The sequence below is a fragment of the Trichoderma reesei genome (genome assembly GCF_000167675.1).
Source record: "Trichoderma reesei QM6a unplaced genomic scaffold TRIREscaffold_41, whole genome shotgun sequence".
Taxonomy (NCBI): domain Eukaryota; kingdom Fungi; phylum Ascomycota; class Sordariomycetes; order Hypocreales; family Hypocreaceae; genus Trichoderma; species Trichoderma reesei.
The window spans coordinates 1-66,871 of NW_006711188.1; the positions used below are offsets into that span (position 1 = coordinate 1).

The 66,871-nt window shown below is 52.3% G+C and overlaps 22 protein-coding genes across 22 annotated transcripts; 15 read left to right on the forward strand and 7 right to left on the reverse strand.

Annotated features, from left to right (window-relative positions):
- Positions 1-2,492: 2,492 nt before the first annotated feature.
- TRIREDRAFT_112472 (uncharacterized protein) lies at positions 2,493-3,062 on the reverse strand (the record flags this gene model as incomplete). Its single annotated transcript, XM_006969772.1, has 4 exons — positions 2,493-2,504; positions 2,581-2,583; positions 2,817-2,934; positions 3,004-3,062. The coding sequence occupies 4 exons, from the start codon at positions 3,060-3,062 to the stop codon at positions 2,493-2,495; spliced, it is 192 nt and encodes a 63-aa protein (XP_006969834.1).
- Positions 3,063-5,778: 2,716 nt separating this feature from the next.
- On the forward strand, positions 5,779-7,899 carry TRIREDRAFT_70800 (uncharacterized protein; the record flags this gene model as incomplete). The annotated part of the gene is made up of 3 exons (XM_006969757.1): positions 5,779-6,147; positions 6,209-7,157; positions 7,295-7,899. 3 exons carry the CDS (start codon positions 5,779-5,781, stop codon positions 7,897-7,899), a joined length of 1,923 nt encoding a protein of 640 aa, XP_006969819.1.
- Positions 7,900-8,217: 318 nt separating this feature from the next.
- On the reverse strand, positions 8,218-10,095 carry TRIREDRAFT_70823 (uncharacterized protein; the record flags this gene model as incomplete). Its single annotated transcript, XM_006969773.1, has 2 exons — positions 8,218-9,293; positions 9,345-10,095. 2 exons carry the CDS (start codon positions 10,093-10,095, stop codon positions 8,218-8,220), a joined length of 1,827 nt encoding a protein of 608 aa, XP_006969835.1.
- Positions 10,096-10,521: 426 nt separating this feature from the next.
- TRIREDRAFT_112475 (uncharacterized protein) lies at positions 10,522-11,395 on the forward strand (the record flags this gene model as incomplete). The annotated part of the gene is made up of 2 exons (XM_006969758.1): positions 10,522-10,878; positions 10,946-11,395. The coding sequence occupies 2 exons, from the start codon at positions 10,522-10,524 to the stop codon at positions 11,393-11,395; spliced, it is 807 nt and encodes a 268-aa protein (XP_006969820.1).
- A 545-nt stretch (positions 11,396-11,940) lies between these two features.
- TRIREDRAFT_124246 (uncharacterized protein) lies at positions 11,941-13,502 on the reverse strand (the record flags this gene model as incomplete). Its single annotated transcript, XM_006969774.1, has 4 exons — positions 13,252-13,502; positions 13,007-13,162; positions 12,229-12,924; positions 11,941-12,144 (listed from the first exon to the last, which is right to left on the reverse strand). Exons 1-4 carry the CDS (start codon positions 13,390-13,392, stop codon positions 11,941-11,943), a joined length of 1,197 nt encoding a protein of 398 aa, XP_006969836.1. The 5' UTR covers positions 13,393-13,502.
- An 886-nt stretch (positions 13,503-14,388) lies between these two features.
- Positions 14,389-14,877, reverse strand: TRIREDRAFT_70808 (uncharacterized protein; the record flags this gene model as incomplete). The annotated part of the gene is made up of 1 exon (XM_006969775.1): positions 14,389-14,877. One exon carries the CDS (start codon positions 14,875-14,877, stop codon positions 14,389-14,391), a length of 489 nt encoding a protein of 162 aa, XP_006969837.1.
- Positions 14,878-15,654: 777 nt separating this feature from the next.
- TRIREDRAFT_112477 (uncharacterized protein) lies at positions 15,655-16,378 on the forward strand (the record flags this gene model as incomplete). The annotated part of the gene is made up of 3 exons (XM_006969759.1): positions 15,655-16,083; positions 16,150-16,245; positions 16,328-16,378. 3 exons carry the CDS (start codon positions 15,655-15,657, stop codon positions 16,376-16,378), a joined length of 576 nt encoding a protein of 191 aa, XP_006969821.1.
- A 332-nt stretch (positions 16,379-16,710) lies between these two features.
- On the reverse strand, positions 16,711-18,237 carry TRIREDRAFT_112478 (uncharacterized protein; the record flags this gene model as incomplete). Its single annotated transcript, XM_006969776.1, has 1 exon — positions 16,711-18,237. The coding sequence occupies one exon, from the start codon at positions 18,235-18,237 to the stop codon at positions 16,711-16,713; it is 1,527 nt and encodes a 508-aa protein (XP_006969838.1).
- Positions 18,238-19,447: 1,210 nt separating this feature from the next.
- Positions 19,448-20,138, reverse strand: TRIREDRAFT_70806 (uncharacterized protein; the record flags this gene model as incomplete). Its single annotated transcript, XM_006969777.1, has 2 exons — positions 19,448-19,792; positions 19,893-20,138. The coding sequence occupies 2 exons, from the start codon at positions 20,136-20,138 to the stop codon at positions 19,448-19,450; spliced, it is 591 nt and encodes a 196-aa protein (XP_006969839.1).
- A 1,975-nt stretch (positions 20,139-22,113) lies between these two features.
- Positions 22,114-25,046, forward strand: TRIREDRAFT_82577 (uncharacterized protein; the record flags this gene model as incomplete). Its single annotated transcript, XM_006969760.1, has 2 exons — positions 22,114-23,109; positions 23,182-25,046. 2 exons carry the CDS (start codon positions 22,114-22,116, stop codon positions 24,862-24,864), a joined length of 2,679 nt encoding a protein of 892 aa, XP_006969822.1. The 3' UTR covers positions 24,865-25,046.
- A 426-nt stretch (positions 25,047-25,472) lies between these two features.
- Positions 25,473-26,635, forward strand: TRIREDRAFT_112482 (uncharacterized protein; the record flags this gene model as incomplete). Its single annotated transcript, XM_006969761.1, has 3 exons — positions 25,473-25,994; positions 26,158-26,542; positions 26,610-26,635. 3 exons carry the CDS (start codon positions 25,473-25,475, stop codon positions 26,633-26,635), a joined length of 933 nt encoding a protein of 310 aa, XP_006969823.1.
- Positions 26,636-28,604: 1,969 nt separating this feature from the next.
- Positions 28,605-30,315, forward strand: TRIREDRAFT_70830 (uncharacterized protein; the record flags this gene model as incomplete). The annotated part of the gene is made up of 4 exons (XM_006969762.1): positions 28,605-28,885; positions 28,953-29,235; positions 29,304-29,901; positions 29,978-30,315. The coding sequence occupies 4 exons, from the start codon at positions 28,605-28,607 to the stop codon at positions 30,313-30,315; spliced, it is 1,500 nt and encodes a 499-aa protein (XP_006969824.1).
- Positions 30,316-31,149: 834 nt separating this feature from the next.
- Positions 31,150-32,206, forward strand: TRIREDRAFT_41171 (uncharacterized protein; the record flags this gene model as incomplete). Its single annotated transcript, XM_006969756.1, has 2 exons — positions 31,150-31,234; positions 31,347-32,206. Coding segments are annotated over 2 exons (945 nt in total), but the record flags the coding sequence as incomplete, so codon positions are not given.
- A 1,543-nt stretch (positions 32,207-33,749) lies between these two features.
- Positions 33,750-35,962, forward strand: TRIREDRAFT_70807 (uncharacterized protein; the record flags this gene model as incomplete). Its single annotated transcript, XM_006969763.1, has 3 exons — positions 33,750-34,827; positions 34,911-35,686; positions 35,753-35,962. The coding sequence occupies 3 exons, from the start codon at positions 33,750-33,752 to the stop codon at positions 35,960-35,962; spliced, it is 2,064 nt and encodes a 687-aa protein (XP_006969825.1).
- A 3,405-nt stretch (positions 35,963-39,367) lies between these two features.
- TRIREDRAFT_70811 (uncharacterized protein) lies at positions 39,368-42,712 on the forward strand (the record flags this gene model as incomplete). Its single annotated transcript, XM_006969764.1, has 4 exons — positions 39,368-39,780; positions 39,919-40,121; positions 40,185-42,532; positions 42,605-42,712. 4 exons carry the CDS (start codon positions 39,368-39,370, stop codon positions 42,710-42,712), a joined length of 3,072 nt encoding a protein of 1,023 aa, XP_006969826.1.
- A 3,645-nt stretch (positions 42,713-46,357) lies between these two features.
- On the forward strand, positions 46,358-48,410 carry TRIREDRAFT_124249 (uncharacterized protein; the record flags this gene model as incomplete). The annotated part of the gene is made up of 4 exons (XM_006969765.1): positions 46,358-46,441; positions 46,609-46,791; positions 46,861-47,019; positions 47,248-48,410. The coding sequence occupies 4 exons, from the start codon at positions 46,358-46,360 to the stop codon at positions 48,154-48,156; spliced, it is 1,335 nt and encodes a 444-aa protein (XP_006969827.1). The 3' UTR covers positions 48,157-48,410.
- A 186-nt stretch (positions 48,411-48,596) lies between these two features.
- Positions 48,597-49,697, reverse strand: TRIREDRAFT_70816 (asparaginase-like protein; the record flags this gene model as incomplete). The annotated part of the gene is made up of 1 exon (XM_006969778.1): positions 48,597-49,697. The coding sequence occupies one exon, from the start codon at positions 49,695-49,697 to the stop codon at positions 48,597-48,599; it is 1,101 nt and encodes a 366-aa protein (XP_006969840.1).
- A 496-nt stretch (positions 49,698-50,193) lies between these two features.
- TRIREDRAFT_112490 (uncharacterized protein) lies at positions 50,194-53,210 on the forward strand (the record flags this gene model as incomplete). Its single annotated transcript, XM_006969766.1, has 2 exons — positions 50,194-50,660; positions 50,729-53,210. 2 exons carry the CDS (start codon positions 50,194-50,196, stop codon positions 53,208-53,210), a joined length of 2,949 nt encoding a protein of 982 aa, XP_006969828.1.
- A 1,454-nt stretch (positions 53,211-54,664) lies between these two features.
- TRIREDRAFT_112491 (uncharacterized protein) lies at positions 54,665-55,867 on the forward strand (the record flags this gene model as incomplete). Its single annotated transcript, XM_006969767.1, has 1 exon — positions 54,665-55,867. One exon carries the CDS (start codon positions 54,665-54,667, stop codon positions 55,865-55,867), a length of 1,203 nt encoding a protein of 400 aa, XP_006969829.1.
- Positions 55,868-57,083: 1,216 nt separating this feature from the next.
- On the forward strand, positions 57,084-58,719 carry TRIREDRAFT_70829 (uncharacterized protein; the record flags this gene model as incomplete). The annotated part of the gene is made up of 2 exons (XM_006969768.1): positions 57,084-57,659; positions 57,718-58,719. 2 exons carry the CDS (start codon positions 57,084-57,086, stop codon positions 58,717-58,719), a joined length of 1,578 nt encoding a protein of 525 aa, XP_006969830.1.
- Positions 58,720-60,352: 1,633 nt separating this feature from the next.
- TRIREDRAFT_112493 (uncharacterized protein) lies at positions 60,353-62,113 on the forward strand (the record flags this gene model as incomplete). The annotated part of the gene is made up of 1 exon (XM_006969769.1): positions 60,353-62,113. The coding sequence occupies one exon, from the start codon at positions 60,353-60,355 to the stop codon at positions 62,111-62,113; it is 1,761 nt and encodes a 586-aa protein (XP_006969831.1).
- A 2,475-nt stretch (positions 62,114-64,588) lies between these two features.
- On the forward strand, positions 64,589-65,563 carry TRIREDRAFT_112494 (uncharacterized protein; the record flags this gene model as incomplete). The annotated part of the gene is made up of 1 exon (XM_006969770.1): positions 64,589-65,563. The coding sequence occupies one exon, from the start codon at positions 64,589-64,591 to the stop codon at positions 65,561-65,563; it is 975 nt and encodes a 324-aa protein (XP_006969832.1).
- Positions 65,564-66,871: the final 1,308 nt, after the last annotated feature.

Here is a 66,871-nt window from a genome sequence, read left to right on the forward strand (position 1 = left end):
TTCCATGGCTGGACCATTTCTAATAAAGACTAAATAGCTAATAAAAAATACTATAATTAAAAGTTAATTTTAAAACTTAAAATTCTAAATACTATATTAAAGCTATATATTTTAAATATAGCTTTTTAATATATAAACTAGTATTTACTTATAAACTTAAAGGTAAAAGTAATAGTAATAATAATAGCCTTTTTTTAAAAGGTTTTAATTTAAAATAATATTTAAAATAATAAAAGTATAAACTTTATTTTATTTTATATATATTAATTATATTTATTATTAATAACTTAGTAATTTAATAAGCTTTAGCTAATAATACTTTAAAAAATATTCTTAAAATATAGTATTTATAAGTATACTTATAAAAAGCAGTAATTATTATAAATAATTTAATAATAAAAGGTCTTTTAAAATTATTAATTATAAAAGACTTATTAGCCTTAAATATAATAATATTAATTAAAAAGTAAATAAAGCCTTTTAAATTTATATATAAGGCTTTACTATTTATTTTAATAAAGTATTTTAAAAAGCTTTTAAATATATTAAAAGCCTTTATATATAAAATAAAGTATAAAGTGCTTTTACTTAAAAACCTTATTTTAATAACCTAGCTTTAAGTAAATATTATAGCTTTATTAAATAAAATAAATAAGCCTTATATAAAATATATATAAAATAAAAAAAAAATAGTAAAAAAAAAAAAAAAGAGATTATATAAAAAAAAAGATTAATTAAAAAGATATAAAATAAATAAAACTAAAAATAATATTTTTAATATAATATTATAAAAAATATTACTTTACTTTAACTACTAGCTTAAGTAAATAAAGTAAATATAGCTAGTAAAATATATTTACCTTTTTAAATAAATTTATAAAGCCTTAAACCTTAACCTTAAAAAGCTTAAATTAAACTTTAAAAAAAAGAGCTTATTAATAAAGGAATTTATAATAATAGTATTATTAATATAAGTTAAAATATACTTTTTATTAGTTATATAAGCTGCTATAAATAATATAATAGTTTATATAAAGGTATTATTAACCTTTTTTTAAATCCTTAAAATAAGCTTATTTAAAATAAATAGGCCTATATACTTATATATTATAAATACTAAAGTTACTTTAATAAACTTAAAAAAAGTTTTATTAATAAGACTACCTTTATATAAGTAACCTTATACTTTAATTAAATATTTTATTATAAAGGTATTTTAGCTAGTTTATAAGTAAAGATTATTAATAGTATTTTTAAAAAATTATAAAATAAAAATAAAAAAGATAGTAAAAGCTATATAAAAGTTATAAGATTTTATAAAAAAAAATAAGATTATATTTACTTTTATAATTATAAACTTTATAATTACTATACCTATCTTATTAAAGCTACTTTTTATAAACTTTATTAATATTATAATAAAATTAAATAGTAAAATAAAAGTAAATAAAGGGATAAAAATAAATAAAAAAAAAATTAAAATATAAAAAATAATTTTTTATTAAATACTTTTAAGTATATCTTACTAGTATTAATATAGTACCCCTTAATTTATTAGAAATAAATTAATAAAGTAAAAATATATTATAACTTTTTAATTTTATAATATATTTAGCCTATACTTAAATATATTTTAAAAGTAGCTAATAATAGTATATTAATATTATAAAGTATAACTATTTTACTAATTATTTTAAAAAGGGAATTAATTTTTATATTATAAACTAAAATACTTAATTTACTAATTTTTACTTTTATAATTTATATATATAAAATAAAGTTTAAAGCCTTAATTAAGGACTAAATAAAAATAAATTTAAAAAGATATATAGTCTAGTATTAAAAATAGTTTATATTAAAGATAAAATATAAAAAATCCTTAAATTACTTAAAAGCTATAGTAAAAAATTATATAAAAAGAAAATAAAAAAATACTAACTATATAATAAACTTTATAAAAAAGCTAGTTAAAAAGGCCTACCTTAAACTTTAAGACTACTTATTAAGGCTTTTAGTAATTTTAAAATATATAATAAAAATAAAAAATATTAAAGTTAAAAAAAGCTACTAATTATAAAAAACCTAATATATGCCTTATATTTATATTAAAAATAAAGCTATTACCTTCTTAATTTATTATTTAATAAAGTTACTATATAAATATAAAGGCTTATTTAGTATTTATTAATTACTTATAATATAAGAAATAATTTATATTATAAAGATTACTTTTTAATATTTTATAAAGTCTTTTAATAACCCTTTAATATAATAAATTAATTAAACTACTTTTAAAAGAGTAAGGTTAATAAAGATTCTAAATATAAATATAAAGGAAGCTAAAGATTAAGTAAAAAATAAAAGATTAATATTTTATTTTAAAATCTTTATTTTATATTTAATAAAAGATATTTAAAAGCTATATTTTTTTTTTTTTTTTATATATAAAAGGAATAGCAGGAATAATAAGCTAAAAGCCTTTTTTAAAGGGGTTAGTTATATAACTATAAGGAAGGTTAATAAAAAGCTATATAAAGGCCCTAGGGATTTAGTCTCTTACTTTTATATATATACACTTACTAGCTAGTTAATTAATTAATTTTGTTTTATTAAGACCTCTTTTTTACTAAAGACCCCTGCATCTCCTTTATGTAAGCTTTATCTTTAAGCTGTTTGTATTATGACAAGCTCTCGTGGTCAGTCTACCACAGAGCGATGCAGCCACAGACCGTGAATTCGATCATCGTGCGCCTCACAAAAAGAAAGCTGGGAACCCATCACAAATCAGATCTTGTCACGCCACAGCACCCGCATACATACTCATACAATTTTTCGGCCACCTTCTTCAGGGCAGATTTATGACGATCTCGTCCTTGCTGGACGAGCAGCTCAAACTGGATAGTCGTGTGAAAATTTGTTCGGGCTGTATCCCGTCTATTTCATTTCAAGAAAGACCATTCAGTATAGGTAACCTGGTTGAAGCTGGATAGCTTCTTTCATGACCCATTCCTGTTCCGGCCTTGCCAGATGCGCCACTCTGGAGATTCGCCGGAAACGGCCATTTTGCCTCCCACTTAGGTGGTAGGTATTCGCCTACATGAAATGAACTTTTTTCAAGAATCAAGGGTTTTCTTAGGTAGTTCTGCCTCATGGTTGATAAGATGAGTAGAATGACGGGCATTCCGCTTGGTGTAAGATACCTAGTAGGTCGTCGAGATGAAGACTGCATTCAACTGTAAGTGCCTCGGTAGGTGCAGTGGTTCATCAGCCTGCTTCGCTCGACACCTGATACACACGTTAGTATATTGCTAGACTTGAGGTATTAAGAAATGTTCTTAACGGATTTGCTTCGAAGACGGGCAGTTGAGCAAGATACATGATCCTAGAGTCTGCCACCAAAGACACACAGGAAAGCAGCCGTATATCGTTGTGGTTTAGGAAGAGAATAACTCGTGTGCCCCCCTCTCATGATACACTGCAACCTGTGAGATTCATACCTTGCGCATCGCTGATATCACATTTTTGCATTGAGATTACCTGCCTACCAGTCCTTCGCGGGATATCTTTCACAGTCTCGCGCTCGTCTTCTGTGCAAGTTCATCCGGCCGCTACCCTGGAGACCATACCAGTTTGAAAACTTGACTTTAATCCATCCGATTTGCCAAATCATCTATAAATTGTTTCATGTATTCTCGCATTCTTTTCCCTCTCATGACATTTAGTAACCTTGATATTACGTAGATCTGGGCCAGTCGGACGAATTGTTGTTTCCTACGCGGCTACAGCATCGTTCCGAGGTCAACACCAATATCGTGTCATATCCAACTCTCACCACCTCAAGGTAGCATACACCTTTTTCGTCAGGTTAACAAGGCTCTACCAAATCCTGACACATGCATGCCAAACAGACAATCCCTCATAGAACTGCACCAACCACGTTTTTTTCACTACGCTGTGCTGTTTTGTACTATCAACCCTCCATAACCTGGTAATAGACAGACAGACATATGCCAAGGGGTTACATCTTTCCCTCACAAGGTGTGGTATCAGGACAAGACTTTGCGAGGCCAAACTTTGGTCTTGGATGTTTTATAAGGATGATGGAACGGTGGCATTCGATTATATGTGTTTGATTCGGGTCAACTCATATCGCCGAAATTCTCGTATCTTGAATGACCTCACTTTACCTTTCATCGTGAGGGATAGTCCATTGGCAGAGTTGTGTGTAGTTGCTATCTACATGTATCTGGATTGGCACACTAAGTACCTATGAATGGACAGTAACAAGGTCCAAGAATGTAGATTCGTCTGCAAGCAGTCATGTATCTGTTAGCGACAATGTAGTAAATAGCAAATCCTGATATATACAGACTCTTGCCGACCATCTTCCTACTACTATACCCATATGCCCACCGAAACCCTCACATTTGAAATAGAAAGATGGCAACTTAAGCTTCTTTTCCACGGAGCAAAAAAAAAACCCGGCACTGAATGACCTCCGCCCTCGACGATGAAAATTCGGCGAATGGCATCATCGCAGCCGATCGGAACGCAACCCCGGAATCCCCTCCCCGATCTGGCAGGTCGCTATTTAGCATTACTACAACCCAATCTCGACCGCCACGAAAGCCGCGCGCGCGCGCTCCAGCGTCGCTTTCTATAGTCTCTTTCCTCTTTGTTTCTGTTCTCTCACGCGGACAAAGATAATGCGGGTAAACTCCCTAAGCGAAAAGGGCCTTGTCCCAAGACAGCAAGAGGAGAGACGAGACTGGATTCGCATGCCGGGAGTCCGTGGAGAAAGCGCCCACCTTGCTAATAAGCTTAACGGGTTTCTTTGTTTAAGCTTGAACGCTTCTAGTGAATCTTCTTCTCTGTGGGCATATATTGTCCGAGGAGCGGGTTCTGAGGGGTTGTGCATAAAGGACCTAGGCCGGAGACAGAAGCTGGATAAGAGAGTGTAGAGGGAGCCGACTCGAGCCGCCGAGCAGCTCGGCATAGCTTATGCTAGTTCTATCAGGATTCAGGATCTCATAGAGCATTATGAGAGACAGCGAGGGGATCTGCTTGGTTGCAGGAAGCATGTGACGAACTTCTGTCTGTACGGATTCCATGGCGTGGAGATAGACGCCGTTACATCGCTCGCGGCTCTCCTTCACTACCCCCGGCTCGGCCAGTGAACGGCCTCCGTTCGTAGAGTGATCATCGTCGTTGATAAGACACCCGTCCGTCTTTTCGATTGGCAAATGCCGTGGGTGTATTCCGTCTTTGGTATTGCTGCTGCTACTCCTGCGAAGGCATTAGAAAAGTTGGCGTGACATTGGGCTTTTTGTGCGGACCACCAAGTAAGGGCCTTGGCAGCCCAAGTTCTCGTAATTGCAAAAGTTCTCAGAGGAGCTCTCGGTGTTGGGGAGGCAGAAACACCTTCCGTTTTGTTCAGTTTGTCTTGTATATTTTGCTTGCGTGATTTCGAAATGCCGGCGAGAGATTGTTATGGCCGCAGCCGCTGGCTTTGGTCGAGGTGAAGTTTCCACTCGAGCATCAAGAGTGTAGCATCCGGAGCTTGCACTCTGAAAGGGAAGCTCAAAGATTCGCATCTAGTGAGGCACTCCCTTGAGGCCTTCGAGATGTTGTCAAATACCCACCAGCATAAAAGGGCCTCATGGAGCCTCATGTTCAAGGAAGTTTAGACAGCAGGTTGAACAAGATCAATCACTGGATCTTCACTCTGGTGCCTCTTGAGCTTGTTTGCCCCCTGACTGCCCCTCAACCGTCAACGCCATGAAGTCCGCCATCCTCCTCGGCCTCACAGGCCTGGCTGCCAACGTGCACGCCCATCCCACCAAGCAGCATGATTCCGGCTCCAACCTCGTTAGGCGCGGCATCGACATCAGCAAGTACCACTTGCCCAGTCTCTCGGACTACACCCCCTCGACTCACGTCGATGTCGAGGACGAGGCGTCTCTTCAGTCTGTCGACCTCAAGCGTGACTACGTTGCCACTGCTACTCGGGCTGTCAAGAGACTTGCTCCTCACGCCAAGTTTCGTGTGGTAGATGACCACTATGTTGATGTCGACGGCATTGGCCACGTCCACTTCAAGCAGACTGTCCACGGCATCGACATTGATAATGCTGACTTTAAAGTCAACGTGAGTGAGAAGGGGACAACTGAAAGCCAAGTGAAATAGGGGCTCACACGTTTCTCTCCAGGTTGGCCGAAATGGTAGAGTCTTCTCTCACGGCAACAGCTTCTTCACCGGCAAGCTCCCCACCGAAAACCCCCTGACCAAGCGCGCCTTTTCCGAGCCCACCGAGGCTCTCAAGGGCGCTGTCGACATCCTGGGCCTCCCCGTCAAGGCCGACGGCGCCACTGCCGAGCCCACGGAGGGCACCGAGAAGTACGTCCTCAAGGGCACCTCGGGAGCTGTCAGCGACCCCGAGGCCCGGCTGGTGTACCTCGTCAAGGCCGACGGCACCCTCTCCCTGACGTGGCGCGTCGAGACCGACGTGGTCGACAACTGGCTGCTCACGTACGTCGACGCCGCGACCAACCAGGAGGTCCACGGCGTGGTCGACTACGTCGCCGACTTCGCCACCTATGAGGTCTACCCCTTTGGCGTCAACGACCCGTCCGAGGGCGACCGCAAGACCTTCACCGACCCCTGGCGCATCGATGCCTCGCCCTTCACCTGGCTCGGCGACGGCACGACAAACTACACCACCACCCGTGGCAACAACGCCATCGCCCAGGTCAACCCCACCGGCGGCAACGACTACCTCAACAACTACCGCCCCAGCAGCCCGTCCCGGACGTTCGAGTACCCCTTCTCGCTGACCCAGACCAACCCCGTCGACTACCGCGACTTCTCCGTCACCCAGCTCTTCTACACCGCCAACAAGTACCACGACCTGCTCTACCTGCTCGGCTTCACCGAGGCCGCGGGCAACTTCCAGGTCAACAACAACGGCAAGGGTGGCAAGGGCAACGACTTTGTCATCCTCAACGCCCAGGACGGCTCCGGCACCAACAATGCCAACTTTGCGACCCCGGCCGACGGCAGCAGCGGCCGCATGAGGATGTACATCTGGACCGTGTCGACTCCTCGCCGTGACGGATCCCTGGAGGAGGGCATTGTCATTCACGAGTTTACCCACGGATGTGAGTTTCTTGATCCATCTTTCTCCACCCCGTTCCTCAGCCCTTCAGAGCATCACCCCCCTTGATGCCACCCCCCTCCCCCTTCATCTCCCTCCCTTCTCTTCTCTCCGTGACTGACCCCTGAGAAACCTCAACAGTGTCCAACCGTCTCACCGGCGGCCCCGCCAACTCGGGCTGCCTGTCCGGCCTCGAGGCCGGCGGCATGGGCGAGGGCTGGGGCGACTTCTACGCCACGGCCATCCGCCTCAAGCCCTCCGACACCCACTCGACCAACTACCCGATGGGCGCCTGGGCAGACAACAACCCGGCCGGCATCCGCCAGTACCCGTACTCGACCAGCCTCACCACCAACCCGCTGACCTACAAGTCGGTCAACTCCCAGTCCGAGGTGCACTCCGCCGGAACCACCTGGGCCTCGATCCTCTACGAGGTCCTCTGGGCCCTCATCGACAAGCACGGCAAGAACGACGCCGAGTTCCCGACGTTTGACAGCCAGGGCGTGCCCACCGACGGCAAGTTCCTCGCCCTCAAGCTCGTCCTCAACGGGCTCGCCCTGCAGCCCTGCACGCCTACCTTTGTCTCTGCGCGTGATGCCATTATCGATGCCGATCGTGCGCTCACGGGCGGCGACAACGTGTGCGAGCTGTGGACCGCATTTGCGAAGCGTGGGCTGGGATCGGGTGCGAAATACTCGTCTTCTTCCCGCACGGAGAGCTTCACCGTTCCCTCGGGTGTCTGCTAGATGTCTTCTGCCTGGCGGGAAGCGGAGCATTGGATAAGTGAGGATTGGGGTTGAAGTGATGGTAGATGCGGGAAAACATGATATGACCTTCTCGGAGTTGGGTAATCAGTGGTGACGATTCGGCCTCTGTCCCCTTTGCACGCTGTAAGCAGATATGTAGTCCGCTACCATCCCAAACCAAAACAGTAAAATGATGTGAAAGAAAACACCAAGTTGTTTTGCGTCGCCGTTCCGTGATGTCAAAGAATCCAAGAATCCAGTCTAAATGTTCTTTTATTATCCTCTTAAATGCAGTTCTAAGTAAAAAAACGGAAATCATCACTTCGCCTCTGTATTTGACACAGCAGGCCTTACACTTCCTCCCGCAGACGCCGCCGCAGCTGATACTGCTGCTCTCTTCTTCTTCAGCTTCTCGATGAATCCCAGCACCTTGTCCTTGAAGGCAGCTCTGGGCACCTCGTTCGCGCCGACCATGCGCCTGACGAGAATGTTGTACAGGCCTCCAAATGCCAGCGCAATTGTTGTTGATGTAAAGATGATGACGTTGTACGGCATGCTAAAGTCGGGCGTGGGCAGATAGAGCAGCAAGCTGGTGGTGCGAATGTTCATGACCTTGGGCTCCAGCGTCGTAATGACAGCGGCAGCAACGTCGAAGCCGCGGTTCGCATCAGGGGGGTATTCCGTGTACCGGAGGATGGACTTTTCAAAGTCGTAGGTGAGGAAGACGGTGCAGTGAGGGGGGATGCTGACGAGGAGCTCGAGCTGCGTGCCGCGGGCGCGGTCGAGCGCAGGGCGGTAGTAGATCTCCTTGATGATGTCGGCAGACGATGTGTTGACGTTGGGTGATGACGCCGAGATGCGGGCAGAAAGAGTGTGTAGGTAAACGCGCATAAACCAGGGGAGAGATTCCATGTACACAAACTCAACCGGGTCGTCGCCTGGGTTCGTCAGGATGGCCTGCATGCCGCCGTGTTCCTGTCCGTGCCCGGTGAAGCTTCGCTCAGCGTAGAGCACAGGCGTTTCCGGCTTGACAATGCCCAGGGGGCGAGCCTCTCCATCAGCAGTGGACTCGGCATTTGTCAGGATGAGAGTAAATTCCTGGTCCTGATTGATCTGATAGCACCGCATCGAATCGTTGTCGGAATACTTGATTTCATGGGCACCTTCTGAAGCAAAGATGTCGCGAGTGGGTGGAATGTGAACACAGACTGGGGGTACTTCGGCATCAGTCAGAGGACAAGTGCCTTTCATGGTTCGCCCAAAGATTTGCGACAGCGTCCAGTCTTGGCCGCGGAGGTGGTCAACCGGATAGCAAGCATCGCCTGGCTGGTGATAGGGCTTTGTAGTGTCGCAAATCAGATCATGGCCTGGAGGAGGTCTTGGGATAGGGTTGTCTAGAAACAGTGTTAGTCATGGCATGCTTGGAGAGAACAGTGAGCACATACCATGAGGTCGCTTGGATCGATCAACGTCCAGGACCATGTCGACCGTCTGTTCAAGCTGCAAAACGCACTCTCCCTCCGAGGGACAGATGGGCCGCACGTCGATGGCCATGCTTTGGAACGACGCATCAAACAGCTTGTGTCCATCTAGCAAGCTCGCGATTCCAGCCTTGCCCTTACACGGCAGCATCTTCAAGAAAGGAGTCAAATTCTCCGTGCAAACCACCTCATGGGGTAGCACGCCATGCAACAGCCGCGTGCTCTGTAGTGTCGAGTTCGGATGGTCGCCCTCGGGCTGGAACGACAGAACAGGCCGAATCGTCCTCGTCCCGTCAATGAAGTTGAGACTGGCGCAGAAGAGGCCAGAGAGCGCATTGGTCAGCGTCAACCACTTCTCGTCCGCCTCCTCGTCCGTCTCAGCGTCCAGCCACGCCCATAATTCCACTCCGGTGCCGCCCTCCCTCGTTCCGTCCCAGGGCCGAGTTCCCCAGCTCTCTGCATCCCATCGTCCCAGCGTGAATCTCAGGTGAAGCTCTCGCGTGCCCGCATACTGTAGGATCTGGCCCAGCGACCGTGGGAAGAGTCGAAAGTTGTGCGCCTCAAAGTCGGCAAGGGACGTGTTGGCTCGGAAGTTGAAGCTCGCGAGGAGCGCGGACAAGGGCAGAGGCCGGAGGTTTAGCTGCTCATGGTAGTCGGCGGCAGAGACCAGGACGCTGGGGACGATTAATAGCAGTAACGACAACAGGCTGCGCATTGTGAAGAGCAAGTAAAAGGAGGGGAAAAGAGAGTGAGTGTCGCCGGCGCGATTCGGGCGAGGTTCACATCTCTGGTCGACAAGGCAGAGAGAGGTCGTGATATTGCCAGATTGGAGCTGGAAGAGGGCCCTTGTCATCCAGTACGTACCGATTACCAGCCACGGTTGCAGGCTGTAGCGCGCCACAGTCGACCGGGATTGGCAGCTCTTCCGCGACGTCCCTGCACTGGCCAGCGCCAGCTTTAGGCCTGGAAGGTCCCCCACAGCTGCACCTCTTTAGTGGATGCAAGGCACCAGCCACAGTTTCAATCCGTCATCTCTCATCTTCAACTCCAAAAAATTACATCCAACCCCAATCAGCATCACATCCATCCTCTCCTCGACCTTCCCTCATACAACAAACTACCCCCCCAAATCCGCAGCGCCATGGCCGCCGAACAGAGAAAGCTGCTCGAGCAGCTCATGGGCGCGTCGTCATCCTCCCGCGCCGCCCAGCTCTCGCTCAACGACCCCAAGGTCTGCCGCTCCTACATCGTCGGCACGTGTCCGCACGACCTCTTCACAAACACCAAGCAGGACATTGGGCCCTGCCCCAAGGTGCACGCCGAGGGCCTCAAGGCCGAGTACGAGGCGCTGTCGGAGCGCGAGAAGCACAAATACGGCTTCGAGTACGACTACATGCGCGACCTGCAAAAGTACATTGACGAGTGCAACCGGCGGATCGATGCGGCGCAGAGGAGGCTGGAGAAGACGCCCGACGAGATTCGGCAGACGAATGCATTGGTGAGCTATACTTGATTTTTGGAATGTTCCAACAGTAGGATCACTAGCTAACGTTTATCAAACGCAGCTCAAAACAATATCAGACCTCACGGCATCCATCAACAACGGCCTCCTCGAAGTCGAAATTCTCGGCTCCATGGGCGAAGTCTCCCGCGCCATGGACGAGCTCTTCCGCGTCCGCCAGGCCGGCCAGCAAAAGGCCGAGCGCGAAAAGGAGCTCAAGGCCCTCTCCGACACGTCCGGCCCCTCGGGCCACCAGAAGCTGCAGGTCTGCGACGTCTGCGGCGCCTACCTCAGCAGGCTCGACAACGACCGCCGGCTGGCGGACCACTTTTACGGAAAGATGCATCTGGGATACGCGCAGATGAGGAAGACGTATGACGCGTTCCCGAAGGAGATGAAGGGTCGGTCGAGGGCGCCGCTGGACGATGATGGTCCTGGTGGCGGGCCGAGGGGACCCAGGGGCCCTGGGGGGTATAGGAGTGGGAGAGGAAGGGGGCATCGCGGTGGGTGGTGAGGCGCGTTGGGGGCGCTTTGATTTTTGTTCGCATTGCATTGCAGCTCGGCGTCGGGGAACGTTATTTACATGTATGGTAATCAGGGCATCTTTGTGTGTGTGTTGTTTCTTACCAATTTCTTTGGACCAGAAAAAGGACGTATATAGGATTCGGAAAACGGAGTTGTATACCCCCCTTGCACTCTTCTCAAGCTACTCATCATGGGTGCAATCGAGGGGCGGTATAGAGACGCTTCTAGAGGTATATTACGCTGCGAGTAGCAAAGACTCGTGAGACTAACCTGGACTAATCGTAACAATAACCAACAAGCCTCGTGATATCTCTTGGTCCGAAAACAAACACATCCTTTCGTCTTTTGTTGCATATCCCCATTTTTCCAAACCTGTCATATCGTCGTATACCCAACTCTCCATCAATAGCACAAGTCATATCCAAGCAATTCGAGCCAAAACTTTGACAAGCCACCAGACAGAAATCCAAACCAATTGCCCCCCTTTTCCTTACCACTTGCATTTTCATTCCCACCTGAAGCCTCGTGTTCACACTATGACTTGGCTTCGGCCTTGCCCTGAGCCTGAGCCTGGTTCAAAGCGTCGAGGGCTTCCATCTCATCGTCCCACTTGCCGCCAGTCACGACGAGAGGTAAAGGCAGGGGAGGAGGAGCTGCCGCTGCCGCTGCCGCTGCCTGTGCCATGGTTGGCTTAGCTTGGGCGGAGGCTGCCGCTGCTTGTGCCATGGTAGGCTTTGCCTGGGCGTTGTTGTTTTGCTCGGAAGCTGTCTTCGCTGGTGTATTATCAGAGGGCAGAGAAGGGAAGTCATCGGCAGCAGGGACTTGCTGTTTCGCCGGGCGGGACTCGCCGACTGGGCCGTCGTATGAGCCGCGACCCCGGCCTCGACCTCTGCCGTTGCCGTTAGCGCTGCCGTTTCCGCCTCTGCCACGATCTCCACGCCCTCTGCCACGGTGCCGATCATCCAGGAAGCGGTCGACATCTTGTGCCTCGGCGAATCGGCTTCCGCCCAGGCCACCACGGCTCTTGGCCCCTCTGATGCCTCCGTTTGCACCGCGGAAGCCTCGCCTAGCCTCTTCTTCAGCCAGCGCCTCCTTGCCTTCGTCCCAGCTGCCATCCTTAATGTGCATGGCCTTGAGCTTGCGCTCCCTATTCTTCGCTCGCTCGTCCTCCAGCTTGCGCCTCTCCTCTTCGCCACGCTTTCGCCGCTCTGCTTCCTCAGCTCTTCTCTTGCGCGCCTCCTCCATGCCTCGTGCGTATGCCTCGGCGTGCTGCTTCTCGTCCTGCTCCGCCATCTCAAACTTGCGCGCCTTCTCCGCTGACAAGAGCTTCATCTTCTCCATCTTGGCGGCGAGCTCGTCCTCTGTGAGCTTGTGGCGCGGGTTGGAGCCAGACTTAGCGCGCACCTCGGCGTTCGCAGCGGTGTTTTGTGATGGTGATGAGCGGCGAGGCTTGTCTCTGGGGCCAGTTCCCGCGTTGGAGGGAGGACCGGAGGGTTGCGAAGGCCCCTCCTCGGTAGCCTGGCCGGCAGACTCATTGGCAGCCGGTGCAGGAGCTGATTTCGACGTCTGGGTAGCCGCCTTTGCGGGGGCGGGAGCAGACGCTGGCTTCTGCGTAGGCGCCGACTTCTGCGCAGGCGCTGACTTTGGAGCAGGCTTGTCGGCAAAGCGGGAGGACGAAAGACCTCCGGCAGGGCGCAGCGGCTTCTTGTTCTTGGCGGCTGGTGCGGGCGACGCTTTCGAGGACGGAGGAGTTTGGCTCTGCTGAGGTGCTGCTGTTGCCACAGGCTGTGGCGAGGGTTGCTGCGCAGGAGCCGGAGCAGCAGCAGCAGGAGCAGCAGCTGGTACTGAAGCTGGCGCAGGCGAAGCAACAGGATCGGGCTGGTAGTAGTGCTGCGGTTCCTGTATCAGGACAGGCTCGGACTCGACGGGCTCGAAGTCGTCGTAGAATAGGTCGTCGTCTGTGCGGCCTCCGAACTGGTCCTCCATTGTGTCGTGTTATTTATTATAGTCGGTAGATGATGATGTAGCAAGATTGTAGGTATGTATAGCCAAAAAGCGAGCGAATTTCAGCAAAATATTGATGATGATGGCAGAAGCAATATCTGAGCAAGGTGGTATAGCGAGAGAGAAAGAGATAGAGAGAGAGAGATGGGACAGACAAAAGAGGCCACAAACAAGGCTGAGGTCAGGGCCTCTATTTATCAGGGCGACAAATGGACCAGATGCGACAGAAGGCGCTTAAAGCCAAAAAGTCAAAAGCCGATCCCTCTTGCTCTTGCTTCGCACTTGCCCCAAAAACCCCCGCCACAGGAGCGCATGTGGGGTGTGGGGCTGCTGCCGGCCGCTCCTGCAGCTCTAACAGAGGAACCGGTGGCACAGTGAGGCTGCTGTGGCGCAGTGGCTTGCCATGGCAACGAGCTGCAATTTGGCGAGACTTGGATAAAGTGAATGACTGTCGTGATGAGGTGCAATTTGATTAATTGAACAAGAATCCTGAATATTTCTCTATTAGAGCTGAGTTGATGTTGTACTCGAGCGAAACTGATCTGTCTGTCGTTCATGCGGGAGCGCTGCAGTTTCAACGACCAAAGGATGCTGCCTACCCTAACCAAACTCGCGATGGCTTCACTTTATCTTTGAGGCTGGCAAGACTAACGAAAGTAAACCTTTTCATTACAAAGTATTCATGAGAGGCTAGTTGAGTCATATTCTAGTCAGACTCTACTTTTTCTGGCGTTCGTGGCCCTGTTGATCAACACCACAAACGTTGTTCCGCCAGAGTCCAGACTACGGCTCAAACATCCGTGCGGGAGTTAACAACTTTTGACTGTAGCAAAACTGTTCAGAAAGAGCACAATGACGAGTTTCTGGTAGAGCTCACTGCGACATATACAGTGTCAAGCAAAATATCAAGCAAAATATCTAACATATGAACGTGCCCGAATCATGCCCTCTAGCCTCGATATCAAAGCACAGTAAAGGTCAAACATCAACCTGCAGTTGGTTCAATCTCTCTATGACAGCATCCCTCAAGTCATCCTCCGAGTACACAAGCCTCGCCCCGTACCGCCGACAAACTGCCTCTACGTTCCCTCTCTTCGAATACCCCTCCAGAGAGCACACAATCGCCCTCCCAGACCGAACACAGAGGCCCAGCTCCAGCAGACTGATCGGTGCAGGACTGACTCCGTGGAAGAAGACGACAACAACATCCGCCTTGTCCTGCATCTCAAGCTCCCACTGCACTTGCTCCGCCCATCGGTCGTCTGAAAAGTCTTCTCTCCATGTAGAGTCCCAGTCATCTCGCTTGGGGTTGTATATCGTAATGGGGAGATTCAAAAGTGCCCTTGTCAGCGTCTGTCTCCAGTCAGGTTCGCCTGTAGGACTGGTTGTTCCCGCGAGGAAAATGGCTTTGCGAGAGATTAAGTCTGGCGCTGGGCGGCCTGGTGCGAGGACCACGGATGCACTCATGGCTGCTACGGTCTTATTGATGGTTGTCAAGTAAAAATCGATAACATCGTGTTTGGAGGAGCAAGAAGAGGAGATGGGCGTGCATGACTGCTGAATAGTGACTGAGGGGCGGGGTGGGTGTATCATACATGTACCGTTTTGCCAAGGTGCAAGTCTGGTGATAACGCCCCTGCTCTTCGATTCTGCTCTTGAATTTCACAACTGACGCCGTGAGTTTCTCTAAGAGAAAATTACGACTACCATGTCACATTTGAACAATATATACCATCAAGAGAGTATTTCGTAGAATTCCGTAGTTGTTATGGACGAGTGTACGGGGTGTCATCCGTACAATCTCTGCACCCTCCCCTGAACACCCAAACCCTCACTATCACGGCGTTCAATACCGTTCAGTCTGGCTTCTCAGATCAGTACAAACACTTCTGGCTATTGTCCGTATACTACTATTGTATTGTTCCTCCGTTTGTACTGGTGCAGACTCTTCAGGAAAGCCCTAGAACATTTGAAAACGCTCGCTTCCAAACGCACCAACCCACTCTGACGACTGCCAGACGCGTGCAGTCCTGCCAGTCGACTCACCAGCTGCTCACTTTTGAAAACTATTTGTTGTGCTGCAAAAATTATTCTGGTCCACACCTTTTCTTCCTTCTCTTCCATCTGTGGTGTTCCAACTTTTCACAGCTGTGCCCACTTCAGATTCCTTCCAGCTTCTTTTTTAGAGAAGCTTTCTTTGCACACTTACCCTTCTTACTGTTTCTTGATCCTTCCACCTGCAAGATGGCCGACCAAGCAGACAAGAAGAAGGTCGACAAGGGCAAGCAGCCCGCCACTATGCCGCCAGCGGAGACGGACGTCACCGAGACGAACGTCACCGAGGCAGACGTCACCGAGGCAGACGTCACCGAGGCAGACGTCACCGAGGCAGACGCCGAGAACTTGGCTGTGGACCACCAAGACCAGCAGAACCCTGACCAGGAGACTGCCGCTGGCGAGGTGTCTGTTACCGAGACTGCCGCTGGCGAGCCTACCGAGGAGGCGGCTTCCTCCTCCGAGGGAGCTACTACTGCTCAAGAAGCCTCCGCAGGCCAACAAGCTCAACTGCTGAAGCCATGGGAGCAGCGTGCTCTTCGTAACGGCAGAACGCCGCTCCCCGACTCCCGCCCTCCCATCGCCGGAGAGTCCTCGGCCTCGGGCAGCCAGGCGCAGGTAAGTAGAGCAGAGCCCTGATGATTGATTACCTACGGTGGCAACGAGACACTGACCTTCTTACAGCCGACTCGTCGCGCCCCTCGTCCTCGCTGGCGTATCGCCGACATCCGCCACGTCATTGAACTGGCCCGCGGCGGCATGGCGTACGCCGACATACGGGTATGACTATTGGTCTCATCTCATCTCACCTCATCTGAGAGAGCTTGTTATTTCAGTTTGACTAACAAATGTTGGGTTGTAGGCGAGATATTACCCTGAGCGCACCATTGTCGCTGTTAGCCAGGTCTACTAGAAGTACCACGGGCGTAACCTGGGCGGACATGGGGACGATCATGAAGTTGAGGTCGAGGAGGGAGATGAGGCCGACGAGGCCGATGGAGACGACGAGGATGAAGATGAGACTGAGACTGAAGACGACGAGGACAGCGAGGATGAGAACGCTGATGAGGAAGTGGCCCTCAACTAAATGCGGTCCAACGCCTATTCTGACCAGAAGCAATCGCACGGGCATGATTTTTTTCTAGTCTTCGTTTATCAGGAATCAAGGGACAAATGGGTTTACGGCAAGGTTATCAATTGAGGTAGTTTCATAATCAATCTGCCTACGCAGGCAGACTCTTCGCCTCAAGCCCAGTCTGCGTCCTCGTCCACCGCGGGTATCTTGACCAATGCATCCAACACGCGTATCCTGCCTGTCTCGACGAGGTACTGAAACCAGCTCAGCCCCTCTTGTATCAACCCATGATCTTCGTACCTGTCTGCCCACAACTGACAATCTTTTCGAATACGCTCTCCGTCCTCAAGCCCCCTCGGGGGTGTCTTTGGCTCCCATGTGAAGCCTGCCTCTGTTGTCAACTTTCTGACAAGTTCTATGCATCGTGGACACGGGGCTGGAAGCTCGACGTCGACTTCAAAGTATTTGTATGACGAGTAGCGACAGGCTGTGAAGCTGGCTAGTGTGATGGCTGAGATGGCGTAGGCACCAGATGTGGGATGGGATGCAGCAAGAGTCAGGATTGCCTCCAGGTATTCGTGAAAGGGGTCGCTGAGTCCAAGCCCATATGCCACGCAGAAGCCGTTTTCGTGATTTCCTGCTGCGAGGTCGCTCCTCCAGTCGAACATGTCGTGGACGGCCATGATGATCTGTGGCGAAACGAGGCCATCCTCGAGAGAGTCATTCGCGAGAACATGTCCGTTATACGCAGTAGCAGCACCATTGATTGCTCTCCAAGCCATGGCAGCCTGGAGAGAAACTGAACTGCTTGATCCAACATCTTGTAGTGCAGTGCCATCGATCAGGACATTGACTGCTTCGCCACCAAACTCGAGCGCAGCACCGATTCCAAGGGCGACCAATCGCACTCGCACCTCTGTTTCTGTCTTGGTAAAGCTCCAGTAGTCGTCACACACTGACAAGTGGCATATAGCCGAGTACTTGAGCGCTTCTTCGGGAGACAGCCATGCTGATGATATCAAAGAGCAGGAGAGAAAAGCACACTCGTAGGCGCCAACTGCGAGAGGGCTGCTGGAGGGATGATGCGAGATGCTGGGCTTTGACAGGGGGAAATGCTCGCGGAAGCTGGTCTTCTTGTTGACGTGTGACACGGCAAGTCGCTTTCCATTGTAGTGGTCGTCTATGAGCCGCTGGCAGCCTTGGAGGGCTGTTGATATCACGGCTGGGCCGAACCGCGTCTTGAGCTCGCGGTGGATGGACGAGCATGACCTTGCCCAGGTAGCCTTTGAGCGCTGGACAGAGTCTGTGGGATCTTGGATCACGGCACGGGCATATGCCACGGCATCAGACCAGCTTTGATTTCGTGAGATGGGACCATAGCCCAGAAGGGCGGAGAGGCCGTTGCGCATCTGGCTGACGTAGGCACGGACTGCTCTCTCGCTTGGAAGAAGGGGTTTCTCATCTCCGCTGGGAATAGGCATCCAGCTTCCCGAGTCGAGTTCATCGAGAAGCTGGTTGATGACGGCCTGGGAGTTGGCATCTAGCTGGTTGTTGTTGGTGGAGGGAGGGAGGAATGGGTGCTTCAAGTCCTGAGACTCTGACGAAGAAGATTCCTCAGCCAGTTTGAGACGGGCAAGCTGGCGCTGGCGCTGGCGCAGACGCCGACGTCGAGAGGGGAGGGAGAAGTGTGCGCCCATTTTGTCGTCAGAGTTGAGATGCTTCTGGATTGATTGCTGAGACTTGATTCTGAGTGATTCACTTCTGTCTGTTGTACATCAAAACAGAGGTCTGGCGTTGACTTTTATATATGAAGAGGGCTCGTATGCCATGGCCTTGGGCTTCATGAGGCATCGACCTCTCATCTTTTCCCGCTCTTACAATACATGTATCCATACGTGGACGTGCGGGTAAGCTGCAAGGGCGAGTGGCCCAGTTCAACCTACCTATTCCAGCCCAGAGATATCACGATCGAAGCGTCATTGGTTCTTAATTCCCGAGAATCATGAGTCACAACAATGCTATGCGATCTCTAAGAAGCCAGTACCCAAGCGCTTAACTGGTACCTGCTTGGGCTGCATGATCAACAGAGCAGTCCAATCAAGGTCGAGGTTCCAAAGGGAGTGTGTGCTCGAATCGGAACCCAAGGCATGGACTAGATGGATGTCAATGCACTGCGGCTGATGGGAAGGGGGGCCTGCAAGGGAGAAGGGAAACTATCACGGCAAGTCTGCTCAGGTGGACACGCAAAAAAGGAGCGGTGTTCACTCGGATGCGCCGAGTACCTGGATTGTGGGGGTTTTCAAGGGAGTGAGTGATAGCTGCCCGACCGGTGAAGAAGCTGAAGAGGATTTGGTCTTGAAAAAATCTTTTATACGAAGCGAGGACACGGGACAGGCCGGGGTTGGAACGTACGTATGCGCATGTAAGGTTGCGTGTCAGCACGGCTGAGGCGTACACGTAGACAACATGAAGTCAACATAATCTCGACCGTCATCAAGGCACTTTCACATGTCTGGCATCTATTCTCTCTCCCCCCCTGCTCCTAGCTATTCCATTGGCAAGGGCTATCCTTCAATAAATTACAAGATATCGTGAATGACAACGTTGAATCGATGGCATGGGTAAACGGCTACAATGACAGACAGACGTCATCTGCAGGGGTTGGATGCAGGGACAAGGGTCCCAGAGCAGCGGAACAAGCGAGTTTCGATTATCGAATAGAATCCCAAAGCAGCACACTAAGGGTGATTCGAAAAACATATCACCCAGTGATTGCATGAGCATTGGCGGCAGCGTGTGCTCAAGGGCATCGCGAACACCCACAGACTTCAGAAATCAACAAAGTGATTCGTTCAATATTCCAGCATGGCACGTCATTTTCGGGCACGTGCAAAGAAAAAAGCCTCTTCACGTATACTCCCAGGCGCCAAAGGAACTCCCCGCTTCCTGAATGACGATGCCGTTAACAGAAAGACATCCAAGCCCGTTGAACTGCCCAGTCGAGGCTTTGAGCACCGCCTGGTAAGCTATCGGTGCCCCAGGAGCAACGGCACACACCCACAACCCAGACGTCCCGTCTTTAGTAGACCGCCAGTTGAGCACATCCACTGACTCGCTGTGATCAGATGATGCAAGAAGTGAGTAGAAGCCGCCGACTTGTGCGCCGGGAGGACGGAGTGTCGAGTGAGCATTGGGGTAGCTGATGGAGCCGTCTGGGGCAATGTAGATGAACTGCCCACCGGGGACCGCAGACTGGGCACATATGCACATCATAGGTCAGTGTCTTGTCCTTCCCGCTGTGTTGAGAGGAACTTTGGCTGGTTCAAAGGGTCAAAAGAAGGATTGAACTCACGGCAAGAAATGACATGTCGCGTGTGACGAGGGTCACGTTGCCAGTTGGGCACTGAGCAGCATCGTCGAGGCCACAGCGGGTGCTCGGAGTTGGAGCTCCCGCGATGAAGGATTTGTCCCGAGCGTTGACGAGTTTGCCGTGAAGCATGGGATTCTTGGGTGCATGAAGGGCGATTGTGAAGTAGTTGTCGGCGATGACGAGGGTTGCAAGGCCCAAGAGGCCAATGGCAAAGTAGTGGGCACGCATCCTCATGTCCAATCTTGAAGCGTTGAATCTTGCAAATAGCAAACTCATGTAGAGTTGCTTGTAGCCGTACTTCTTTTGATCTTCTCTTCTAGAATCGAAGTCGAGCCCCTTATATGGTGTTTGACTCTGATCGTTGGTGGGATGCTTCCTTCTTGTTGGATCTAGAAGAAGAAGCTTGGACCGCCTCTCAGTGCCCCAACCCTTGGCCTATGGTTGCCTCGATGACATGACTTGTCGACTGCTTGTCCTCTATTCGATCGGCGAGTTCTGCAACACAAGACTAGTTTCGCGTCACTGGAAGCTGTGACACTCTGTCAGCACGATGACTTTGTGTAGGAATGTTTGAAGGAGAAACAGCAGGTGAACAGAAGAAACCTAGTCCAACGTACCCGAACGGCTATTGTTGCCTCGTTGATAGTTCTTCAATGATTGAGTAGAAGTTTCCTGTAGTCTCGATAAAGGGTAGCCGTGTATGAACCAACTGGGTTGAAATTCTGACGTGATCCAGCGTTGTGTTCGGGTCAAGACAAATATCGATGAAAGCGTCGGCAATCATCTCAGGCATCCTCTGCAGTTCAGAGATGGTGGCAGATCGGATGTGCGATGCGCACGAAGTCGCATGTGAATGGGACGTGCATGTAACAGGACACAGCGTTGGTTTCGTCTCTGTTCAGCTGTGCCTGCATCTGCCCCTTGCGTTGAGCCATACTTTGTTCTGCCATTGGGTACCGAGCTGAACTCCAGCAGTCTAGATTGAAGATGGTGAACAAAGCCGCAGACAAGCCTATGTTATTCTTCAGACCTCTGGTTCCATCTCATGACACTTCAGATGAATTTGAAGGTAAGAAGCACCAGTATGATCACGAGAATGTTCAGATAGATGCACCAGGAATGTGAACAAAGCTGCTCTGTCGACCAGTCGAGGATAAATACTCCCTCGCACGGAGCCTCATCTGATCTGCCTCTGCGTAACTCATCATTCAATCAAATAACCACAAAAGACCATTTTTGCGACTTGTACGACGACATACGATATCCGAGCTCTCCTGGTGTAGGGAGAGAGACGAATTCGAAGAGATGGAGAAAACCGAGCAGGCCACAGAGTGTCTCAAGTGCGACGAAATTGAGACAAGGGAGGAGAAAAAGAAAAAGGCGGTTCAGGTGATTGGTAAGTCAAGTTGAAACCTGTGCATCACGTTCCAGACTGGCCATCACGAGCGATGCTGGTGAGAGTGACATGGAGTGGCGAGGAGAGACACTGTGTTGGACAGTGCAAGAGGTATTAGTATGTGCGAGGTCGAGTTGTGAGATGAGGATACCTCCAGTCAGACACTGTGCTGCAGCCTCGCCCCCTTTCGACAAGGCTCCAAACTGCTGCAGCACGACTTCCAGAAGGACCGCGGAAACGCAATGACAGGAGAAGAAGAGGGATCGAAACCCACGAGATCGAGATAGAAGCTGGAGATGACCGGCTGAGAACCAACCGCTGCTCGACCCCTGACATGGATGGTTCAGGTTCAGGTTCAGCTCCAGCCTCCCGGCTCCAGGGGTCTCAGCACCTGTAAGCTCGGTGAGATGGCGCCGATACCGCGCTAAGCACGTCATTGTCAGAGTCATTGGCCTCACTTCAGCAACAATAGCAGAGACACTTTTTTCGTCTACGGCAACGACCATCTTGCGATCCTCGCGCGCTTCCTCTTCCCTCCTCTGCTTCCTTGTCATCTGAGCATCACCCGACACTGAACATCAGATGGCGTCTTGACTCAGTTCTGCCATCCGTTGGAATCCTCCCTCTCTCGCCTTGTCCTGTCCTCGTCCCTCCCATGCTATGATTTGCACCAGCCACTCGCGTGCCCCGCCAGCATTGCCGATTCCAGCTCCGGCCTCCAGTCCTCCACGAACTTCAGATCTTTTCTTCTAACCTCTAACGAATAATACAGCCGCGATGCCCTCCATCATGGCCGACTCGGCAGCCATGGCGGTCCTGCCGACCCTCGAGGCGTCCGACTGCGCAGAGTCCCAGCCAGAGCTGCTTCACAGCCTCAAGCACAGCAGCAGTGTCCTCGCCCTCGCCGTCAGCCCCCAGCACGACTCCATCTACGCCGGAACCCAGGATGGCGAGATTGTCGTCTGGTCGCTGTCCACCTTCCACCAGGTCCAGCAGGTCCAGGCGCACAAGCGGAGCGTCATGTCGCTCTCGCTGTCCCCCGACGGCAGATACCTCTTCTCCAGCGCCTGCGACCCCATCATCAACGTCTGGTGCCCTCGGACCATGGTCCGCCTCTTTGAGATCTACGGCAACCACGACGTCGGCGACATCTTCTCGACCGCTTACAGCGAGCAACACGACACGCTGTACATTGGCGCGCAGAACATGACGATTCAGTGGGTGACGCTGAGTGATCCGACCATCAAATCGACGCCCGACTCTCAGCGGCATCCCGACCGACGAAGCCATCGGTTCTTCGACTCCAAGGCCGTGGGCGGAACGAGCACGCCGAGGCGAAGCGAAGACAAATGGGGGCTGATTCCGCGAGCCGAGACCGTGCTTGAGATTGACAGCGGCTCGGTTCGCAAGTTTGCCCACTACGGATACGTCTACTGCATGCTCATTGCAAAGGGGCCTACCGTCGAGGTGAACCCAGATGACGAGGTGCTGATCTCGGGCGGAGGCGACGGTACGATCAAGCTTTGGTCCCTCGACAAGCCCGGCAGAAGCGATTCGAGCAACCCCCAGCACAACGGTCTGCGAGAGATTATGTGTCTTGGCACAGACGATGCCGAATCGGTGCTGTCTCTGGCGCTGGATGGCTCCTTTCTGTATGCCGGCAAGCTGGGCGGCATTGTCGAGCTCTGGGACCTGGACACTGCTCAGAGATTGAGGGTTATCAAGGCTCAGAACCACGACATTATGTCTCTCCAGATGGGCTGGGGATATCTTTGGACCACCTCTGCCGATGGATGGGCTAGTGTAAGTTTTTCTCCTTCTAGAAGAGACTCTCTCCCCTCTTCTCAATGACAATGACTGACATATGCCATACAGAAATTCAGCACAGCACACTATGGAAAATACCAGCACGTCTCGAGGAATGTGGCTCAGAAATACCAGTGCCTCAACAAGTGGAAGGCGCACAGTGGCAAAGAAAAGACCAAGATACTGGCATCGGCTTGCTCAACATACAAGAACGAGCGATACTACATCACGGGCGCCAACGACAACGACATTTGTGTATGGAACATCAAGGACGAAGCAGAATCCACGGCAGACTCCAAAAGTCCAACCGAGGACGATGTCCTTCTCTCTGCGCTCAACGAGTTCGTCTCATACAAGACCGTCTCATCCCGGCCCGAGTTTGCAGAAGACTGCCGCAAAGGAGCCACATATCTTGGTGCACTGTTTAAGCGCATGGGCGGATATGTCGAGATGCTCAGCACGGGCGACTCGCACAACCCCGTCGTGTTGGCCAAGTTTTCCGGGAAGAAGGAGTCTGCCGACACTCGAAAGCGAATCCTCTTCTACGGACACTACGACGTGGTGCCCGCCGACAACGAAAAGAGCAAATGGGCGGCTGATCCGTTTACCGTCCGTGGAACAAACGGCTTCCTCTACGGACGAGGCGTCAGCGACAACAAGGGCCCCATCCTCGCTGCCTTGTTCGCGGTGACGGACCTGATGCAGGCGCAGAAGCTCGAAAACGACGTCATCTTCCTGATTGAGGGTGAGGAAGAGTCCGGATCCAGGGGCTTTGAGCAGGCAGTCCAGCGAAACAAGGAACGCATTGGCTCAGTGGACTATATCCTGCTGGCCAACAGCTACTGGTTGGACGATGAGGTTCCGTGCCTGACCTATGGGCTGCGTGGCGTCCTGCACGCCACCGTCTGCGTTGACTCGTCCCGCCCTGACACGCACTCTGGCGTGGACGGCTCATACATCAACGACGAGCCCCTCTCGGACCTGACCACGGTGCTGTCCAGGCTCAAGGGCCGTGGCAATCGAGTGACGATCCCAGGCTTCTACGACGGTATCCCACCAGTGACGCCGGAGGAAGAGGCTCGCTACGATGACATTGCGTCTATCCTGGTGCGCCGCAGCCCAGAGGCTGCCTCCGAGGCAGAGATCAAGAAGTCGCTGCTGGCGAGGTGGCGGGAGCCCAACCTGACGATTCACCGGTACAACGTCTCGGGACCAGACGGCAGCCTGGTGAGCAGCCACGCCAGCGCGCACCTCAGCATGCGTCTGGTGCCAGGACAGGAGGTGAATGTGGTGGCGATGGCGCTGACTCTCTTCCTGCAACGAGAGTTTGAGAGCCTCGGCTCGGAGAACAAGCTCAAGATCCGCATCGACAACAAGGCCGAGCCGTGGCTGGGCGACCCGACAAACTACATCTTCCGCACCTTGTGCACTGCCGTCGTGGAGGCTTGGCCTGAACGCTTTGAGACGAGCTCCGGAGCCGCTCAGGACGCGTGCTCGGAGGAAGACGGCGACAAGAAGGCGCCGAGTGAGGGATCCGCTGCATCCACGGGCAAGCCGAAGAAGCCGCTGTACATCCGTGAAGGAGGCTCCATCCCAGCCATCCGCTTCCTCGAGAAGGAGTTTGGGGCGCCAGCGGCCCATCTGCCGTGCGGACGGGCGAGTGACGCGGCACACTTGGACAATGAGCGGATGAGCCTCATCAACCTGGTCAAGGCTAGGGAGATTTTCGGCAAGGTGTTTGCGCGGCTTTAATTCTCGTCTCTTGATTTGTTTTTTCTTTTGTTGTCTTGATTGCATGGTTTACGAGGTTAGGGACGGATGTATCTCACGGGTTTTGTCTTGTTAATTGTCGTTACTATTGCTGTTCACCGTCTCAGGCCCTTTTCCTTGTCATTACTAGATAGACACTCGGACGGAGCATAGCAGTGCCTTGGTTAGATACCCCAAAAATAGACTCATATGTATTTCAATGAGTGATAATTTCACGTATCAGAGGTGAACGCCCCCAAAGTGTCTCACTTGAATCGCTTAGCTCGCTCTCCGGATGCTCCCCTATTTGGCCGACAGTCTAAGCCCTGCCGCCAGCCTCCACTTCACATGCCAGTCCGACAGATGGGATCCTGGTTCCTGGATCGGGTCACTGATGACGTCGGCGGTGTGGGGAGGAGATTGTTGAGTTGCTGATTGTCTTTGCGACCTTGTTGGAGCTTTCGATGCACGTTGGAGTGTATTTGATGGCATCCTCCATCTTCATTGCTCTGCAACAAACAACTGTTGTCTGACCACTCTACTGGACCCCTCTTGTAGTGAGCTTTCATTTCTTTACCTAGCGTCCATACTGCAGGCTATTCATCATCATCATGAGCGGCCTCAAGAAACTGCTCCAGAATATCACCGGACACAAGAGTGACGACTCCCTCCCAGCTCAAGCTCCGGCTCCCGCCCACCGCTGGTCAGGCATCGACAACACCCAGCCCGCCGGCACAAACCCCATCACCGCCTTCACCGTCGAATTCCTCGGCGAGCAGCGCTCCCTCAACAGCGCGCACCGGCGGGACCTCGGCTTCGCGGGCCACATCGGCGGCAAATGGTACGGCGTGTACGGCGACACGCTCTGGAGCAGCCCCGGGGTGACGGACCCGGACGGGGACCCGGATCCGGACGGCTTCCACGGCATGGTGCGCAACTCGGTGGCGATACTGACGGAGGATCCGCTGGTGGTGAGAGACTGCCATTTGAACGGGGACGAGCCCGTGGCGCATCCGAGGCAGTTTACGCCGTTTGAGGAGCGCTGGGGGGAGAGGATAGATACGGGGTTTGGGGGGACGAGTTTGGTGGAGGTTGATGGGGAGAAGGGTGTTGGCGCTGTGTATTATCTGATTGTGAGTTTTGCTTTACCCTTTTTATTCTTTTTTTCGTTAATTCCTTTTCCTTGTTCTACGGTGGTGATTTTGACGACCCGGGTTGAAGATTGACGGGAGGCGTACCTTATGAGATGCTTGGTGATGTAAGGTAGGTATAGAAAGCTGACGAGCTTTGTGATAGAATGACAATGAAAATTACCGCCACGCAGGTATCGCCCGCGTCGAAATCATCAACGACGCGCCCACCGTCACGCAGCGCCTCGGCGAGCACGGCTGGTGGTGGGACTGCTCGACCATGGCCAAGTACGGCGACATTGCCGCCTACCGGGACGTCAACAGCGACTACATTTACGTCTGGGGCCATCCGCCCAAGACGGTGACGGAGTGGCCGGCGACGGAGTACGTGTACCAGGCGCGGGTCAAGGCCAAGGACGCCTTCGAGCTGGATCGATACGAGTACTGGTGGGGGAGGAAGAAGGGGTGGCGGAGGGAGGTTCTGAAGGGGAGCGAGCATGATCCGGAGAGCGCGGTGATGTGGGGGGTTGGGCAGGGGCAGGTTGTGTTTAGTGAGTGGTTCAGGTGCTACATCTATATTCATTTGAGTGAGTCACTTCTTACCTTACCTTACTCCAGATACCTATATGATATGGGATGACTGAGGGTGGCTGGCGGGTGGTTGATGATGCTTGACTGACTGAGATCTAGATGGCCCCAAAGTGGCATTGCGAACGGCAGATAGGGTGGAAGGTCCGTGGAGCGAGGATCGCGAGATTTACACAGCTGAGCCGATTAATGGCGGGTTCGTGTATGCGGGAGTTGCGTATCCTTTTTTGGATGAGACGGGGAGGACGTTGACGATTGCGTTTACGAACAATAACCATGTACAGGTGATACGGGTGACGTTTGGGTAAGGTGTCTACAAGGTGTGAAGGCCCCTTGGGAGTTGAAGATGGAGACGATCTGTTTAAGGGTAAATGCAAGCTCTATGTATCATGGTTGATATTGAGATTGGGTTTCAATGCGTTTGAGTATGAATTCGCAATGCAACGCAGTCCTTCAACTGCTCTATATTTACCTGACCTAGTTTGTTGTTTATACTCAAGATTGGATATTCAGCCCAACTACAAGCGGCACGAGTTCCCATACTTATTTTTCTCAGTATCTGCTTTTGTTGCAGTTTAAATCTTGAACACGCAAATCATCGACCGTTTTGATGCGAGATGTACATCTCACTAACGCTTTAACGGCCTCGGGACGCGGCACAGACTGGCGGGTTCCTTCACGGGGCGTTTAAGGCCTTTCCCCGGCAGGCTCTTCCGGCTGGGCGGCGTTGCTAGCCGCAATACCCGCAGCAGCCGCATTTCTTTACTTCTAGAGTTGTCGGTGAACAGAGTCATACAAGCAGGAAAGGGGTATAAAGAAGGTTTGAAGTTCTTGGAGATGACCAGTCATTCCACCTCACGCTCGGTGAGACTGTTTTGGTAATTTTATCAATTCCATCTTGGGGATGTACCGACATTGATCGGCAGGCAGCGGCGGGTTGTTTAGGTACGTTCAAGGTGTTTGTCGACGTCCTTTTACACGGAGATCTTGAGTTATTACTCGTGGCTTTGGCTTCGATATGCTTCAAGTCTTTTGGTCCTGCCATAATCTCGCTGATAATTGCTGAGAGCTTTTGCAATTTTGATTTGGCGAGAAGGATTACCATATGGTGCAAAGCCAGACCGAAGCAGCAGAATGTATTAGTCTGCTCTCAACTCCATCGCAACAGGCCCTTTACACATTATGTTCAAAGATCTCAAGAACGAATACGCAATACATCTAATTGCGTCTGATTCTTGAAGATTCGAGCCTTGAGAGATTTTGCTTTCGAGCCACCGCTTCTCTCACCGGGTCTTCAGCAGGAACCTATCGCAGATCTAAGTACAGGTTGTAGTTCCACGAACTAGACAGATCCAGCGCAATAAGTTGGCAACTCCATGACTCACAGTACACCTGAAAGAACGACCCCATTTCAATGCATTCTGATGACTTGCCCTAATGTGACTGCTGTCAAAGAAGAAGCTGTCGAAACGCAGCTCTGCTCTCGTCGCTGTCCATCAGTGTGAATGCCTTCTTCGCTGTTGACTAATGCCCGAGCGGCTATTGCGGATCGCTCGGATCAACTGCCGTGAAGCTCCTGTCAACGATGCCCTCCCGGGCTTATTGCATCGGAGATGGTTTCCGGCCGGCCTGTTTTGGCCACAGCGACTCCATCTCGCTGGGGGGAAAAAAAACCAAAGGCGGAAGAAGAAGAAGAAGAAGTTTTTCGCCATCTTCCCTACAGCTTGCATACAAGAGATGATATTTCATGCGATTGCCCCAGGGCCTGCTTCCTCGATTCGAGCGTCTGACACATCTTGCGTGTAGGCTGGATCTTTTCTTGGCTGGAGCTGACCTTACCACACCTTCTTCTCATCTAGCCTCTTAACCGTTTCTTTGGGCCTGCCACGCTAGGGACCTACAGCTAGTAGCCCTCCTTGAGGTTCCAGTTGGCGCGTCTTGGCCTCTAGAAGTCCTCTCTCGCCACGGAGCAGCATCTTATCAATCTCATCTTCTGGGTTTACAGGGCTCTTGGCCAACTCACTCATGGGTACTTCGTTGCGTGAAGGGGACACGCCACCGGGAGACGAAGCAAACACGACAGACTCGACATCGCCAACCCCGATCCTGGTCAAGTGGGACGAAAATGAACCCGCCAATCCGTTCAACTGGCGGACGCTGTACAAGGCCTTCATCACGCTGCAGCTCGGCATGTTAGCCATGGCGGCCAGTGTGGGATCGAGCATCATGGCTCCCACCGACGAAAAGATCCAGGAAGTCTTTCACGTTGGCCATGAGGTCTCGGTGCTGTGCATCTCACTGTACATGTAAGTCAGTCCTATCACTACAACTACTTTATATCAGGTTCATGATTGCTAACAAGAACAACGATAGCCTGGGATTCGCATTTGGACCCCTCTGCTGGGCCCCTATATCTGAGCTCTGGGGACGCCGCATGTCTCTTCTTCCCCCCATGCTGGCCGTCGGATTGTTCTCGATAGGCACGGCCACCAGCAAAAACATCCAGTCTCTTCTCATCACGCGGTACTTTGGCGGTCTGTTTGCTTCGTCGCCGGTGAGCAACGTGGGAGCCATCATGGGCGACATCTGGAAACCCAAAGTCCGCGGGACGGCGGTGGTGTTTTATGCTCTGTGCGTTGTCGGTGGCCCAACTCTGGTAAGTGATGATTCTACATCCATCAATGAGTTTTCTAAGTCAACCTTGGCTGACCAGACGTCTCCAAGGGCCCCGTCATCGGCGCCTCTCTGACGGTGAATCCTCACCTCGGATGGCGCTGGACAGAATACATCCAAGCCATCTGGACCTTCACCGTTGCCGCCATCGCTCTCTTCTGCTTGCCAGAGACATACGGCCCCGTCCTGCTGAAGCGAAAGGCACAGCGTCTGCGCAAAGAGACGGGCAACCAGGCATACTACCACCCCCACGAAAGGACCAAGCTGTCGCCCAAGCTCATCCTCACCAAGCACCTCTCGCGCCCTCTCCGCATGCTGTTCACAGAGCCAATGGTTACCTGCATAGCGTTGTATGCGTCGTTTGTGTACGCCCTGCTGTACATGACGCTGGAGGTGTTTCCCATTGTCTTTGCTCAGCACCGGGGGTGGTCGCTGGTGCAGAGCTCGTTGCCGTTTCTGGCGCTGCTGGTGGGCGTCTTCATGGCCATGTTTGTCAACTTGGCGAATCAGCCGCGGTATGCGAGGCTCGTGGACGCTGCGGGCGGGAAGCCGGTGCCAGAGGCTCGGTGTGCTCCGATGGCGGTAGGGGGGATTGTCTTTGCCATTGGGCTGTTTTGGTTTGGCTGGACGGCAGATCCCAAGATTCACTGTGAGTTTTATTGATGTTCCCCCTTGGGGACGGTTTTACATTGCATGACGGACGATTGCTAACGGGATCATTTCAGGGGCTGCGCCCGTAGTGGCCGCCGTCTTCATCGGCGCCGGCTTCAACATCATCTTCCAGCAGTGCATCAACTTCCTGGTCGACACATACCGCATCTATGCCGCAAGCGCCACCTCGGCCAACACGTTCCTGAGGAGCGCCCTGGCGGCGTCGTTCCCGCTGGCGGCGGCGCCCATGTTCAACACCATGGGCGTTGGGCCGGCCATGTCGCTGCTGGGGGGAGTGGCGGTGATTGCCATTCCCGTGCCGTTCTTGTTCATGAAGTACGGGGTTGCGCTGAGGAAAATGTCCAAGTTTGCGCCGGTGGACGATGATGTGCGGAAGGAGAATAGAGCATAGATGTGTATCAAGTTCAAATTTGAAGGAGAAGCGATTTTGGAATTCTCGAGGCAATAGAACATGAATGCTTAGAGCCCATTTTGCATGACTGGCTGAGCGGATCTCTGTAATAATAGCCAGGCCAGAGCGATGTTTCAGCGATGATATTGTTGCGTATATAGGAAAACCTGGTTCTTGAGTCAACAATCTCATCGATAGTTTACAGTACAGCAAGGCACCAGAGCTCAACCAATTTCTCCCCGCAAACAACAGCCATCATATTCATCTCAGCCCCCCTTTCAAAGACCGCCTACAACCAGCACTGTTTACCCAATCAGCAGCAGCAGCATCTCGCAGCCACTAAAACGCCCGTCAGCAGTCAATCTCTATTCTAAAACCGACAGGCTCCACAACCCGCGGGTCAGTAAAAGTTGGCGGACAAGCAGCGTCCTTCGAACATCGACCGGGGGGGTGGGGTTGCCTCGGTTCGGGAACAGGGCCGGCGATTGGCATGGGGGAAAAGGCGTGAAGAATGGAGGGCAGTTGTCGTGATTTGTTTCGGCTTTGGACAGGTTTCTGATTAGTATTTCGGCTTTGATCAAGTGGCATCTCATAAGGTGTGAGGCTTTCAATAGCAGAGGATCGGCCTTCTTCATCTTCTTCCTCCTCTTCTTCTTCTTCTTCTTCTGCGGCAATGACATTTGGTGTAACCTAATGCAAAACCATAGTCTTTAGTCTCATTAATTTTCAACACATCTCTCAATCTATTTCCGTCTGATCCTGGTCATTCTCCCAACTCAGAACAAACTAGAAGCTCTCATCATCACCATGACCGCCGAAGCAAAGGTTCCCGCTTCGCTAGAGCAAGAAAGCGTTGTGACAAAACTCGACGACATGACCTTTGCCGCCAATCTCTCCCCAAGCTTCTGCATAGGCGCAGGTATGTGCTCCCCAAGTGGATTGAAATTTCTCACCATTCCCTCAGTCTCTTTGATCAAATCCAATTACATCGCACATCATGCAGTTCCCTATCCAAGACTAACCTCGACAAGTCCCCAACGGAGGCTACGTCGCCACAATCTTTCTCCGCGTAGCAAAGGAATACCTCGCCCCCAGAAATCAGCCAGACACAATCAGCGCTCATTGGGAATTCCTCAACCGCACAATCTCCGGCCCAGCTATCCTCACCGTCGAAGAGGCCAAGCCAGGCCGATCCATCACCGTCCTGCACGTCTCCCTTTACCAGGGCAATCTCCTATCCCAAGCACCATGGATCACAACAGGAGAAGGCAAGCAAAAGTCGGAAAAGGTCGTTGCCGCGTATCTCACCAACAGGAGCATCGCTGCAGAAAAGGGCATCAGTTATGCCACGGGATGGTCTCTCCAGCCAAGTTCTCCTCCGCCAGCAGACTTTTCGAAACTCCTCGCAAATCAGGATCCTCAATGGGGACCCCTCGATCTGTTGATTCAGCGAAGAGTTACCGCCATTCAACAGCTTCGGTTCTTCTATAACCGCAAAGCGTTTGCTAATTCAGAGGGCGCCTCTTCATTTGATCTTTGGATGTGCAACGCCAACGGCGAGCCCTTTACAGCTCCGGCTCTGGGGTTCGTGATTGACAGCACGGCGGCCTTCATCACAGAAATGCATCGACCTCGAACAAAAGATGATCCTCCGGCTGCGGGAGGTGCTCTCACGCGCAAGACGGGCTTGTGGTATCCCACGCTGGCGATGAATTTGGAGGTAAAGAAGGCGTTTCCGGAAGGGGGCGAGCAGTGGTTGTTTGTACGGACCTCGTCTAAGCAGGTGCTCAATGGCAGGTTTGATGTCGAGGTGATTGTGCTTGATAGGGCGGGCGACTTGGTTGCTTTGAGTCATCACGTTGCCATGATTGTGAGTTCTGAGAGGAACACGGCGAATAGGGAGGCGCTGGCTGGGATCAAATATAAGATGTGAGATGTGAGCGCTATTGGATAGACTGTCGATATTGATTCTTGTCGATGCGGAAATGAATGGGAGCGACAGATGACCAAGGCCTCAAGTCAAGAGTGTAGGTATCGGGTCACACGGCAAAGGTAGAGTCAACTCAGGATAATGACAAGCACGATGCATGTGGTCAAATGGGGAGACGAAGAAAGGCGTAAGAGCCCAAAGGCTCCTCTGTCCATTGCCACGGAAGAACGGGGCACAAGATTCTCACTTGAGCGGCTTTCTCTCAAGCAACCATCACGCTTCTTCCGCAAAATGAGTCGTATCTCTTGGTTCCTGCAGTGAACTATGGCCTTGCTTGCGCCAGATGTCAATTGATAGGAGTTCAGGGATGCGGGGGGCAGCTTGGCGCCGTGGCGGTCGTTGCAAAAGACATGAGGCAACCCGAGGCCACATATTCTGTTGTTGGTCGAGTCGAGCTGGCCGAAGATGATGATGCAGTTGCAGCCCAGCATGGGAGACTTGAGAGTCCGACAGTCTGTGTCAGCGGCCTGCTGTGGCTCATTTCTTAGATAAATCATGTGGTCTGCCATTGAAATGTCGTCAACGGATCAATGCCTCAGGGGCCCAAGTTTGTCTCATGAGACATGGAGGTTGCACACTCATGAACCTGGAACGTTCAATTCCAATATCACTGGGATTGCAGGTGACGATCCGGCCAACAGCTGAATGGAGGTTCTTCAGCGGACAGTTATAGGGCCTTAGCGAAGATCACAGCGCTGTTGCCCGAAGCGCCAGCGGTTCAGATTGGGTTAGGTTAGGTTCCCAGCTCCCGCCCCCGGAATATCGGCCGGCGGTAATACACTCCCGAGACTGCAGGTGCGGCCCAGCACTTCCATTCTAACTCACCCCGAGTCTGCCTCTCCTCCCAACCCCCAAATTCGTCACGATTCAACCACCGCTTGATCTCAGCTTGACTTGAAGACCATTTCCGCCTCACTTGACATCACCTGCAGCCTCATCTGTTAGAGCGTCCCTCCATGTCTTGCAGCCATCCGCTGCTGACTTGTCCAACTTCGTCCAGCTGCCATCGCCACAATGCGGGTCGCTTCAACCCCTGGCCTAGTCAGCGCCTCTGGCCATCCGAACAGTTTCATACACTACTGTAATACTTGCCCCATGGAGCAGACGCAGAAGCAGAGGTGGCTTGCTGGGCGCCGCGCCAATGGCGCCAGCCTGATCGCGCCGCACCGTCCCGCGCGCCTCGTCTTGTGGGCTGACTTGCTGACGACGCGGAGCCTCAATCGAGCCTTGGGTGATGATTGGAGCCGAGAGAGAGGCAAAGATCGAGGCAGCAGGCAGATAACGAGTGAGCTGCCAACTCACTTCTGCCGATGAAGAAGCCGCGTCAGTGCTATATCGCCTCTTTTGCCCTGCAGGTGTCATCGCAGGAACAACCCTCTTCCATCGATCGCAGCCGTCCCTTCAGTACGCTCGCAAGCCCGAGCCGAGTCTGCCACGAGTCACGATGAACAGCACAGGCGGCGGCGGCAGCAACAACAATGGCAATGGCAATGACAATTCTGACTTCATCGTCGCCGCCGTAGCGTTGGTTGTCTCGGTCGTGGCGCTGCTGGCCACGTTTATGCAAGTGCTGCAGCAGTACTATGCCTCGGCACAGGGCTATTCACAATGCAACGAAAAGGTCATGGGAGATTGGGCATTGACCAAGACGAGACGGTTCCGCTTCGACGAGCTACGGTTTGAAGTGGAATTTGATGTGCCCGTCATCTTCGTGTCGTCTCCGAAGAACCAAAACGGGCCCGTGGCAGATGCTCCCATCTACTACCTGGACGGCTCCCAGAAATCCCAGCAAGATACACACTCGACCGCCACGCTGGATGAGCGCAAAGAATACAAGGAAAAGTCTACAAAGGAAAAGATTCACACCTCGGACAATGAAAAGGCTGCCTGGTACGTGCTGCTCTTTGCCGCTCAACGCATGGAGTCCGAATCGCGGGAATGGCAGAAGGAGGAATACACAGCCTTTGGCCCTCCAGATCTACACGGCATTCCAGCAGAGCCTCCAACGTTGGCTGATGACCACACCTTGGCCGTGGCTGTTCAGCGGAAGCGCAAGAGCTGGGACACCATGCCTATCAATGTCACTAAGCCCTACGCCACGACTACCATGTGCCACCTGATCGAGATGATGGCGGCGATTGGCGTCTACTGGAAGGAGTTTGACCGCAAGCGTGATCGCTATTGGGGAGAGGGCAACGGCTTCATGATCTTGGGCGAGAGGATCAGCGACCCGGGACTCATGTTCTCGTTCCAAGTCAACGGCCAGTGCTCCTTCAAGCGGAATCGCGTCATCCCAGTCGACGAGATCAAGGAGCTGTGCTTCGGCCATGTGCCCACCATTTACCGTGAGAAGGAAGACAAGCGGCGCTTGACGGCCCCAGTCGAGGAGCGGCAGAACCTCAGCACCCTCGTCATGGGCAGCCTGCGCGAAATTTCCGAAACCTTGACCTCCATAGGGTGCAACAATGTGACGACTCGGTTATGCTTGGAGGGCGGAACACGAATGTCTCATCTCTTTCCCAGTATGCTCAACCTTTTTTTCTCGATCATTCTTCTCAGCACAGCTATGGCCATGACAATTCCAGATACTGACACGTCTTGGTAGTATCATTTGAGCTTCTCGGCATGTTGAGCAGAGTGTTCCACATAGAGAACAGCAGCTTCACTTATCTCCCCAACCCGACACCGGACAGCTGGGACAGGAGATCAGTTTCCCTCCCCAAGTTACTGGATGCTTTCTACATTAAGACGCAACTCGGGGCTATGGGCTCGGGGCAAGACACTCTCATCATCGCTCGCTACAGACACCACATTGAGCGTATACGGCAGCACCTTGATGACAAGAAAAGCCTCGACAGATGGCTCCTGTTGAGATCGCTCCATGCGGCCTTGGATGACACGGATGACGTCCTCACTGCAAGGACCAAGTCGGAAAGGCAGAGCAGTTACGATGCTGAAAATGCGTCAGAGAAGCCAAATGACGCAGCATCGGGGGCGGAGAAGCACATTCATCGGCGGGGTATTGTCCAGGATGTCGTGAGACATCACATCCAGGATCTAATCAGATTACTGAACCAACAGGAAGATCAGACTGCAGACACTTTGTCTGTTCGTCAAGACATACGGCCTTCTTCGCCAAGTCGTCCGCGAGCCCCTCTACGACGGTTTGAAGACATGGACGCTGCCGGGCCTGACGATCGACAGGACATCTTGATGGGTGTGTATTTTGACGCCATTCGGCCCCGTGTGGTGTCAACTGCTCAGAACTCGGCTTTTCGAAGAAGCAGTCTCGTTGGTGTCCCTCCAGAGCTTGGACGCACTCTCGCTGCAAGCATCCGCTCCAACACATCTCTTCTCCCCTCACATGCGACGAGTGAGTCCGTCACCAAGGGGCCTGATCATACAATGAAGGAGGTGACAATGGATCACCATGAGGGTCAGCTCGAGGTTCTCGCCCCAGTACAACAGATTGCCGCTTCGGAAGAAACCCACAGCGGCGTCTCGCTTGCCGACCTGGATGTAACGCACAATGATGTTTGGTGCACGCTCGTCTTCCGCATGGTCTGCTGGCTAATGCTGCATAACTTTAACAAGAAGGACGTTCAGTTGCCCAAGAGCGAGCTCCTGGGTAGTCGAATGCCAGTGTATATCTCATGAGCGAGCGGAGCCTCTTTTTGGGGTACATGTTGTTTACGGCGTAGGCAAGAATGATGGGCTGCTAGCTAAAGCAAGCATGCATAGCATTGACTTTTTGGGCTTGATAGACACTTGTAGAGAGATTTCCGGGTTACTATGCGGGTTATCCATTTGCTGGGCGAAGGGAATGGCAGTGCAGTGCATGTTTCTTGGGATCACGATAGACGAGTGCACAGGAACTTTGTTATGGCTTATACGGAGATTTTCGGTCATTCAACAGTGCCTGGTGGAGGAAACTATATCTGATTATGAGTGAAAGAGCTCTCTACTGTCACGGTGCCGTGGTGTTTCAACCATGGAATTCCGAGTCTGGCTGCGCGGAGACTCTCAGTAACCCGACTCAGATCATCCCTACTCTCCTCCTGACCCAAAGATCTCGAGCCTTGCATCAAGATTGGTTGTCTGTAATCCAATCGATATGTCAGTAAGCAAAGAAGCGGCGTGGTTGTTTTAGGGATATGGATTGCATGTGTTCTGGTCAGTTTTTATGGGGGGGTTGAAGAGGGGCGCATTATGCGTTGGCAGCCTGATATGAAGTGGCGTCCACATATCAAGGTGAGAAAAAGGAGATGTGACAAGGCACAAATTGCAGTTTTCCTTTCTGCTGGCTGGCGGTGGCTGTCACTGGGACGTGGCTTGCGGAGAGATGGGGAGTGAGGTGCTTAGGGGATGAGGTGTTTAGGGGCAGTTGAGGTTTCGTTGGATGATAAATGTTGGATTGGCTTATTGATGGTGTTGGATGAGACGATGGATGACGAGACACTGGAGGGTGAGATCGGATGGATTGCAGCGAATGATTGCGGCTGTATTAGAAATTGTTCTACTATGCTATCTCTTCACGGGGCTGAGTAGGTGGAATAGGAGGAGTCGAGCAGAGAACACGGAGGTACGGATAAGGTAGTGAGAGTGAGAGCGGGTGAGATTTGGGAAACCTGAAGTCATGGTCGTACATGGTCTAAGCCATGGTGAGTGGTCTGCCTTGTAGATTGTGTACGGTTTGTATCTCTCGAGGATAAAGGGACATGAGAAGCAGGTTGCCGCCGTGCAAACATGGACTGGGCTGCAGTTGAAACCCAAAGACGCACGCCACTTAATGGTGTTGTCTTGTTCGCTACATTAGCTGCATATGTACGAGGCAGCCGATGTCTTTCCTTGGACGCAATACTCCGTGTGTTAAGGCCGATACCCTATATCTACAGAGGTATATAGGAAAGGTCATAGGGTGATCCTACATACGGGTAGGAATTTTGAGACATTTGATGAATCATTGCGTGAAGATGTACGAGGTGTCGGCGATTGGGCAAAAACGTGTAATTGCAGTAAGGTATGTGAGCTCTTTACCGGGATGCATTTGTCCGAATAAGACGCTGCTCACATCGTTTGATAACGCGGGTCGTGCAGATGTCGCGCATCAGAGTTGCAGGAGTCGAAAGAGGGGAAGGGAGAAAAGGGCACCTGATTACGCGCAGTGGTAGAAGAAGTCCAATGCAAGTACAGGATACACAGCAATGAGGAGCCTATGCAATTGCTTGCTTCCAGGCCCGTCGTCTCCCCGTCTACCTCGTATGAAGAAGAGGCAGGTCTGCCAGATGGAACGACATGAGCCGCTTGCCGCTGGGTGTTGGTGATGTGAGTTTGATACCCTGCTTTGGGTCTTGGACGGGATATCACTGCTACCTAGTTGAATATGAAGAGAAGAAGAAACAGGGTTGATGGACATGGGTCCACAGGGAGGGACCGATATGGGGAGAGAGAGGACGGGGAAAAGTGGTTCCTGGTCTGGGTCTGACGATGGCGAGTGTGTTGAGATGGACACTTGATGTGATGCGAGGTTGAGTGGCCGGTAAAGGCACATGCATGTAGGTATGTATCCTGGCTTGACTGCGATTGGGCATGACTCTTAAACTGCAGTCGAAGCAGTTTTGTTGAGATTTTCCTTGCAAAGTCTTTGATGTATTAGAGACATCTCGTAGAAGCTGATATCTGCCTCGACTGACGCCAACTGCAAGGTTTGATCTTGGTACAGGAGGATCGCACAGTACAGAGCAGGTTTTACAGTGGAGAGATGTTGAAGCCTGTTTTTTTTGCGTGTCTCGTGTCTTGCCCGTGGAGGCTCGATAGAGACAACGCCTCCCGCACGGCAGCTAAAAGAGACGTCCGACCGATATTACCTGCCATTATACAGAGAAAAGAGCCTGTGACATTGTAACAGTAAGATTGGTCATCCCGTTCTCGACGCGATTTCAAATATTCTCGTGGACAGTCAGCCAGGGATTTCACGAGTATCGTAATTCCGGTAGTATGACATTTTTTTCTGAGGGTTCAATGGCAGTGAGTCTTGGAGGCGTTTCGGCGATGCCCTAGCATCAGCGCTGCAAGTACTGCGCACGCCGTTCGGACCGCAGAGGTACGAGCGCCGGCGAAAAGGCCAAGGTACCTTATTAGCGGCTTAGGCGCGGCCAAGGCAGCACCACTACAGCCGTTCCCGCAGGCTCATCACACCCGACCGATGTACTGTCGGGTATCTCTTGGTGGCGATTCATGGCCAGTTGGCCGGCGAAAGGCCTCGAAGACGCCGTCGGGTGCACGTCGCGATACCTACACCGGTACCTGTAGGTACCCAAAATGACCCAATGTCACGGTGATACTGTACGGTAGGTAAGCAGGCAACTGCACTGTGTTTCCAACACGCCCAGAGCCTCCAGCAGCGCTCCCTCCAGCAGAGCCCCGGCGCCTTATGTAAGCCAGCCCAGCACTGCACAACAGGCGCTATTGCCGCTTCCTTGACGCAGCACTTGCCTTTCGTACGCCACAAAAGGGGATCTGGACAGTGCCGGATTTCTCACGGCCGGACACGCCGCCTCTCGCCCTTTGTTCCGCCCAGCTCAACCGAAAAAGCAAGGCAGAGGAAATCCAAGCCAGATCCTCTCGAGCGTGTCCTGCTCGCCTCCTTCGACCTCCTCGACTCTTGCGTCTTTCTCTGTCTGTTTTTTTTTTTTTCTTTTGCACACTCTTTTGGACGCCTTGCGTGGTTTGTCATCGCCCGTCCCCTCACGCGCAAGGCCAGAAAACCTGCACCAACAACTCGCAGACGCAGAACAAGACCCGAAGCCACGCGCCCCAGCCTCGTGTCCCCCAGCCTGCAAACCCTTCAGGTTCCCTCGCCCAGACTGTCTCGCACTGGCTCCTGTTTCCCGCCAGCCACCAGCACCGCAGGCTCTTTTCCTCGCCTCTACATCCTCCTTTCGGCCCTCAACAGGAACACCGTCGACAGCCTCGTCTCCTCAACATCCCCCAGCGTCTCGCGACCACCCCCAAGACTCTGGCCTCGAGTCCAGTCGCCGGGCGGTTTCTCGACACCACGCCATGACGCCCTCGCCATCCCAGAGTCAGGGCCTTGAGCCGCGGCGGCCGAGGAGCGCCCACACGCAGACCGTGTCGGTCAACATCGCCGAGAGCACCACCGGCACGCCGCCCGCCCGCCGCTTCCAGCTGCACGTCAGCGAGTGCGTCGAGACCAAGACCGTCACCACCACCACCCGCCTGACCAGGAAGTTCCCTCCGTTCTTCATCCCCGACCCCGCCCCTCTCGAGAGCCTCGACACCAAGGAGTATCCCCTGGCCATGAAGCCCACGCCGCCCGAGCTGGCCGACTTTTCCTACAGTTACGACGGCGCTGCCGACGACGACGACGACGACGATGCTGATGCCGGAAGGCTGGAGGATGCTGATGAGGGCCTTGACGGCCAACTGGTAAGTGGAGAGTCGCCTTCACGGTTGTCCTAAAACTCCCCTTTCTTTTGGTGTCCATTCTGTTTTGCCCTGTTTTGCTGACAACGGCCGTGTTCATCAACGATGTAGGTCAGAAAGCGTCAGGCCTCCAGTCCGGCCGTGTTCAAGCAGGAATCCACGTCCAGCCAGGTGCAGACGCCGGAGCCCTTGAGCCGCATACCGTCTGCCTCCTCGCCCGAGCCATTCTCCCGCCGGAGCCATCGACTAGCCGCAGCCGAGTCCCCTACCGCGGCTGCCACGAGGTCCTCTCAACGGATTGCCCGCTCACATTTGCAAGCCGTGAATAACAGGCTGCGTCGCTCCCTTATCCAGGGAAGCAGCGCTGCCGGTAGCAGCAGCAACGTTACTGAGAGCAATGCCGGCACTCTGCGCCTGGATACCGGCGATAGAGCAGGCCGAAATGCCTCGATTGGCGTCCTCGCCACGCCCGACGTTACCGATGTGGTCGAGCCGATCCCGGCCCGGTCGTTGCAGAGGCGGCCCCTGCACCGCGAATACTCGCCCAACTCGCAGGCCATGATTCGCGGCCGCTCCAAGTCTCCCCTGTACGAGGCGTCGAGCCCCGCCGGAAGCGATGCACATACGTTCAGCAGCACCGTGGCTACGCCGCCGGTTACCGATGCCGACCCGGAGTCCTTTGCCGACGATACTGACGAATCCATGGAACCCTCGGTTCGCCCCCAGCATCGGCCCGCCATCGATGTTGTTGCTGCCCAGGATGCCAGTCTTCCTAGTCCGAGATTATCTCCCACCCTGGCGGCTGCCCAGCTGCATTCTGCCGAACCTGACGAGAACGCGCCCGCCAGTTTCAAGACGGACATGACCGAATCCGACACTTGGATGGCCGAATCCGAGGCAACCGACATGGTGCCCTATGAGCATCCTTCCCACGGCAAGCGAGCCCTGGTACGGCGACACGACCAGCCCGTCATTGTCGACCCCCAGACGCTGCTGGAGGCGTTTGACTCTATGAAGACGGAGATGAAGACGTTTATGATGTATCAGTTTCTCCGTCGGTGCCCTCGACCCACTCTCCGTATCGTCGCCGATGCAGTGAATCCCGCCCTCAAGTGCGACTTTCTGCAGCAGCTGCCTCTTGAGCTGAGCTACCACATTCTGTCGTATCTCGACTTCCGCGACCTCACACGCGCCGCCCAGGTATCGAAGCAATGGCGCAGCATCGTCGATGGCAATGAAACCGGCTGGAAAGAGCTCTTTGACAGAGACGGCTTCGTTCTCCCGCCCGGCGAGCTGAACAAGGCCATTGCTCAAGGATGGGGTTGGCAGGATCCCGTTGGCATCCACGGCTACGAGCAGGACTTGAGCATGCGGAACCGGCTGACCTCTTCCGAAAAGGAACTTACTCAGTCCCTCAAGCCAGAGACACCGCGAGTGCGCACCTCAAAGCGCAAGCGCGGTCTCGGCGCCTATTCGGCATCGGAGCGCTCGAAGCGGCGGGCCAGCACCCAGGAAGTGGTGGCCAACCACAACGAGAGGGCTCAGGCCGAGATCAAGCAGCACAAGTCGGCCGGCCCTCTCTCTGCCGCCCACGCCGCCATGCAGGCCGTGCCGGACCCCGGGATTGGCCTGCGGAGCCTGCGGCAGCTGCATCTCTTCAAGTCTCTCTACCGCCGCCATTACATGATCCGCCACAGCTGGACCGACCCCGCGACGAAGCCCAGTCACGTAGCGTTTGCCGCACACCCCCGGCACGTCATCACCTGCCTCCAGTTCGACGACGACAAGATCATCACGGGCAGCGACGACACCCTCATCCACATCTACGACACCAAGACGGGCAAGCTCCGCAAGAAGCTCGAGGGCCACGAGGGCGGCGTGTGGGCGCTCCAGTACGAAGGTAACATCTTGGTCTCGGGCTCGACGGACAGGTCGGTGCGAGTTTGGGATATTGAACGCGGACTTTGCCAGCAGGTTTTCTACGGACACACTAGCACAGTCCGCTGCTTGCAGATTCTCATGCCCACGGAGACCGGCATGGCTTCGGATGGCACCCCCATCATGCAACCCGAGAAGCCGCTGATCATCACGGGTTCCCGAGATAGCCAGCTGCGCGTCTGGCGTCTCCCCGAGGTTGGATCGCGGCGCTACATCCAGACGGGCCCGCCGGCCCAGGAGTCTGACTGTCCATACTTCATCCGCGTCCTGACCGGGCACACCCACTCCGTCCGTGCCATCTCGGCCCATGGCGACATCTTGGTTAGCGGGTCCTACGACAGCACGGTCCGCGTCTGGCGGATCAGCACGGGCGACTCCCTGCACGTGCTCCACGGCCACACACAAAAGGTGTACTCGGTGGTGCTCGACCACGAGCGCAACCGATGCATCTCGGGCTCAATGGACTCCCTGGTCAAGATCTGGGACCTCGCTACGGGCGCTTGTCTCTACACGCTAGAGGGCCATAGCCTCCTGGTGGGCCTGCTGGACCTTCGCGATGACCGCCTCGTGTCGGCCGCTGCCGACTCGACGCTCCGCATCTGGGACCCGCAGACGGGCAAGTGTAAGAACACCCTGATGGCGCATACGGGGGCCATCACCTGCTTTCAGCACGATGGCCGCAAGGTGATTAGCGGCAGCGAGAAGACGGTCAAGATGTGGGACGTCAGGACGGGAGAGTGCGTGCAGGATCTCTTGACGGACCTTTCCGGGGTGTGGCAGGTCAAGTTTGATGGAAGGCGATGCGTTGCTGCCGTGCAGAGAGACAACTTGACCTATGTGGAGGTGAGTACCATGCTTTCATTTCCCTGCCCTTCCCCCTTTCCAACATGTACTCGATTGGCTAACCTAATGTAGATTCTCGACTTCGGCGCCGTTCGCGATGGACACCCTCCCGAAGAACTTGGACGTCGCATCCTCCTGAATGAACCAGAAGTTCGTGCCATGATTGAAGAGGAAGTTTGAAGCCCAAAAGCGCGAGTATGACTTGGTATCCATTTTCCCATGCTTTAAGAAAACCAACAAAAGCACTGCGGTTTACGAAAACGAAAGGAGCAGAGAATGCATATATAATCAGCATTTGGTATGGATATGGAAGCACGCATCTGAAGGGCGATACGATTCTGCCCTCGGCGTTTTGTTGTTATAGTACATGCGCTGTCTGAGAAACCAGTGTCAGCATTACGGAACTCTGGGAGGGGGGTGTGGCAAGGCGTTGGGGCTTTATGTTTGTTTGTTTGTTGGTCCTTTATCTTTCGGCCTGTTTTTCATCTTTTCTCTTCCTCTTATGCGGCTATTCTCTTCATCTCTCCTTATTCTCTAGCCTTTCCTGGTTCTCTTGCAAATTGAAGAGGGCGATGGTAATAGGGGATGACATGGCATGGCACGTTTTTCTACTTCTTTTCACTTTTACGGATCTTTTTCTACTGAGGTGGTCCGAGATGATGTAGAAGGAGCAAGATGAAGGCAGTCTTGCGGACTGTGGCATTGCGGAGGACGTGTTGGAGGACGGGATAGAGATGTGCGTGGTGCCTGGAGCGCGTTTATGTTGACTTTGTATAAAGACGAACGGACGGTGATGTTATATACATGGTTATGAGACATCGCTACGGATGCATTTTGTCCTGCGTGAAGAATGAGCGTGTGACCGTTTGATGCCGTCCTGCTTCGCAGAACCTAGTAGTAGTACATGACTCTCAGAGGGTCGTACAATATGCGTGTGCTTCGTACCTCAACACGAGGAGAAGCGGCATGGAGTGCAAGGAGATGGGGGACGAGAGACGGTGACTAAGCAAAGGAGTTAACCGCCGCCTTTTTCCTCTTGCACGACATTTCCCTGTTCGACGGTTCCAGTTTGCAATTGATGATTGAAACATGGGCCCTGTCCGGAGTTAAGAAAAATCTGGCGCCGAGTCTCTTGTCGTCTGCAAGCACTTAGAAATGATGCAATGCAATGTATTTTGGTTTGTTATCATTACGGGGGGGGGAGTGAGGTAGGGTATCACAACAGGTACGAAAGGCGGGCACGTATGTATTGTGGAAAATGGCCTGCAGGCGGTTAAAAGGTTTTGGATGGGGGGTCGGAAAGCGGGCGCTGGCTTAACGAATGGAAGAAAGAATCGAAAACGAGATGCATTTGCGTTTGGTTGGATAGACTGGTTGACTGGATGGAGCTTTAACACGCTGGCAGCAAGGAGGAGGAGGAGGAGGAGGGCCCAGTTATTCGGGGGAGTGATAGGATGGGAGGGCTACCACTTGTCATGGCTACTAGTTTTGGAGGAGCATTGGATGTCGTCGAGTCGAACGACACCCCTGGCCTGTTTTTTTTTGTGTCTTCTCTCTGTTTGGGCTGCGGCTGCGGCTGCGGCTGGGAGTGCTGGGTTGTTGATGGGGTGGTTGAATTGAGGCTTATGCGTGAGGGGACGGGAGATAAAGGAGCTAAATTTGTGCTACTAGTAGGGTGGTTGCTGTGCTGTCTAGCTGGGTATCATGGTGGAGGTGTTGATTGTTGTTCGTCAATGAGAGGGACATGTCATGTAGCATGGGCATTCTGATGAGGACAAGATAGGCAGACGGACAGGACAGCAGACAGACAAGAGGAGGAGGAGGAGAGACTCCGGGAAGAGCAATCGGGTGCAGCAAAGGCAAGGGTCGGGTTCGGCTGGCTGGCCCCTCCCTAGGTAGCTGGGCTTGGTTGGACCGTCGTCATGCAAAGGCGCCTGATTGCGGGAGCAAATCGGGGGACGAGGGGCGGAGCAGCCGGGCGGCAGACGGAGTGCTGCTTTGAGCGGGCGAGACGAACAGCGCAGTTGTTGACAAGTTGACGGTGACAAGGGCAGGACAGGACAGGGCAGGGCCCATGCGAGATAATACATGGGGATGCCCACGAACAGCCCTGGGTCTGAGGGGGAGGTGTTTGCTTGGAAGAGGAGAGGAGGGGGAGAAGGGGGCCTGTGCTTTGTTGTGTTTGCGGAGGTGGGAGGCAAGGGATGGATGGATGGAGCTGGATCTTGGGGAGCGTTTGAATCTGGGCGCGTGCGTTTATGGGGATACTATGGAGAGGGATACTATGTATGATGAAGAGAGAAGGGAGCGGTTATCGTGATGGAACGGGGCTTGATAATTCGTTAGAGGGGAGGTGAGGCAAGGTGAGGTTCTAAGTGCTTGTTGGTGCCCGTCTTTCGCTCTCTGTTTTGTCCCCTTGTCGTTCCTTGTTGCGGCCCCCCCCTGGTCCGGTTGAGCGATTCCGTGGCGAGTGAGTCAACCACCACCACTGAGATCACACCAGCGGTTCCTCGGGTCTCCTGTTTCTGGTGCTGTACAGAGCTACTTGTACTGCTACAGTACTGTATTGTTTTTGACTGCATTGCCGTGTCATCATTCACTATGAGAGGGATGCGTGGGGATTGTCATTGCGTGTAATACATACTCGTACCTTACTCGCGCGTGCCTGTACACAGCAACCCATGTGCCTAGTAATAGCATTCAAATGTAGGTACCTAGGTAGGCAGAGTGACGATATCAGGAGGCGCAATCGGAGTCGAGACGCCTGCTGTCTGGCCCGTCCCATGTCGGCGGTTGTGTTGTTTGCCTGCCATAGGCTGGCTTGGGAAGCAACAGGGCCTTATTAGCTGGCCATTTGCGCGGGTGACAAGGGGACCAGGGCGGCATGCGTTGGTTATTGGTGACTTGGACTCTCTGGGTGCGTTTTTCTTGCTGGGATGCCGGACTTGGGCATCATTTGTGACTGGATGGATGAACGAGTTGGCTTTTGTTGTTGTTCTTTGACGGCGCTGGAGTCCTTTAAACGGCTGGATGCCCCCGATTCATTCATTGACATGTTGTGTTTGAATTGCTCTTGCATATAGTATCCTCTTTTGCGGTGTTTCCCGATACCTGGGCCTCGTTTGGTCTTTTGTTCTGGCTTGTACGAACCGCGGCAACGAGCCACTGCCACCGACGATAACACACGTACCTACACACGCGACATCATAACGCAAAGACAACAACAATACCAACGCAGCTGCAATAGAAAGAACGACAAGGAGAGAACCGACTACTAGTCATATCAGACAACAAGATCATCATCGTCGCCTCCCAAGTTCAACAGCCCTCACGGCCCGTCTCCTGAGCTGCGCGCCTTCGACTAGACCAGCGGGTCCTTTCAGGGATCCCAGCAGAAAAAAAAAATCGAAGCCAAAAAAAGGACCAGCCGGGAGATCCTCACCGACATCTTCACGCAGCGGGAGAAGAGGCATTGATAGCCATACTATTATAGTGGGGGGTTGAGTCAGGTCGTGACATTTCCGTCTGTGGAATCACCCTGGTTCCTGTACCTTGGCAGACTGGAGCTTGGCTACATAGCTGGCTGTCTGTCCACTCCTTCTTTTTGTTCTTCTTTTGTTCTTCTTGGTTTTTTCTTCTTGGATTATTTGAGACGACTGGGGATCTTGAGGCTATATAGCTTGGAGGTCTTGACATATACGCCTTGACGATTCGGGTGCTTCCTGAGATATACTACACCCAATTGGCGGACTAAAACGACGGCAACAAATCGATCCACGAGACATCAACACCACCGCAGACAGACCAGACACGACACGAGCAAGTATGAGCGGTTCTGGAGCGCCCGGCGGGCTGCCGCTGGATGCGACCATCACCATTGTCAACAACTCGGGCAAGATCATCAGCACCGTATGTCGGGCCTCACTCTCCTCCCTCTTCCCCCCTCCTTCTCCCTCGCATACAGTCTCCCCCCCCCCTATCTATCTATGCATCCCCAGTCATCCCCTCCCCCCCCCGGTCTCCCTGCTTTTCGTAGCAACCCGACGTCGCACCGCATGCTAACTCACACCCTCCAGGGAAAGCAGCTGCTCTCGATATGGAAGACGGCCCAGGCCTCGTACCGCGAGAAGAAGACGGAGCTCAACCAGGAGCGCGCCGCCGAGAGGAGCAGGCCGCCCCCCGTGCCCGTCAAGCGCGCCCAGACGTTCGACACGAGCCGCGGCATCGCCCCCCCGCGCCGGCAGTACGACGAGCTGAGCGTCGCCAGCTCGCACCGCACGTTCAAGAGCTCCATCGCCAAGAAGCAGCTGCCGCCCGTGCCCAACCAGCTCGCGCTGACTGAGGGCAACCTGGAGAAGCTGTCTGAGGCGTCGAGCGTGGCGCCGTCGTCGAAGCCGCCGTCGGCGTACAGGGGCTCGTCGTATGCGGCGGCGGATGCCATGGTGCTCAAGAGCGGCGGCGGCAGCTTCTCGCGGGTTGATCCTCCGGTGCAGCAGCAGCCGCGGATGCTGGCCCGCACGCGGTCGGACCTGGAGATTGAGGCCAACAAGAGGATGAGCATGGGGAGCGACTTGCATCTTGCGTACGGCGACATCCCGCCGGACCTGGCGGACCGGGTGGACTTGGACCAGCACACGTCTCATTCACATCATTATTATGATGAGCCGGAAGGGATGGGCTTCCCAGAGGGGCATGTCGAGGATGAGCGGGAGCAGGCCGAGCAGCTGATCCACAAGATCGAGAACCTGCTGGACGAGGCGCACTGCGCGCAGCACTCGGCGACGGCCATCATCACGCATCTCCAGGAGCGGCCCGATGCCGCCGCCGCCGTGGCGCTGACGCTGGCGGAGCTGTCGGGCATCATCACGAAGCTGTCGCCCGGGTTCGCGGCCATCCTCAAGGGCACGTCGCCGGCCATCTTTGCGCTGCTGGCGTCGCCGCAGTTCCTGATTGGCACGGGCATCGCCGTGGGCGTCACGGTCGTCATGTTTGGCGGGTGGAAGATTGTGCAGCGGACGTTTGCGAAAAAGGCCGTGGCGTACGAGGGCGCCGCGCCTGCGCCGGCGGCGGCGGTGCCCCGGCTGGAGGAGCCCGTCGACGAGGCGATTGTGCTGGAGACGGTCGAGGTGGACATTAGCGGCATCGATACCTGGCGCAGGGGCATCGTCGACTGGGGGTACGAGAGCGCGGACCAGGAGCTGATGACGCCCGAGGCGGACCGCGTGACGAGGGAGCGGAGGGCGAGCAAGGGGGGCCCGCCCGAGGACTATTTCGACTCCAAGTCGCGGAGGAGCAGCAGCTCCAAGACGCATCGGTCGAGCAAGGGGCACTCTTCTTCGTCGCACAAGTCGCACAAGTCGAGGCATGAGTCTGTGTCATCGTCTGATAAGAAGAGCAGCAGCAGCAGCAGCAGCAGCAGCAAGAGGGACAAGGAAAAGGGGGATGACGCGAGCAGTGTCAACTCGATGAGCCTGATCAAGAAGTCGATTGCCAGCAGGAAAAAGGCAATTGATGAGAGCGGCGTCAAGAGCGAGGAGTTGCCGCTGCGGGCCAAGATGAGGCAGACGAATATGCTCAAGGCCTTATTCAAGAGCAAGGAGCATAGGCAGACTCTGATTACTTAGGGGTGATGATTTGTTCATGCTGGACTACATGAGCTGAGGAGATAACCATGGTGACGATGACGATGATGGGATGGAATGACAATAAGCAAGCAAGCAAGCGATGAATTACAGTTTGGATGAGAATGGTTTTTATATGGGCATATTTAAGACGGTAAATTGCGAAATTGCAGACCAGGGCATATATAGGATTACAGATACAGTTCGTTTTGGGAATATAAACATGGCTTCAAGGTTCTTTGAAGAAGCTGTTATTGAAATGGATGGTCATATTAGACAAATGTCAGGCAAGAAAGAAAGCTCCTAGACACATATGTATGCTGCCGGTGACATATACACGCCTCCATGCACGGAAATCAGTTATATGGCATCTCAGTCGTAGCGACGGGCATCTCAAACATACAACTCCTTCCATCTCATCGCATCTTTCTCATCAATCATCATCACAGCTCTAATCTCTCATCCGCCTCCTTGTCCAACGCCTCAACCACCACCACCTCCGCCCTCTCCATCCCCCCTCCCCTATACGAATACGTAAACTCCCACCCGCTCCCGGCACCCGCATGCTCCCCCTTCAAGTCCACAACCACAATCCCTGTCCTCGCGTCCGGAAACCGCGCAACGATCCTCCGCACCGCGTCCTGCGCGGCCTCGAGCGGCGTCATCCCGCGGCGGAGCGACTCGACGGCCTGGTAGCACGGCAGGAGCCGCATCATGAGGTCGCCGTCGCCCGTGGCCGCGCAGGCGCCCGCTTGCGAGTCGGCGTAGGAGCCGGAGCCCGGGATGGGCCCGTCGCCAACGCGGCCGGGGATCTTGTGGGAGGCGCCGTTTGTGGTTGTGCAGGTTGCGAGTTGGCCGGCGGCGGAGAGGGCGATGAGGGAGAGGGTGTCATGGGATGGGTCGTTGATATCGGTGGACTGTGATGTGAGGTGTTGATTGTTATCGGCGAGGACGTTGGTTTTGGTGTTGATGTTGGGGATATAAGGGCCGCAGGAGGAAAGGGGGTCGGGGAGGACGCTGGATCGGTAATTGGGCTGGCAGTTGTTGGCTCTCCATTCATGGCATACCCGAAGCGAGTCTTCTGTCGATAGTGATTCCTCCGCGAATCCATTTTCCACGGCAAACTGCGTCGCCTGCTCACCCGCGAGCAGCGTGTGTCTCGTATGTTCAAGCACATGCCTCGCCACGCCGACGGCATCCTTCACTCGTCGCAGGTTCGCCACTGCGCCGGCGTTGAGCGTCTGGCCGTCCATGATGAGCGCGTCAAGCGTCGTTTCGCAGGACTCATCCGGCGAGCCGCCAAAGCCGACAGTGGTGTCGCATTGGTTGGATTGACATGCCTGGCAGCCTGCTTGGGCGGCGTCGAGGGCGAGCGAGGAGGATGAGAGGCTGGATGTGAGGGCGAAAAAGGCGGCGTCTGTGGCGGCGGTAAAGGGGCCGGACCAGGTGTTTATGATGAGGGGAGGCGAGGAGAGGATTGCCTGTATCCGGGGGAGGATGGTGAGGGCTGTGGTGATGGTGGAGAGGGATATATAACGAGACATTGTGATGTAAATTGGATTGTATGTGTGGCACAACTATTGAGAAGAGACGCGAGAGGAATGAGTTATAGTTGAAATAAGAGGGACTCTCCAATCAGATATTCATCGTTCTCATTCTACATCAAGGCTCTCAATAGCTCTCATCCCCATACCTGTGACATGAAGCCGTCTCCGTGCTCCAAACCGCTTCTCCTCACTCAGCCAATAATCCGCCTTTCTTACTTAGCATGCATCAATCGAGGCCTCATCTCCGGAGCTAATGCGCTTACACGGTTTGATCCCATACGAGAAGCGGGGGATGCCAGACTCCCCCTCAAGTCCGCTCTCCCCATCCTTTGTCCCTCCTTCTCCTCTCATCTCCGTAGGCATCACTGAGGCAAGAACCACAGACTTGCGTGATCACGACCCGTAGAATCCAGCTATTACCTAGGTATTGCTGGATTTTGGTACCTAGATAGAACAATTCCATCCAACACCTGCGACCATTACATGTTATAAAATGGCAGCGGTGTCTTCTCCTCCCGTCAGTGGTGATTCTGCGGCTGCTGTTCGCGGCTTCTTGCAGTGTGCTATCGCGCTCTACCAAGATGTGTTCGCCTTGCATCACGACGCAGATGGTGATGAGCAGAACGACAGTTCCACGACAGACGGCCCCTCCACGGCAGGCCAACGCCTTGCTGTGCATGCTGCTGCCCTTGGCGACTCTCTGGAGGCGCTCAGGGCTGTTCAGCCCGGTCCCGATGAAGTCGACGCGCATCCGCTCAGCACTCTGCCAGGCGCCTGTTTCAAGGTCGCACAAGACCTGATGCTCCATCTCGACAGAGTTACGGGAGAATTGCAGTCGAATGCGGCCTTTGATGCCATCAGCTTGCGTGACTTGTGGTCCCTTCGCGATGTTGCTGCGCTTGGAACGAGACTTCAAGCCTTGAGCAAGAAGTTCCATGATGATGTTGACAACACATTTGAGTGAGTTGCTATACCGACATGTCGAACAGCCAAACAAGGGTGCTGTGCTGATATGCTGCCTTGATCAGAGTCCGTCGGCTTCCTCTCCCCGACCTCACTCCGCTGAAACAAAAGAAAGACGAGCCTCAAGACAGAGATGTGCCGCCAAAGGAAGAAGGCCAAGAAGACAGAGGGAAGCAAAAGATGCGGCGCATTAACATTGTACCCGGCGACAACAAGTTCATTGAGGTCCCCGTCAAACATCGACCAACGCCAGACTCCATCGTGCACGACTACATCCTCGACACTCTTTCTTACAAGAGTATGCACTTTCGAGAGCAAGAAGTCACAAAGGCTCATAGCAAGACTTTCGAGTGGGTGTTCCAGCCTCTCACTTCCACTGGAGAAGAAACCGAGCAAATGTCAGAGCACCCCTTCTCGACATGGCTCCGCGGTGATTCTCTTGGCCCCATCTACTGGATCACTGGAAAGCCGGGATCGGGCAAATCGACCCTCATCCGGTTCCTCTTCGATCACAAAGCCACCATGCAACGCTTGAGCTCTTGGGCTGCTGGCAAGCCCGTGTTGACGGCTGGCTTCTTCTTCTGGACCAGTGGCTCCCGAGAGCAGCGCTCGCAAACTGGGTTGCTGCGGTCTTTACTCCACCAGATTCTGTCGGCACATCCAGAGTTTGCTCCAGCGGCGTTTCCGGATGTGTGGAAGAAGCTGAAGACACTGACTACGAAAGAACGGGTTGCGTTGCAGCTGGATTGGTCTGTTGCGGACCTTCTGGAGGCATTCCAGGGCGTCATGAATGTGGTGGTGCCCAAAATGAATGTCTGTTTGTTCATTGACGGACTAGACGAGTTCGAGGGCGACCATACGGCCATCATAGAATTCTTCAAGAGTCTGTGCCTTGGAGAAAAGGGGCAATCGATCAAGATTTGCCTGTCATCTCGACCATGGGCCGTCTTCCAGAACGCTTTCGAGTATGCTGTCCCGAACCTGAGACTGCAGGACCTCACCTACAACGACATGTATCGCTACATGAGGGACAAGATGCGGCAGAACACTCACATTCGACACCTCCTTAAGCACGAGCCCGAAGCTGGAGAAGGACTGATCAAGGCCACGGTGGACAAGGCTGATGGCGTGTTCCTATGGGTGAGACTCGCCCTCAACGAAATGATTCGCAAGTTTGATCAAGCCACTGGACTTGCGGGTTTGTCTGCAATCATGCAAGCCTTGCCGGCGGAGCTGAACGATCTCTTTCACTTGTTCTTCTTTGAGAACCAGAATCATGACGAACTGGCCGAAGCTGCCGTCATATTTGGCCTCATGAATGCGCGCGAGCTTGTGGCCGACTTTATCCAAAACGATGCCGCCAACGCCCTGACTCTGTGGGAGTTTGCATTTGCCCTTAAGGGCAGAGAGGATGATTCAGCTGCGGTTGCCGAGGAGGTGAAGCAGACATCGGCCGCCACAGCTTTTGAGCGCTGCGCAATGGCCGTCTCTCTCATCATGCACCGATTCTCGGGCCTTCTGGGAATACATTCTCCCTCTGAGTCTAGTGCTCGCGGCCTTCGATTTGCCGACAAAAACGAAGACATGAGCGAAGTCAGAGAAGCGGCCGCAAGACGAGTAACTTACATCCATCGCACGGTGCGCGATTGGTTCATGGAGGAGCCTGGAGTCATGGATCGTCTTGTCAGCAAGACGCCTGTCGATTTTGATCCTCACTTGCGGCTACTCCGATCCTATATCCTCCAGATGAAGAACCCACTCGAGGAGGTTGAGCATCACCGACAGCTGGACGAGTGGTGGCCCGGCATTGCGCTTGCCATGACGCATGCAAGGTACGTACAGAAGGATCCTCGACATCTGCAGCGAGCAATGGTCAACGAGGTGGACAAGACCATATCCTGGTACTGGCTGCGCAAGACTGATGATCCGTACGACCACTGGGCCAGATACGGGCTGGGCCCGTATCGAATCTTTACGATTGCTGCGCCGTTGTGGCAGCCCTTTCTGTGCCTGGCCACCAAATTCGGGCTCGCTCGCTATGTCTCTGAGGAGATCCTCGCTCGCAGCGCCTTAGAGGGAAAGCTGTCTGACCAAGCGAAAGAACTTCAGACGGCCGAATCGACGCCGCTGCTTGCATACGCCACCGAGTTTCTCTGCTCTCGCAACAAGACCATCTACCCCCTTTCGGACCCTCGTCTGGTCGCGCTGCTCCTGAACAACCAGTGCCGCATCAACCCCGGCCCAAACCACCCATACACGGACTTCTGGACTCAGCAGCCACGCACGCCTTGGATCACCGTCTTGAGGCACTTGCGTGATGCACGGCGGCGAGGCTGGATCGAGTACTACGATGTTGATCCGCAGGGTACGGCGCGGTGGGCGGAGATTGTGAAGCTGTTTGTCGAGGTGGGAGGCGCTGATAAGAAGGCGGTTGTTGCCAAGGACAGCTGGGATCCCGAGATTACGGCGGTGGGGGTGATGGAGTTGCTGGAAGAGACATATTTGGCTGTTGAGATGAAGGAGTTGGTGGACTTGATGAAGGGCTAGAGTAGTGTATTCTCGAGAGTGGCTTGCAGTTGCTGGATGCATTGTCTTGTGGCTGTAGCCTTCTAAAGCGGTTTCCAAGCGATTATACTGTTATCAGTCAGTATATCTATTCTCCAGCCCATCTCATATTATTCAAAGCTCTACATGCCATGCTCTATGCACAATATGGGACAGTGTATTACATTATAGTCACATACCTATGTATAACAGACCTCGTCAGCTCATGAGAAGAACTCAACGAACAGTGAGCTGCACTATTTCAGTCCACGTGCATCGAAGGTAACCCAGGACTTTCGATTCGTTGACAAAAAGTGCTTAAAATTGAGCCTCATTGTTGCTGTAGGACGCAGATTTATATGTACCCAATGAAACTCGGCCTGTGTTCTATGGCTGTGGCCGACTCAGGCAGAGCTGAGACGTATGTTCTGCATAGGGTGGTATTGCTTTGTCTTCTATAAAGATACGTCAGGGAAGTCTGAGGAAATATGTATGTTATTGGTTGTGAATGGTGGACTTACTCGCGTCCTTGATTCTGGGTTTGTTGGTTTATTATGCAATGGTGCTTGGACTCTACAGGCCTTGATATTCTTCGCTATCAAACACCTTTTTCAACAGGTTTCCACGCCGCAATGATATGTAGAGATTCTCAGACTCGGCGTATTTTACGTGTATGCGCAGAAATAGGCCCCTTCGATTTGGGGTAATGGTATTGAGAGAAACATCTAAGTCGACATATAGAGAGCACCAGATACCCAATCCTTCCTTTCACATCCTCTCTGTCTATAACCTTCTTTTCTTTGACAACGATATTGGCATCATGGCGCCGATCTGGGTCGGACTCGTAGGACTCACCGCAGAAGATGGCAGGATGCCCGGAAAAGGCGCCCACTTGCCAACGCATCTCAAGTCGCCCAACTTTGAGATTGTTGCTCTTTGCAAGTGCTTAGCGGCGCTGAAGGAAAGTCTGTTAGATTTGATGATGGGGTGATGCTCCATGAGTTGTTCGACAGGATTGCAAAGGCGGCGGATTTCCCTGAGGCTTCCTGAGGCACCTTCTTGTTTCTTCAGCCTTGAGCCAGCTTACATGGACTTTCTCTTGAAGAAGCATGTCAATTGGATGGCCGTAGTAAAATGAGCCTACTCGGCTATGCATCCTCTCACATGAAACGACCCTGGACAGCTGAATTCGTGAGCTGAGGGGAGGCGGTGGCGCAAGCAATTAGCGATTCAGCACGAAGCTGCCTCACAATCTGCCTCATCACGTTGATGCACTTATAAAGCGTCAATGATGCCTACTGTTGCAACTTGTGGACAATCATACGATCAAGGCTTACATTCATCGTCATTTGATCAAATCATCACGGACATTGCCAACCCTGTAACGACAGGCATTCGCCATGGAAGAAGTCAATATCTCGAGCGACTACAAGACAAATGAGAAGAGTTTTGCAAATATGTCACCAGATCAAGCCGCGGTTATTGCAGAAATATTCGCATTAATTGTCGATAAGCAAGTTGATCCAGTATCAAATATCATTGCTACGGGTCTGGTGTCTCCAGATTCTCCAAACAGCCAGGGCGAAACACCACTCATGATAGCCGTCGTCAACAACGATGCAGCCATGATACGCACACTTGTATCCCTCGGAGCAACAGTCGATGGTTATGGCAGCTATTCCGAGAATAACCATCGGACGAAAGCCCAGCGAACACCCCTTCAAGTGGCAGCTGCACAAGGAAAACTCGGTATCGTCAAGATCCTGCGCGATCTTGGCGCTGATGACTCGCTCGTTGCTCCAGACGGAGCAATTGCACTTCGATTAGCTGCCAAAAATGGACATCGAGAAGTCGTCGAGTATCTGCCAGCTCGGCGTGGCGGTGCTTGGAAGAGGTGGAAGACGACACATGACGAGCAGATGCAACGCATTCGTCGTATCCTGAACAAGATTGGATCGGTTCTCAAGTTTTTGTTCTGGGCGGTGCCAAAGTTCATCTTGTGGAAGGTTCCAAAACACGTCGTTATGACAGTCCCAAAGGCTGTCTTTGTGACCCTGCCAAAGGAGATCTGGGAGCGTCGACACAAGGTTGGGCCTTGGTGCAAGCGGCAAATTTACAAGGTCCCCAACCGCGTCAAGAGACTCGCCAATCATGCTCGAGAAGGCATCAGAGAGACAGGAAAGGCTCTCAAGAAGACGCCGGGAAAGATATGGGAGGTGATGAAGCGGGTACCCGGAGCTTTGCGACTCATTTTATCATGGATTGGCAAAGGACTGGGCAATATTGGCAACGCCGCTTTCGACGTCCTGAAGCGTCTGGTATCATTGGTTCATACGACTTTTGAAGCAATTATGAGCTTCTTCAATGCTGTTACATTGCGCGATGTCGCCAACGGATTCCGTGCCGTTTTGCGCGCCGTGTTTATAGACTTGCCTAAGGCCTTGGTTTGGTTCGTGACCACTGTTGGCAAGATAGCCTATGAGGCTCTCGGATCCGTGTTGGGGACACTTGGCAAAGTGCTATTCTATGCTGTTGCCATGATAATACGTCTCCTCTGCTGGCTGCCTCAAAAGACGTGGGACATGCTGCTGGCGTGCGGGAACTCGATGGGCAAAGGCTTAGAGGAGGTTATGGTGTGTATCAATCCTAAGAGAATATAAGTGAATGAGAGAGATAATGGAGTCACCATAGCCTGAGTGTATCAAAGGACTCACTTCTGGCAATGGAACAGTAGAGGTTTGTGCCAAGATGCCATGTATCATGAGATATTGGTTTGTATGCAAGACGGAGACAAGGAATGCTTCCATGCATCAGAAACGTTGCAATCACCTGCTGTACACTAGACTATCAAGAATAGAGATTGTAATTGCAATGATAAATAATATAAACATAGTCAAGCTCTGATCAATCAGAATGCCCTGATAATATTGTTGACGAGATTCTACCTGGCCCGCTCAGTGCCGGCTCCGCACGGCTACGCGCGGGATGCTCGAGCGAACCAGGTCATTATTCCCAAGCGATGATGAGCGTATCAGCCAGCTAGGCTCTTCCAGATCCCATGGTCAGCTACTCCTATCAAGATGCTGGCACGCTGGCAGGCGGGATGCCGTGTCCGATGTCGTTTGTGGTCGGCGTATGGTGGAGCGCGGAGTATGATTGCGGCGTGATTGCTGAGCCAAGGGCGCGCCTCGCAGAGCACTCATGGATGCTTGTACTGCTTCAATTCAGATGAAAGACTATGGCGATAGGAGCAAATCATTCCCTTGATATGCCTGCTGTCACTTGCGTTCGTATCTCACGTATGCAACGGGCTTGGTAACTTGTTGATCAGATAGTATTTCCGGTCCACGTCCGATACCCCCCAATTTGGCAGCCCTGCTCCGTCCAGATCTTGGTCCTCGCTCTGCAGTTTCTTGCTCAGCGGACATGTGCCGGACATGATTCGCCAGCCTCTTGTGGATGGCGGCCGGCTTTCCTATGTAGGACAGAATCATACCTTACTTGACATGTAAAGTATCCTGCGGTGAGCGTTGGAGATATATTATTAATGCAGCCAGTTTTCCTTCCCCTCTCTCACAATTTTGCTGTAAGTCCAAATGATATTCACGTGTTGGGAGGATCTTGGACTGTTCTCTGCATTGGAATTCTGTGCTGAAGGATCAAAGTCCCTTGCTGTAGCCATAGGCCGAGCCTGGCAACACCCGAAAGTCATCGCAGGAGATGCAGTCGAACAACAGTGTCGGCGACTCGTCATCCGTCTCGTCAACACCTTCGGAGTCGTCGCAGTGGCAAGATGCGTCCAGAAAAGAGACTCTGGGGCCCGAGGTGCTCGCAATAGGCAATAAAACAGTACGTTTCGTGGTCCGATAAGCGTACATGCTGCTCCCATCACTTACAGCTGTGTTTCGCCAGGAGGATGTCGATATCGAGAGAGCAGACACAGTATCAACGCGATCCGGCGTCTTCTCGAAACTCAACTCACTATCGAGAAGCAAGAGCAAGCAACAATCGGATTCTCTGCCAACATTTATTCCCGTCACAGACCTCGAAAAGTGCATCATCGGATGGGAAAGCCAGCAAGACCCCAAAATGCCGCTCAACTTCTCCCGCAGTCGCAAGTGGCTCATCACCCTCCTGTTGTCGGCCATCACCTTCATGACGCCGTTTGCCTCGTCCATTCTTGCGCCCTCTCTCGCAGCTTTGGAGAAAGACTTCGGAGTGAGTGACATTACCCTGGGGTCTATGCCTGTGAGTATATTTCTGCTGGGGTACGCTGTCGGCCCGTTGTTTCTCTCGCCGCTTTCCGAAATATACGGTCGAAATCTAGTTCTCATCTCTGCGAATGTTTGGTTCTGTCTCTGGTTGGTGGGATGCGCGCTCGCTCCTACGCTCAACACGCTCATCTTCTTCCGGTTCATGGCCGGTGTTGGAGGGTCTGGTTGCCAGACTATTGTAAGTCCATCACACAAAAGATTTACTATTAATCTGTTAGTAGCTAAACATAGAGAAGGGCGGCGGTATCATTGCCGACCTCTTTCCCATTACCGAGCGCGGAAAGGCCATGACAATCTGGATGCTGGGCCCCGTTGCCGGTCCAACCGTTTCCCCCGTCATTGGAGGCTTTGTGACTGAGACGATTGGCTGGCGCTGGGTCAACTGGCTGTCTTGCATCCCTGCGGCTGTGGTGGTTGTGGCCATGATGTTCTTGAATCGTGAGACAAATCATCGTGTCCTGATCGCTTGGAAGACGGAGAAGCTGCGAAAGGAACTCGGCATACCGGAGCTCAGAAGTTGCTACGTCGATCCAGAGGCTCCCGCCTTGAGCAAGAGACAGATTCTGCTGCTGGGGCTGGTCCGGCCAATGAAGATGCTGCTGCGTTCACCCAACATCTTTGGGCTGTCGCTATACATTGCCTTTGCGTACGGATGCTTGTACCTCCTTTACAACACCATACCGACCGTCTTCCAGGGCAGTTATGGCTGGACTCTGGGCATCACCGGTCTGGTGTACCTCACGTTGATGGTCGGATATGCCATCGGCCTGCTGGCGTTCGCTCTTCTCTCGGACAGCACCGTGATTCGCATGACGGCAGCCAACGACGGCGTTTACGAGCCCGAGATGCGTCTCCCGGATTGTCTCTGGTTTGCCCTCATCTTGCCCACCACGTTCTTCTGGTATGGCTGGACCGCAGATAAGGCTGTCCACTGGATTGTGCCCATCATTGGCATCGCGCCGTTTGGCATTGGCATCGTCGGGGTCTTGATGCCTATACAGACGTACATAGTCGACGCTTATCCGCAGTATGCGGCCAGTGGGCTTGCCGGATTCTCTGTCCTGAGGAACACAATCGGTGCGTTTCTGCCGTTGGCCGGGCCGCAGTTGTATGAGAACCTGGGCGTAGGCTGGGGGAACTCGGTGCTGGGGTTTATTGCGATTGTGTTGATACCGATTCCAGTGTTGATCTATCGGTATGGGAAGTGGTTGAGGCTTCGGTTTGCCATCCAGCTATGATCCAACCTTCTATACTTATTCTATGACTTTGGCGTTCTAGGCTTGTAAAACGCAAAATGATTGCTTTCTAGCAATGAGAGGACTGATTGAAGATATTCCAATTAGACCGCGTACTGGTGATGTGAAGGCCATGACCCAAAATTCCTTACAGACTGAGACGGCTGTTACAGCGTTGCCCAGCCGCAAATCTTACCACACAGAGGGATGTCAAACAAGGGGCCGATTTGTGGGAAATGCAGGTGATAAATATAGGATGAAATAGGGGCACATAGATTGAACCATGAAGAACACGGGTTGGTTAGTGATCAGGTAACAGGGTATGTATGTATAAAGTCCGGCCGGCCGTAGCGGATGATCTCTCTGCACGAGATTACAGCAGCGGACCTCGGCTGGGGAAATTATGCTTAACCATGCCAAAACCTATCTGAAGGATGATGCCTCAGCTCCCGTCTTCGCAAGAGCTCTGGATACTATATCCCGGCTATGTCTATCTTCGGTTCTCGTGCGATATAGCCGTATCCACAGATGACATGCTTGGTAGTTCTTCAGTGTAATACAATACAGCCCTATTGCTAATGTGAGTGGCTACACATCTAGGTATTTTGTCAAGTCCAGCTTACGGACACGTACGTGTATGTGCAGATACTAAAGTCTTCTAGACTGCGCTTTGAAGCTCTCAAACGCTGGCTCATGGAAATGCTTGACTTTGCTGCCTGTTGCCTAATTGTATGATGGTCCGCGGACTCTACACGGAGTTGATAGGCCGATATACAGATTTTGATAGATTGTACAGTTTCAGCGTAGTTCGTACTGCTACCAAGTGTAGCCTTCACTTTACGTTGGCGAGTGTCGATTCGATTGTGGTCTTGTATCTCATTCGCCCTCTTGGCTTCGAAACCGCAGCTCAGTATGCTCAGCATGCTCAACAACAAATGGCGCAATAGTCACGCGGCTGACCGGGATTTCCGTCGGATAGGACGCCTTCCGATTCGCAGATACTTTCCTTGCTAGTGAACCGGTTCGCTCGATAATGCGTGAAACAGAGGCTATCACTGCAGCAGTCGTGGGTGGGCTGCTTACTCTGACAGGGGTCAGCGCAATGCAAAGACGTAGACACGGATATGCTAAGGAACCCATCGGCAGGCCATTGGACGGCCAACTCAATTTGCTCCATGTGCTGCTTGCAAGACGGATTGACGGAAAAGCCAGTTGCGTATAAATAGCAACCGAATGGTCAGAGGACTGGCAACTCGATCCTCCGCTAGGCTCTATATAGAATTGATGCCCCATACCATGCCGAGCAGGATTCCAGGTTGCGATGCCATGTAACGAAAGATAGAGAGAGAGAGAGAGAGAGAAGGAGAAAGAGTGGGAGAGAGAGGTCTGGAGGCTCTGCGAGCTAAAAGCTGTCAAAGCCGCTGTCGTCTGGGCAACATGTAATAACCAATTTGTAATTGCATCTACTTTTGTCGCAGGCATGCTCATTACGGCACGGCGTTTATCCTCTTCCCAAAGCCCTTGATCAGAGAACAAAATCCGACCCCTGCCAGAAGCTTCACTTATAAGTTTCGCAGCCATGTCGAGACTCGGGTTGCTCAATAGTCGAGAAGCCAGGTATGAAAATGCGCGCAAAATGTCCATCGACGGCATCCCCTGGCAGCCCGGCTTGTGGAAGCAAGCACCATGGAGAACCATCGCCTCGCTCGCCGCGTGGACGGTGACCTGCGGGATGATTGCGCTGGTCCTCGCCATGTCCGAGGACAAAGAGACGAATCACTGGCCGACGCACAACAAATACTTCACCGTCCCGGTACTCCTGTCTCTTATGGGCGCCGTTGCGGTGCTGTTCCTGTCCGTGGCCAATGCCGAGGGCTTTGCTATCTCGTGGTGGCTCAAGGCGCTCAAGGGCACCAAGATCAAGGAGCTACACTACGATCTCGAGATTACCAGCAACGTACTCATTGGCTTCTCCCGACCGAAGCTGTTCAACTGGGTGGCCATATCGGCTCTCATCTCGATAATAGTGGGCATCGCCGTCGGTGCTGTTTTGCAGAAGGCCTCGGAGACGGTCACCAAAACGATTGGGCCCTACACTGATATAGTCAACGTGCCCATCCTCAACACGACTCTGCCGTCCAACTTCAGCGGCTGGGCCGGCAGCGGCACTGAGACGTCGTTGCTGATGCCCACCTTTGCCGAAGTGTACCGGCAATACTCCAACCGCAGCGTCATCACGATGCCATCGAGCTGTGTCAACCAGACCTGCTGGCTTCGCATGCCTGGGCCCGGCTTCGATATCTCCTGTACGGATAGCGTTGTCGACTACGACTTTACAAAAATGGCGGCTGCCAGAGGCGACAAGATCACGACGTTCCGAACGAGTGTCGACTGGGAACCGTCGCAAGGCGTGGAGTTTCTCAACCACATGAATTTCTCGGTCCTATACAAGCCTACCAATGCATGCACTGGACAGATGATACAGCACAACTGCACGCTGCGCGCCGCTGCTGTCAACTATGACCTCACCATCACCAACGGCAGCATCACGCTGGATCCCTGTGACATGTCCACGAACACGACCATCAGTATCACCCAATTTGACGACTGGCAGCAGCTGGGTTCGGGCAGTGTCGGCGCAGGAGGATTCTTGACCATGTTCGGAGGAATCGCCTCCGTCCTGCAGGCGCAGTATAACTCGAATACGACACTCAGGATCGCCGTCATGACGAATACTCCCTACATTGTCTCTGCGACTGGACAGGCGGCGAGCACGTTTCTGACCTCGGATATTGGAGACTATGGCAACTGCTCCATGACGTGGTCTGACCCCCGAGAAGACATGATCAACAACGTCCGCGAGCTCATGTTCCGCAGCGCCCTCGCCGTTGCGAACCAGACTGGTGCCCCTCCGATTCGGTTCAAGCAGACAGATTCCCTTATCACGAGAGTCGGTATAGTGTATGCTGCCCATTGGAAGTTCTTTGCCATTGCAGTTGGATGCATGGCACTGCAGGTGCTGTTTATTCTCTGGCTCATATGGGGCTGGCAGAAGCTGGGCAGACATGTCTCGCTGGATCCGTTCGAGATTGCAAAGGCCATGGGAGCGCCGCTTCTGAATCAGGGATCCTCGAACAGTTCGGCGGACCAAATATTGGACCTCCTCGGTGGTAGAAGGGTCAAGTATGGGGAGTTGGTGGACGGAGAGCCAAAGATCTCGGGAGAGCCCATGTTCCCTCGGAATGGTTATAGCGAGGTCAATAGTAGCGATCCTGATGCTGCTGGGCCAGGATATCTGGCGGGCCAGGGTACGGATTTGAGCAGGGCATCCAGAAAGACGTTGGCCCTTGACGTGGTGGAGAGAGTCCAGGAAGTGAGGCCGGGTGTTCATTATTGAAGGCTCGTGGAGGCGTTTATAGCCTGCATGTAGCCTTCGCACGTTTGCTTGTTTAGTACCAATGGGAATCACCATACTGCGATACGTCCTACTACGTCCATTCCATAATCTTTGATTACTTAGAGCGTCATCTGGCTTTGATTACAGCCATGATGACCAATTGATTGTCTCGGAATTGCCGTACGTAGACGATTCATACACACCTGGGCTTCTTTGTCTCAAGTTAAGGTAGTCACCGATCTCCCCAACCTCACATTGTAATCATCATGGGCAGCCATACATGGACACAACTCGAGACTATCCTACAGCATCCACGCAATTCAAACCACTTACTCCGTTTGAAAGCGCCTCAAAAAAACACTTCTCCTTATCCTGAGTATAGTAGTCTGGTTTGCGAAGGGGTGGGGAGGGGGGAAGGGGGGGGAAAGGGGTGGGGGGGGGGGGGCGGATTTGTGCTTAGCATGAGCATCAATACTCTAGATCTTGGGTAAGAACACCGACGAGTCTTTTCAGAAAATTGATAATACAGATAAATCACTTCAAGCAATTTGACAACTCTAGTTCTGCTGGGATAATTTATGAATGAGAGCTGTATGAAGAGACTTTCAGTAGTATCGGATACACAAGGCCCCAATTACACAGAAAGCTATAATTTCCCCGGACACATCTCGTGCACCTCCTCCCAATGGCATAAGATTACAAAGACTGCTGATTGGCAGAAGCTGCCACAGGATGCTGAATGGCAAAGAAACGGGTGTTGGCTGAGCAAAAGCAAACACAAGCCTCATTGACGATATCCGGATTATGCGGAAAGGGCAGGCCCAAAAAAGTTTGATTTTAAGCGTCATATGACCGGAACCTTATTGGTTCAATGAAGATCTCGACAACTGTGTCTACAAGGCATGTTTGTGGTGGATTCCAGTTGCTTGTGTGTGTCCCGGGGGATGATGAAATCCATTGAGACCATCGTTGTAACTCCTGCCTTTTCTTCCGTATTTCATGTACAACTTGCAGGCAAGGCACCCACTCATTCCTCGTTACAGGAGTTGTTATATGGCCCAGAAGTGAGACGATTTACAGTGGAAACATATTCACGCTTTCGACCCTGCAGAAGGCTGCCAATGCTGGGTACTCACTTACACACTAGACACCCAGGCCACAAAGCTATCAGAAGGGTTTACTAGCTTTGAGTAATATTTCCCCTTACGGATGAGCCCAACAGGTTCGTTGGAGACTCTTCTATTTTAACTACAAGCCACTTCTGGCCAAACAGGGGAAGTGGCGCATCTTGCCCCAAACTTTATACCATCCAAATTCGTGCTCGGCATGAGCTTACCGTACAGTCGGTATGCATACTCTCTCTGTTGAGGAGGTAGGCTCGTCAGCTACCTACTGTACTTCGTGATCGAACTGGTTTTTTGAGCAGTTTTGATCCATCTCACAGGTATCTCGATGTGCTAGACTCTCAAGCAGGATGTATTCGCATTTTTCGTTCGAGTCAACTTGAGTTCATAGCTACAGGAGAGAATTTTGGACGACTGTCGGAACAAGGTGATCAAACCCCTTTCCTCAAACAACCCATGTAGCTCAACGCACTGCCACCACAAGCAGGGAGTCCAAAAGTATATCACAGCCTCATATTCGCCGCCATTTCCGGAGGAAGGATATCTGTAGCCGATCCTGCCCATAATAACCTAAATCGTTATCATCCCGGAGATATATGAAACGAATCTTGAGCCCATAGCTACCATTACACTTCTCTCCGACTTTGAGACGCGTTCATGAGAACGATGAGGGCGGTTCGTAGGAAAACAGAGGATTTCTTCAGTCCCTACTTCAAGGACAACATACATAGTGAAGTTCTGTGTGAACATAAGAGGAAGTAGACGCAGAAACATGTCGAGCATCTCCTCGTGGTATGAGCCTTATCACCTGCGAGATTAGGCCCGGAGACATAGCAAAGTATAATGCGTGCTCCTCAAAGGTTTTGTTATCAACGATGGAAGAAGGCGTCATCTTGACTCTATTAGTTAAACCTTGATCATCCATAGAGTAGATAGCAGGAGCAATCTGCGCTTTTACAGAGCAGGAGCCTGTGTATAAGAGCTGCTGTCGCCCCCCCGATTCATGCAACTCGTCTTCCCATCATCAGTATCATTCAGCCCATCTACCAACAATCTTTTCTCACTTTTCGAAACATCTTGGGCATCGATAAAAACCTTTATCACACACATTGTTGTCACGATACGTAAGTGTTTACCTCAGGAGCCTCATATTTGACCGACAGCAAACGCTAAAACATTCTTGCAGGACACTTGGACTGCAACACAGCACTCCAACCTTTCCTTTCCTTTTTTTTTTCTTTATATATATACACAACTTCATTCGGGCTCTACCATCCCGTAAGTATTGCAACATCTTCATTGAACCAGCAACTTCCCTTGTACTTACAATGCTATAGGAATCCACCTCAACATGGGACCCACAGACAAGGTGCTCATGTCCACCACCTCCTTCTCCCATCTGCCCTGCGAACTCAGGGAAATGGTCTGGGCGTCCTCTGCAAGGGACACACGGAGAGCCGCCCACTTCTTCACAGTTTCGGCACAACCCAGGATGACAGCCACCGGCCCTGGGTTCGAACTCGCGGCACCCACACCCCAAGACGGTTCAGCAACCGTCGAGGACTGGATTGTGGGCAATCAATCGGCGTATATCCAAGACGCCATGCTTTGGACAACCTGCGCGAGTTCCCGAATCTTTGTGTCCCGCCACTACCGCCGGCTTTGGCAAGCCATGGATCCCCGTCCGCAAACCGACCCCTTTGTTACCTGCGGTATCAACCGCAACGGGGAGGAATGGCGGTTCAAGGTCTTGCCGTCGCAGGACCTCTTCTGCATACGGCCACTTAGCACCGGCGCTTCGTGGCATGTATATTCTCGTTACATGCTCCCGGGGAGAAAGGATCGGGTCGACCTTGCCAACGTGGCCCTCGAGTTTGATCCTGCCTGGCTCGATTCCTCCGTGGTCAAAGCCGGCGAGGTGCCGTATGCGGCTGATAGTCCTCTCGGGTTCATCATCCGAACTCTCCGGGCGGTGGCAGAGGGTGCGATGGGCGCCGGCTTCAACTTCTGGCTCATCGACCGCACTATCCGGAAGAGAAAGCAGCCACTGGCAGAAAGTGACGACGAGGATGAAGAGAGGCCCGAGCCGACGGTATTTCATGGTCGCGACAAACGGTATATCCACATCCGAGAGGAAAGCGAGTGCACCTGGGACGCCTCGAAGCCAATCACAGCTTTCCGCTTTCTCGACTGGCTCCAGGTCGAAGTTGGACTCAACACTCGCTGGATGATGGCACACCGAACCGGAACACAACGGGCAAAGCCGCCGCTTCCATATCGCGACCTGAACGAACTGGTCATGGTGCTTTCTGAGGAGGATATATAAGATATATCATATCTTGTAAGCCAATTTTTGTCTTTGCTTTCCGTGTATTGCCTGTTACTAACTTGGTTTGAAGGTCATTTCTCACTCTTTCTTGTGTTGTCGAACTAGATTTCCGTGGTATTTGTTGGAGATTATCCTTCCTTAGGGATTGGTACTTTATTCTTTTTATTCACATTATCACCATGCTATTTATGAGGAAGACAGCAAACACGAAGATGATGATACCCAAGTTGCGTTACCGTTTACGATGCTACAATTTAGCTTGTAGTTAAAGATAGCAGCTGCATGGATGCTATTGAGATACCCCTTTGCGATTCTTGTCTTCGAAATCTAGAGCCCAATATCACATCAACTTTTGCCTGACTTTCTGCAAACCCTTGTCTGCGTGATTCCCGAACCAGTTGACCTACTCTGTCATTATTGATAAGTGATGAGCTCATGGCCTTCTCTGGTCGTAAGAAACCACTTGCGCACATCACATCTGGGCGTCGCAGATGCCTTGGCTTCTCTATATGTGGTTGCCATGTCGTTAGTGATCTCGAAAAGTCACATTTGGACTTCTGATCCTGGAACTTTCTGACCAATGGCATCAACCTCGCACATGTGATCAAGCCATTTCTTTTGACTTAAGCGCCAATATGCAAAGATCGGCAGCCGTATATATTAGCTGTGTCTTGGCCATTTGGAATCATTCCCTCTGCTACAATCCCCCTTTTTTCTGTCCTGTCACTGGAAACATTCCCCTCATGTGATATATCAGTCTTTTATGCTACTCTGATATATAACCAAAATCACCCTTTTAGGACAAAACTGCTTGCAAATATCGCTCAAGGGTTGCTTGCAAGCGGCCACAACCACTCTGTCTACCACTTGTCGAGTACAAAGCAATTGGCATTCAATTATTCACCCGGCGACCAAGTACAGAAACAAGCAATTCGGCGCGAAAGCTTCAATGGTGCCGGTACCAATCGTCGTGGTGTCTTTGCTTTCCCCAAAACGCTCCAATCGTATATCTCGTGCAACCCCTAGCATTACATCGTCTCCGGGTCTCGTCGCCTTGGCAAGCGGTTCGGTTATCGCCTTGCCTCGATGTACGAGTAGATGTTGAGTCGAATCAGTTGTCCGCGGTGTCGTTGGAGAGGAAACTGTATCGTTACCATATGGCATCAAACGGACTCCCTATTATATGCTGTATACGCCACCAACGCCTGTAGATGCCCGCCAAAGACACGCCTACATAGTACTACCAGAGTCTCAAACTCCGGAAAGTCTTATGTAAGGTGCATAAACCTGATCGTGCTAGTGCTC